Here is a 72089-nt window from a genome sequence, read left to right on the forward strand (position 1 = left end):
ATGGATATCTTTGTTTTTGTGAGGGATAGCCGCTTGTTGATAATTAAAATTTTGTCTATTCATTTTTGAGCTTAACATAAATGCTAAAGTTTGGGGGAAAATGTGAGATGTAAATGTCTAAAGAAAAAAAAAGAACATTAAAAAATATATGAGTATTAATAAAGTACACATAAAAAAGTAATATAATTGACTAGGTTGGCTCATTAATACTCGAGTTATTAAGTCTAGGGGGATTTTGTATCTAGTAACATAAAGCCTTTTATAGTTTAGTATTGTTGACCCAACGCTCGCTACATGGGTATTAGTGCATAAATTTTTAGGGATCTTGACCATTGCACGGTTAAATAAATCATTTAATACATATGTGTGTATAATATGATTGGCGAAGTCTGAGAGTGGTCGTAACTCACTTACTCTGAGAAGTCACCCTACCTCGGACTTAGCTTGTGAAGTCTTATGATGGTCGTAACTCACTTATCCTGAGGAGCTTCCTAACCTTAGACCGAGCATATAAAAAATTATATGTATATATTTATTAGTATTGTATAAATAAAAGAAGACATAAAAATCCCTTGCTAAACTCAAATGATGGCTGGTGTAACGAAGTGTTTAAGATCTATTTTAGTGATAAACTTGGGAGCTATTAACTCGCTGACTTGTCATGTTGAAACTTGTGTGCCTTTATTCTTGGTTCAGTAGAGAAAATTTTGTTACTCTAAGCACACACGCACACTCTGCACTTGTGTTTACTATGTGGTGATGTTTTAGTGTGAGCTTGATGTGTTTAACTTGTTGCATACTCTGGGGGTCATTGTTGACTTGGCGTACACTATTAAATTTGAGCTCTTTTGCATTTGTAATCATCTAGTTGCATTCATGTAGGTAGTTGTAGTCCTCCGTTATTTGAGGACCATTGCATTGCATGGGCTGGGTAGATTTTGTGGGTATATCTTCTATAAGCCCTCACGAGACACAACTCGTCCTACTAGGGCTGCCTAGGGGTTTAACGGCTTGTTGCATATGCTCAATGCAATCGTGTCATCTACGAAAGTGGAGTTAGATAGTTAGTTAGGATTATTTTATTTCTCTTATTTTCCCGAGGACGTGCAAAATGCTAAGTGTGGGGATATTTGATAAAATATATATTTGTGTATATTTTAGATGATATTTATTCTCATATTAATTATATTTTACATTTAATTGGATCTTTATTAATGAGTTTGTAATAAATTTTTGTAGGAAGTAAATAATTCTAAATTGGAAAGGATTGGAGCTAAATTAGAAGAAAAATCAGATTTAATGGGTTACACACGCAATACCTATTGTGTGGGACGTATCTTGAGTTTCGTACATCGGATTTGGGTGATTTAACAGTCCACACGAATATAACGAGATTCTCTTTAATTCGATAATGGTCCATATTTCAAAATCTAGTGAAAACAGCCCAAGAACAGCAGAGAAAAGTCAACTACGAATTTTGACCTTAAAAACCTTTTCGATTTGGGAAACTCTTGTTTATTCCTAGAAACATTAAAAATACTTTTTATATATTAGGTTTATATTATTAGAGATATAATATACATATTTATAGCCACCAAGAGAAGAAACTAACATGAGAAGGAGGAGAACTTTATACTTGGAGATTTGATATCAACAACATAGGGATAATTTTAATAACTCCACGCTTTGGTTTGAATTCTAATCTTCTCATGAATATTGTAACTTTTATTATGATTATGGTTGGCTAGATTATAATTGTTGGATGGCTATTTTGATGCCCTAACTTTATGACAGTTATACAGTTTTGATTTTCCGAGATGTGTTCAGAATATATATATATATATATATATATATATATATATATATATATATATATAGCAATGCTCATAGATATGCTTGAATTAACTATGGTATGTGGTCATCCAAATATGTTTTGTAATTGTTATCTCTGTAAAGTCAATTAATCTTTTTATATGGTCATGGGATTAGTTGTATAAGTGTGTAATTCATTTTAACCTTTTTATGTGGTCATGGGGTTATACGAGTCGCAGAACTTGTTTTTATGTGGTCAGGACAGGTTCTTTATAAATATCTTTCGGAACATATCAGACGAATTTCAGAATTGTGTAATGAGTTTATGGTGGATCTACATGTTTTCCAACACGTTTATTTAATTATTTGCAAACAAAACTTTTCCTTGATTATTAGTTAATTTAGTTGTTATACAACTCAAACCAAATTCATTCTTGATAGCATTAGTGAGATAAAAGAAAAGTAAGCACTTGATCCTTGACGTAAAATGATACCCTATTTATTTTAAGTTTTAAACCCAAAGGATTTAAATTAAGTTGCATTAGATAACAAGACAAAAACAAAGATGAATGGTAAAAAGAATGTAAAACAATTGTATTTTCGTTTCTACACACCGGGTATACCTTTTCAGCACAGGCATATTTATTAAATATTGTCATGCTAGGTAAGCAATTACTCTACATGAAACTTCTAGCCTTGGATGGGATCTTGAGGTTCCGCAATCTCCGCCAAAACTAAGAATTATCACTACTATCTTCCCCGGTTAGCTTGAATAAGCTTATTGGCGCTTTTGGCCGTGGTAATGTCCCGACTTCTCATGACTCCTTGAGTAATTCAATTTTAAAGAATTTTTAATTTATAGTTTTATACAGAAATTTAAGTGGTAAAGTTTTAATTCGATCTATTCTTCTTAAACCCTGACCCCTTCTCTCTCTCCATTGATTAGTCTCAACAAATTTCTGAGAGGCTTTCATCGATTTTTATTGGTGAAAAGGTCTGATCCTTCCTTTTTTATTTATTTTTTTAATTAACTTTTTATTTCCTTAATAAGTTCCCAATCTATTTGAAATTTGTTTGATCTCTCCTTAATTGTGAGCGTTTGATTTTTGTTTTGATTTATCTTGTTGTTTATCATGTCCGGTCTATGAAATTTTTATGTTATTGATTCAGTGATAAGGATTTTTATGGTGATGTATGATCAATACATATACATATTTAAAAAAAAAATCCTTTGATAAGGAAGGATTCAACGGCAATATAATTATGCGTTTGTTCAATTTTGATTATACCGCATGACTTTTTATTATTAAATTATTTTATTTTTTGGAAAAAAAAGCGGTAAAGTTTTTAATAGATGGTAATAATTTGACATGGAGAGGATCTAACAGATAGATGTAGAATTCACATACATGTGGGTTCGTATGACTTGTAATAGTTGTAAGTTTACTTATTTGATAACAAGAGATTGTGTCATCGTGATGGAACTTTGAGTGTCAATCATGGTTAAGAGATTGTCAAACACATCATACAAAAAGTAGGAATAAAAAATACACGTTTTTTTAGTGCTACGTACATACTGAAGTACATAACTCAAAAATAGATTCAGTACAAGTCACAAATATACCAGTAATCCGGCTCTGAAGTCTTAACTAGTGCACATAAAATTGTAACTCTGATCAGAGCTAGCATCTTCTCTAGTATCAATCTCCATGACACAAGCAGCATAACCAATATGATGGAACTTAACTCAAGCAAACTCATTGACATCCTTGATTTAAACAAGAAACAACATACTTAAGTGGTGCTGCTAAAAACTGTAAGTTTGAGGGTATAGTCTTTAGTATTTGTAAGTTGGAAAACGCATACATCCCCCACTTTAAGAGCCTTTTCCCTTACGATCTTACACCAACCCTTTGTCAGCCTACGTAAACAGCGGTCTCTTGCTAGTCCAATGGTCCATGTCTTCTCAGGCGCCTCGATCTTTACTTGCCTTCTGCTTTCTTCAAGGTGCATTTTTGTAAAATCTAGAGGCAGATGCTGCATTCAAATTCAATATATATAAATCTTAATTTCCAAAACAAACATTTAAAATCTCTATTACCGTGTTATTTAAGCATAATGTGATCAAATTATCCTAATCCTAGCATTCAATATAACAAGATAATTAATCATCCAAACACTCACCAAATATCCACCTGGTTTAACGAAAACCGGTCGCATAACCTTTTTGAATGCAGGAAACTCTGAGCTTGCCATTAACTTTTCTGCTGTATTAGGAGCAGGTGTCTTAGGATTGACTGCCTTCTCTTTGCCTGTGACAAATCAATATGCATGTTTATATACTAGTACATAAAATGCATACAAACTATAATAAAAATCTATACAGTATTATTAAACGATCTTACTGGGTAGTACAGGAGAAGTCTCCCTTGTGGATTTCACATTTTGGGAGGTAACAGGTTCCTTGGAACAACAAGACTGATCAAACATGTCCACATAAAACTCGGAATCTTGTGCATACCGGAATACTAACAAGTCATGAGATTCTAACGAATGATGTCGTGCAAACTTTCTCCACCCTTTAGAGAAATACAAAAAATTGTCGATCTGCTTAGTTTTTACAGGCCATGAATCTTGTGTATGACTTGGCCTTAGTTTACATTTTCTAGGAAAAGTTCCGCGATAAAGCCTCACAAACTTGGGTGGTATCAGCTGTTGAGTGGGATAATAACCAGATAGGAAATAATTTCAAACAATTAAAAGGAGATGCATGCACATCAGTACATGTTAAATGAGTATACTTGTGTGAAGTTAAAAGAGTAATAAAAATGTAACGTACCAGTTTCTTGGAGAAATCTCCAACTAGAATCTTCATAAACGAAGATTTTCTCACCGGTGGCCTTCTTCCCATTCTTCTATAAATTAGGAGCTGGATCAAAGTATGAGGTGCAACAAAATCTGTCTGTTTAAGAAACTTTGTTTGTGTAAGAGGCGTGACTTGCTTGGGATAATATATACAATTGCACAATGAATTTATCATAAAATTTGTTCTTGATTAACAAATTTAATGAGTAGGAGTACTACTGTGTATTTAATAATTCGACCCCTGGAGCTAGGCGTTTGAGAGACTCTGCTACCTGTAAATAGTAATTCAAACTGAAGTGCAATGAATATAATGGTAGCTCATAGCTGGGATTAATGGGTAACAGACTAACAGATACGTATTCATTGACATGCAAGCAACACGCCGCCTTTAGGCCTGCACATTCTTGAATACTCCTGTTATTTACTTATGTTATCCCCCTCACCGGGACCGGGGTATAGAATGGCTAGAGACTAGAGTACTTCCCCAATTAATGGAAGGCACCGTTTGTTTAAGTTAAAAAGTGTATATAGTCAAATGAGCCTATGTATATACAAATAGGAGTTGCATTACGGTCACCGTTCCTTTTTTATTCGATTTGGTTATTAATCGGTTCGATTTTTAGTGTTAATCGTAATATATAGATTGAAAGACAAGTACATAAATAACTACAATTTGTATGATCTTACCAGATATCCATTCTCCACGTAAGCAGGCTGCTTAACACTTAGGACTGAGGCATACTTAGATCTTGATTGAAGTAACATATAAGAAGTGACAAAAACTATATATGCAAATTACACGTAACTGGCATGATTGAAAATTGTGAGTTTGAGTGTGTAATCTTTGGTATGGATAAAGAGAGTTCTCCCTTGCCAAGTCGCTCCAACCGCTCCTAAACAATAATGTCCTAGTTTCACAGGGTTGTCCCACTCTCACTGCCTTAACTGTCCATGTTTTATCTAACAACTCAATCTTCACATTCCCTTGGTAATCTTTCATATGCTCTTCGGAATAATCAAATGGTACATGCTGCACACATCAATTTATATTTGTTATTGTCAACATAAGAGGCATTTCATTAGTTTGTTTGTTTAATTTTGAGACAAAAACTGTCCCAGTAGTTGAACACAAGTATAAATTGCATAGCTAACCAAATATCCACCACATTTCAGTACGTAAGTAGCTGTCATTGTCTTTTTAAACCAAGGATATTCTCAACTTGAAATTAAAGCTTCTGCTGCAGTAAGAGCTGGTGAATGAAGAATGCCATTTTTCTGTCCACCTGCATCAGTTAAACGAACCATACATGTGAATTCGTATATTTTGTATATGCAAAACATCATATGTCGTATAAATTATTAAACTTACTGGTTGGCACAGGAGCAGTGGCCTTCATAAGCACGTCCTTTTTGAAGGCAAGAGTTTCTTTGGAAGTTCCGGACTTATCAACCACATCCACATCAAATTCAGAATTCTTAACATGCCGGAAAATTAACATGTCACCAAATTGCAACGAATGATGCTTCGCAAATTTACTCCACCCTTTCTTGAAACACAACTCATTGTCAATGCGTTTAGTCCTCACGGGCCATGAATCGCGGGTATGAGTAGGCCAGAGCACACATTCTTTACCCAAAATTTCAGGATGAAGCATAGCATACTTGCTTGGAATCATCTGTTAGAATGAAAAAACAAAAGCACAAATTAATTTAGCCTGCCTGCACACATAATCGAAAAATATACATGTAGCATGATTGATGATGAGTATGTATACAATGCTGTACAAATTAAAGAAGTGCAGTGTGATATAGGTAGGGGGTACCAGCTTCTTCATGAAACCGCTTAATAAAACCCTGACCAAAAAAGGCTTTGTTCTCGCCCGAATGTTTGGCCTTCTTTCCATATCAAGTTTATTTTTTGCAGTAACAAGTACAGGATACAAGAGGTAAATACTACAACTATCCTATTAATAGACCTCAGGACGACTCTACTATTGATAGATGCATGGAGGGATGTAAAAATTGAAGTGTAAATTTTGTAATCTTAATTACTGTAGTAATTGTAACGTTGCAGACTAATAAGCATTTATATAAGCAGGCTGCAGCTCCTCCTGAGTTAAATGAATGTGACAGGGATGAGCCGAGGCTTCTGAGTCTGAACAAAGTTAGCCTCTATCTTTTTCCAAGTGCTTAAATAATCTCTAGAGAAATTAAAGAAAATATAAATTTAATACAGTCCTGTTTTAGCCTGTAGGCTACTGCTAGTAAATCGCCAAGGTCAACACCCTTGTAACAAGAACTTGTAGAGAGAGCAAGTATTGGTTTAATTGCTTTAAGATCTCTCTCTCCCTCTCTCTCTCTCTCCACCTCCCTCCCTCCCTCACTCTCTCTCTCTCTCCCTCGCTCTCCCCCTCTCTCTCCACCTCCCTCCCTCACTCTCTCTCTCTCCCTCCCTCCCTCTCTCTCTCCCTCTCTCTCTGTATATAATTTACAATTTCTGACACTATAAAATTATAGATTTACATTTTCTATCTTAAAAGGAAGATTTGTATTTTCTTATTTTGCTTAGCTAAAGCAAAATTCTACTTGAACTTGATAATGAGCTAATCGTGACTTTATCCAAAATCTAAAATCGATTATAATCGAAATCGTGGTAAAACAATTATCTAGCCAGTAGCTAGAGATGCCAAGAAAACTGATGACAACATCCCACTATTTTCCCTGCATTTAAGTAATTACCATATGTGTTACTGTCCAGCATTTTTATAAACTCTGCAGTCAAGAACCTGACAACCTATATCATTTACATGATCTAGCCAGATAAGTATCTTTTTTGCACGTAGGCCAAATGAATAAATGGGGAGGAAGAAGTATGCTTTAACATTGACACCAAATTTGTTTGCTGTTTCAAATGCATCGCTTCATTAGTGTGATGGTTTTTGTTCCCCCCTCAAAAAATCAGTCAAACCGTGAATCCGGACCAGACCATGACAATCCGAACCAAGAAAAACCGAAAACGCTAAAACCGTTTTTAATGCTTCGGTTAACCGGACCGTTCACGCCTAAATGGTTTGGTTATGGTTTCCAATAAATTAAAACCGTTTAGACCAAACCGGACCTTTATATAATAATATATAAAAATTCTAGTATATATCTACAATTTTGTTGGAAATAATAATTTAAAATTATTTGAATTGTTTTTTGGATTAATTTTGATGAGGTTTTTTGAAATAGTGTTTGAATAATTATTAGATAATGTATTATTTGAAATTCTAGAATAGATGTTAGTGGGATATGGTTAGCTATTTGTTAGGTGTTTTTGTTAAATGTGTAGCTATATAAAGAAGGCTAACATAGTATTTTATTGATATGGCATCTGATAATAAAATTTAGTTTTGTTTTTAGTTTAATGTTTTAGGATACTTTTATCAGTTATCATTTATTTATAAAAAATCTAACATGATATCCGAGTTATGTTCGATTAAGTAACGGGCGTCAAAAATTGCTACGAATAAATGAAGAATTGGAAGACAACAGATGATACTAGAGATTCATGAAAAATGTGTCTCAAGGCGTAAAAAATACATATTTGTTTTGAGTTAGTGGTGATTATATGCACCATGATGAAAAGTGGAGAGAAGGGCTCCAATGATGATGAAAAGTACATCACGGTCAATAGGAGAGAAGTGCTCCTTGAAGAAAAGTGGAGAGAAGGGCTTCAATAGTGATGGGAAGTACATCACTGGTCAATAGGAGACAAGTGCTCCTTGAAGAAAAGTGGAGAGAAGGGCTCCAATGGTGATGGGAAATATATCACTGGTCAATAGGAAAAGAAGTGTTCCTTGAAGAAATTAGGGAGACAAGTGCTCCTTAAAGAAATTGCTAAGAAAGTAATCAACAACAATGGTGGTGGTGATCACAAGTATAATACAGGGAAGAAAAATTTTGAATTAAGAGGGAGTGTTAGAAATAATAATTCAAAATTATTTGAATTGTTTTTTGGAATTTTGATGAGGTTTTTAGAAATAGTGTTTGAATAATTATTAGATAATGTATTATTTGAAATTCTAGATTAGATGTTAGTGGGGGATGTTAGTGGGATAGGGTTAGCAATTTGTGAAGTATTTTTGTTAAATGTGTAGCATATATAAAGAAGACTTATATAGTATTTTATTGATATGGCAGCTAATAATAAAATTTAGTTTTGTTTTTAGTTTAATCTTTTAGAATACTTTAATCAGTTATCATTTATTTATAAAAAATCTAACAAATTTAAGATTATAAATTATGGTTTTGTTTATATGTGGGTGTATATTATAGTAAAAATATCAAATTACTTTTTAAATAAAAACTTTAGTTAATTGTTAATATGTCGAAATTATAATGTAATTCATATACTTAGTATTATTCACATTAAATTAAAGTATACGAAAATCATATGTAAACAAAATATTTAAAAATATATATATCATAGTACTTAAATATAATATATAATACTAAAATATAATAAATTTTATATTACATTTACTTAAATAATTGTTTTCTTGTAAATTCAACAAAAACAAAACAAAAATAAATGATTAAGTTCAAACCATGGTTCAAAACCGAACCAATCCGTTATTTTATGGTCTGGTTTGGTATCAGCCTTTAATTAGCCTTTAATTGGTCTAGTTTGGTTTTGATTTTCAAAAAACCGTTCTTACTAGTTTGGTTTGGAAAAATTGAGAATCCAGACCTAACCAATTCGTGAACACCCTATCTCCCTCTACACATTTCTCCCATTGTGATCGATCACTAGTATTAGATCAATTCTCTTCATTCAAAATAATGTTTATAAGGATTTTATGATTCTGATATCTGCCAACTATACTGTTTATCTTTAAGTTATGATTTAATTAAGCTGTGATTTATGAATTACATCCAAAATGTCTGATATCATATAATGAATGAAGCAACAGTCCAACACACTAGATATATGAAACTTAACAGTTAACACGGTTCCATTACAGCATAAGCATAGAAAAAGGTACAAGCCTACAATTGAAAATAAACATTGATCATGGAGGATAGATTGAAGTAGCTAGCTTGCATACTGCGGAATCATGCACATCATTTCCGTTGAAGCGTACACACTTAATAGTTACATTTAAAAATAGATATGTTGATCACATGTTCATCTCTGTCGAGGAGCTCCAGTACACAAACATCACCCACCTCTATAGATTTCTCCTTTACAAATCTTCCCCAACCTTTATATATCCTGTACTGCTCACTAACATATTTCATCATCATTTTCCATTCCTCGCCTAGTGACAGAAGCTTCACTTCGTTCACAGACATTTTCTTACACATTTCTTTTTGAAATGCAAATGGAACATGCTGAAAATTTAATTTAAATTTTTAGTACGATGTTGACTAAATTTTAACTTTATAGGTTGCAAGACTTGAGCGCTTTTCATATAATTTTAACATTATACATATATATATATTTACAATGTTAATCTCACCAGATATCCATTCTTCACGTAAGCGCGCTTCATAACAATTACGACTGAAGGATGCTTAGATTTTGACTGAATCCTCTTAGCTTCTTCCTCTGCCTTGTTAGAGAGCTCTTCAGATTTCAGAGTAATCTCCGAATAAGGAGACTTCAGTTTAATTGCACATTTCTTTTGCTTTTGAATTTTACCACCTACATTAAAGTCAAATTAGAGAAGTTAATTAGTAGTATAATCCAACACACATACAAGACAGATTTTACATTAGCCAGTGGGCAAATTGTAAGGAAAGCTGCAGAACCAACACATAAGAAGTGACAAAAAACACTTGGCAGATAAATGCAAATTACACTTAACTGATATGACTGAAAATTGTGAGTTTGAGTGTGAAATATTTGGTATGGATAAGTTGGAAAACGCAAACATCTCTCACTTGAAGAGAGTTCTCCCTTGCCAAGTCATTCCAACCGCTGCCAAAAATTGTCCTAGTCTCGCAGGGTCGTCTCACTGCCTTAACTGTCCACGCTTTATCTAACAACACAATTTTCACATTCCCTTGGTAATCTTTCATGTGCTCTTTAACAAAATCAAGTGGTACATGCTGCATATCAATTTAGACTTATTATTGACAAGATATATGGTATCTCAGTAATGTTTTACAAAGAAAAAGTGTCTCAGTAGTTGAAAAAAGGTATAAAATTGCATGCAGGGGCTTGGCTAACCAAGTATCCACCAGTTCTCTGTACATAAACAGCTTTCATTGTCTTTATGAAGGAAGGATATTCTGAACTTAAAACCAAAGCTTCCGCTGCAGTAAGAGCTGCTGATTCAAGAATGGCCTTCTTCTGTCGGCCTGCATCTATTAAACAAACCACAACTGTGAATGTGTATATTATGCAAATGCAATGATCATATATATCATTTCAATTATAAATCATACTAGTTGGTATAGGAGCAGTGTCCTTCATAAGCAGCTCCTTTCTGGAGGCAAGAGTTTCTTTGGAAGTTCCGGACTTATCAACCACATCCACTTCAAATTCAGAATTCTTAACATGATGGAAAATCAACATGTCACCAAATTCCAGCGAATGATGTTTCGCAAATTCACGCCACCCTTTCCTAAAATACAACTCATCGTTGATAAGTTTAGTCCTTACGGGCCATGAATCATGAGTGTGAGTAGGACAGAGCACACATTCTTCACCCAAAGTTTCACCATGACGCATAACATACTTGCGCGGGATCAACTGTTAAAGGAAAAAAACAACCAAATCAATCATGGAAGCTTAACATACATGTGGCATGATATATGTGATACTATATAAATAAAAAATGTGCAGTGCTGCATAAATATATAGGTACCAGCTCCTTCATGAAACCGTTTAGTAAAACCCTGACGAAACAAGTCTTTGTTCTCAGCCGACGACTGTTTGGCCTTGTTCCCATATGGACTAAAAATCTGCAGTTACAAGTTTAAGAAGTGGTGGAAACAATACAAAGACCACAACTATCTATCTCTCACAATATTACTAGCAAACTTATGCAGGGCAAGCTGGGTACTTATAGGGGCTCATGTCACAGGAGTATACTCTTGCTATAGACATAGAAGCATGGAACAGTTGAATGAATTAATTAAGGCATTTTTACATGCAAGTCCTCCTGACTTAAATGGATGTGATATAAATGAGCCGAGGCTTCTGAAAAAAGTTATTGTTGGCCTTTATTTTTTCTCCGAGTGGTTCAAAATATAGAGTGTTTATACTCTGCAAAAGATAGGCCGGCCTTGCTAAAGATGCCATAAACATTGATGACAACATCCAGCTCTTAGCACCAGCACTCGAGTTAGCAGTCATTTCCAGATTTTTGCATATAAAGGCGAAATGAATAAATGGCAGGATGGATGATCTGAAAGTAGCAGAAAATTTAATTGCTGGCTGCTTCAGCAGCATTGTTACACCTTGTTTGATTTTTGTGATGTGTTCTCGTCTCCTCCCCTACATATTTTGCCAAAGTGATCACTGCCATTACATACATTTTCTTAGTTCACAACTAAAATTATGAAAAGAAAAACTGATCTAAAACTTATGTAATTGCAACACATTCGAACACGCTTGCTTAATTAGAGTTGTCATCCGGAGTTCAACTACGAATTTCAAACCCATTTATAAAGCGTTTACTCAACTACATACACAGCCTTCGCTCTTCATTTCAATCCTCACCTTCCATATTCATTTTTTGCAGAATCTGGTTTCATGTTGAACCAAAATTGAGAGTTAAATCTCGAGTACTAATTGCCAATCCAAACATTTTCCAGTTTACGACTCTTATCACTTATCATAGTGTATATTTATGTCTCATTTTGAAGCGTTAAAACTAGAATCGCAAGCATAATGACTTGGATCAATTTCCGTATACCACAGTTGTGATGATTTAAAGCACTAATATGTTTAAGATGTTAATAACTGCCATTTTATCTTAAAATTTTACTTTAGAAATATTGATTAAGATGTTCATAATTGGGATGCAAATATGAGCATAAAACAGTTCCATTACAAACACAACCAAGTTGAGTAAGCATAAATAAACATTACTCCGTCCATAACAACACGAGACATCCAACTTAGCTAGCTAATTATAGAATTATAGCACGCGTACACACTTAACTGTTGCATTTAAAAACGGAAATTTTGATCACATCATCTTCTTTATTGATGAGCTCAAACACACAAACATCATCGAGCTTTATAGATTCCTGCTTTATGAAAGCTTTCCAGCCTGCATTTATCCTGCAACTGCCACCACCAGCTTTATTCATTGTGCCTTTCAATACATTGTCCAAGTACTGGAGCTTGACTTCGCAGTTGCCACTTGCTGGTCCCTTACGCATTTCCTTAACAAAAGTGTTTGGCACATGCTACAAAAATCAAATATTTCATTGACAAGATTACTAAAACTATGATACACACAATTAGCTAGTCTTTAAGTTTGCGGGATGTGAAGAACAGCAATTATTAGGTCGTAAAAGAGAGAGTAAATTTCCGTGGCTAGACTTTAATCTCAACTGAGCATAATTAAAATAAATCAGATACAAGTCGAATCATCTAACCATCCAAGTTAATTACATTTATAGAAGTAAACTAAAAATCCACGGACATTAAAAACAGATTCATATAATATATTCAGCTATGTATTGCAAGGCTCATACATAAAATTACATACCACTATGTAAAATCTTACCAAGAATCCATGATATACATAAGCGCGCCGCATGATAGCTAGAAATGAAGGATGCTTTGAATTTGATACAAATTTCTCGGCTTCTTCACGTGCCTTTTCAGCGGGTGAGGGTTCTGGAGTTAACTCTGAATCTGAAGAGTCCAATCTTATAATTTCAACTTGCTTACGCTTCTGATTTTTTACACCTTCAAAAATAAAATTTTAGATTAGCTACATGGTACATTGACATCTTTAAAACACACAACGTGAAGTCATTTCGCAGTTACATGCCAACCAAATATAATGTTGTACTATCTTAAGTTCCTAAGAATCAGAAGATATGTACAATACAAATCTCATTACACTTGAATGCCTTGTCTGAGAGTTCTTTAGATTTCGGAGTAGGCTCCGGATCGGAAGACTTGAATTTAACTTGAGATTGCTGATGCCCCTGAACCTGATTGTCTCCCCCTACATTTTCAATTTAGTATGATCCAATACACAAACAGACACATCTTAATTACATTTTTTTATCTAGTGGAAAGATACATGGCAAGAAGATATAACGTTTAATAAATGACAAAAAACCTTGAAGATACATGCAAATTTCACTTAACTGGTATGCTTGAATATAGTGAGTTTGAGTGTGCAATCTTTGGTATTGATAAGTTCGAAAACACAAACATCATCCAGTCGAAGAGAGTTCTCCCTTGCCAAGTTACTCCATCCGCCAAGGAACGTCTTCGTTTCAGATGGATGTAGTCTCAGTACCATAGCTGTACCTGGCTTATCTGAAATCTCGATTTTCACATCTCTTGTGCTATGTATGAAATACTCTTTTGCATAATGTTGTGGTACATGCTGTATTAATTAAGACTTGTTATGGACAACGCAATAAGTATTTCACTAGTATAAAACTAAAGTATTAGTTTGTTCAGAGTGGGCTAACCAAACATCCACCAGATTTCACATAAGCACGCTTCATTATCTTTTTGAAGGCAGGATACTCTGAACTTGCTACTAATGCGTCCGCTGCACTAAGAGCTGATGTCTGAGTTTGAAGATTGGTCTTGTCAGGGCGTCCTGCATCTGATCATATATATGTCATCATCATCAGTACATAAATTCTTATATTCATCAAAACAGAGACGGACACACTATATAAAGTTACAAATTACTACACTTAACTGGTACGCCGGAAAATTGTGAGTTTGAGTGTGTAAGACTTGGTGCTGATAAGTTGGAAAACACAAACATCATCATCTTGAAGATTGGTCTCCTTTGCTATGTAACTCCAACCGGCATTAAGGAAAGTCCTAGTTTCACAGGGTCGTCGTCCCGGCACATTAACGTTCCACTCTTTTCCCAAGTACTCAACTCGCACATCCTTTGGCCTTTCCTTCAGATGCACTTTGGCATAGTGTTCAGGGACATACTGCATATATAAAAATTTGTTATTCGCAACACAAATTAAAGTTGAAGTATGAAGTTGTGAATCATGCTAAAGGAGGGCTAACCAAATATCCACCAGGTTTCAGATAAGCAGGCTTCATTATCACTTTAAAGCAAGGAAACTCTGAACTTGATATCAACGATTCCGCTGCAGTAAGAGCTTCTGTTTGAACAATGTTCCTCTTCTGTCGGCCTGCATAATAGTTAAACGAACCATGCATGCACGTTAGATAAACGCGTGTGAATGTACATATGATTACGTAGTCATATCTGCTTATTACAAAATCATATAGTTCATCACTTACCAGTTTGACCGGGCTGTGCACGAGAAGAGTTCCGAGACCGTTGTACATTTTCGAAGACAACAGGTTCTCTAGGAGTGCCACTAATATCAAGCACATCCACATCAAATTCAGAATTTCGGACATGTCGGAATATTAACAGATCACCATACTTCAAAGAATGATCTTTAGCAAATACTTTCCAGCCTTTCTTGAAATACAACTCGTTGTCAATTTTTTTAGTCTTTACAGGCCATGAATAACGGGTATGAGTAGGCCAGAGGACACATTTTTTCCCCAAAGTAGTTTCACCATGAAGACTAACATACTTGCGCGGGATCATCTGTTACATAAAAGAACATCACACTCAGTTTTTGCATACTAGTAACAATGCAACAGCAAATGTGTACAGTATAGATGTCTACTATAGCCAATACAAGCACACAGAAAGCACAATAAGTTCACGTTCTGAAGATTTAAATATGAAATGAGTGTAATACCAGCTTTTTGGAGAAACCTTTGAACAAAACTTTGACGAAATAAGGCCTTATTCTTGCCGGACGAATTGGCCTTCTCGCCATACTGCAATTATCTCTCTCTCTTAAAACTCAAATGCATAGAAAAGTTGAAGTATCAGAGAGCCTTGCTGAAAGGAGCTATATACTATTGAAAGATGTTAGACGCATGTACTACAAGTAATTTAATAGATCTACACCGAATTTAATAGAACTAGTAGTATAGACTGCTACAGTACTAGACTATTAGTAACGTAGACTGTTAAGTCTGTAATTAATTTTTTTTTAATTTAATTGTCTTTAAAACCTTATTCATCTACTAACTGTTTTCTCTTTGTTGTAATGAAGTAGAGCATGAGGTCAACTCTCAAGAAAAGGATAGAGAGCAAGGGTCTGATCAGTCTGAGTATGAACACATATTTTCATTATTGAGAACCATGAAAGCAGTTTTATTTCAAATAAATTTGATGTAATGATCCAGCAAGTAAATTTAATAGTCTTCTGATGCTGGTTTGATATTTGGTATTCAGAAGGAACAAAAATAATTCTGATAATTTTAAACTCGTAAAAGTTCTCTGTTTTCTCTTGTGTAAATGATCATTTGCCTGGTCATATTGAACATTGAAAGCATGCATGCTCCAGATTTAATGTTAAATTTTATGGACCGGAGAAGCCTGCTTGACATTGTTCTGATCAGCTTCTTTCATTTTCATTTTCTTAGTCAGCATATATGTAAATGATATTTGACCAAAAGTAAACTAAAATAATATATAATTTTAATTTTAGATGTCATACATTACCAATAATTCATCTAAATCTCTTTATATAGACTATACATTTAACAAACACACCTACAAATAGATAATACTAACCACTTATCTAAAATTTAAAAACTAAGTTATCTAATAAATATTTAAAATTTATTTCTAACAAGATTGTTAATATTCCACTAATTCTTGATGATGATTCAAGTTCTGCGATTTAAATTAAAAAAGTAAAAATAAGTAATCAAGTTTTATTTCAGACAATATAAATTTTACAGCTAATATATAATATTAAGATTTTAATATCCAAAAACCATTGTTTCTATTATATAATAATTTTGAATAACTTTGAGTCTACCACAAAATCAATTTGAACTATTTTATTTAACATTTAAAATATGTTTCTATATATTATGAAAATTAAAAAATTTAAAATCTTTAAAGATATATCATAAATTTGAAAAAAAATACCAAAACTGTTATATAATAATCTCATTATAAATTTGAAGAAAAAATTATAATTTAAAATTTATATTTACATTTAATAATTACATTTTAATATTAAAAAATATAAAACACATAATTACATTTTACTATTAAAAAAAATACTACGCCTAAAATTATATATATATAGGAAAGTGCTCAAATAAATACAAATATTAGAATACAAACTACAAACTAAATAACACCCACATGTTTAATCTCTTTCTCTCACCCTCTATGTATATGTATATACTTCCCCTTCATTTTTAATTTGACTTATTCCTTAGTCGCTTAACTATTTTTTAAAAATAATTTCACCTTATTTTTCTCTGTCTCTCACTCATCAATTTGCATAAAATATTTGCTATATTCTCACGATAAATTAGTATTTAATCTTACCCGAATCAGTAAGCTAACTTTAGTGATTCTCGTAGTATAATTAGTGATTTATCGTGAAAATATATCAAATATGGTATTCATACCATTGTTGGAAGATGTAGAAAAATATAGTGAAATTAGATTTTAAAAAAAGTTTACCAATTGACGGAAAAATTAAATTAAAAATGGAGGGAATTAGGTGGAGTTGTGTGTGGGAGAGTATATTTAAATTGGATGGGGTAGAGTTTGTAATTTGTATTGGAGTAAAACTCTATATATATATTATAATATATATATATAATTATACATAGAGTTATGTAGTATAATATCTAGAACGATTCAAATATATAATAATTTTGAATAATTTGTTATGTAATTCTGTACCGAGATCTCTATAATATAATTCTAATTAAATTGTCATACAGAATATATAAGGTTTCAAAAATATAAGCAGATATGAATTTTTTTATATATAATATACATTAAAAAAATTCAATTTGATTCAAATATTATATAATTTTGAATAACTTTATTTTGTAATTCTCTACCAAGATCTCTATAATATAATTCTAATTAAATTTCCACCACATATGTACATAATACATAAGATTTCAAAAATATAAGCGGCTATAAAATTCTTTTTTATAATATACATTTAAAAATTCAATTTTATTCAAATATATAATAATTTTGAATAACTTTTTTCTTATGTAATTCTTTACCGAGATCTCTATAATATATTTTTAATTAAATTTTCACTACATATGTACATAATACATAAGTTTTCAAATATATAAGCGAAAATGAAATTCTTTTTTATAATATACATTTAATTTTTTTTTACTAATATTTTAGGATAGAGACATAAATATTTCTTAACATGATTTCAAATTTCAAATGATTTGATAAGTTCAGATAAGTCTAAGTTTTTTTATATAAATACACATGTGCAGAAAGTTTTCACTAGTAAAAATGCTTTGGGTCACAAAATCAGCTTTCATAAATGGACCTCCATCAATGGATGGTCCAAGTCTCACTCCATCATCATATCATCTGAAGGTTATCAAGTATTAAATTGTATTCATTATGAAAAAATTACCAATACATGGTTTGGCTTCCAGCTTACTTTCTCATCACAAAGTTACCCTATAATAAATAGAAGTAGCACCAAATATTTGGCCAAGTTCTTTTCTAATTTGCATGAATCTTGAATTATTATGTTACTGTTGTTCAACAATATTGTGTTTCAATTCTTCTTCTTTTTTTTCCTTAGATTAAGTTTTATGATTATTTTTTTCGTATTTTTGCATTATGATGTAGTTTCTTAATAAAATTATTCATTATCTCCAAATGTGTTATTCTTTGTGCTTATATTTACCATCTTTCAATATGTGATACAACAGTTTTAGGACATGATGGTTCTTTATTACTATTTTTAAGATTATCGCATCTAATTTTAATTATTAATCTTGAAAATTCTTCTACTAATTTTGAAAAAAATAAGTAGAAAAATATAATTATAATGTTATACAATTTAAGAATATCTCAGAGTGATATTATTTTTTTAGTGAAAAACATAAAATAAGTTAATTCCATTATGATTTTACAAATTATGTTTTTAAATTTTTTAAATAATAAACCATCCTACACAGTTTTCGATATTGTATTACAACTTACAAGTGATGAGTTAAAACATATCAATTGCCAAATTACGGATCTTTATGGTAACATAATTTTATCTCACCATAAAGTTATTATATATACATACTCACGTATCACTTTAAAAATACATTTAAAAGAATAATTTGCCTAAAATTTTATAATTTTTATAATAAAAATGAATGAATTTATTTTCGTGTATAGCACCGGCAAGATACTAATTAAAATGAAAGGGGTGCAATAACATTGATACACCAAGAACATTATGATTTTAATAGACACGTGTTTAGTAACTCGTAACAAGAACGTAGGTTAACAAAATTATATACCTTATTCGAAATCTTATATTGCTACAACTATTGTTCCAAAACCTAGAAGAGCTAATTGTCACGCCCCGACAAAATTCAGCCTCTTTGTGCGCGGAAGATTCTGGAGGAGACCGGAATGGTCCGGATGACTCTGGAATGTAGTGGAATATTATGGAATTCTTTGGAAGGCGCTTGGAGTTTCAAGAAGGATCTAGAAGATGGAGGAGCTTGGTGGAACCTTCCGGAACCTTCAAGACTTGGGAGCATTCTAGAGATTTCCTAGGAATACTTGTGTATATTCTAGATAGGTAGATTCTAGAATAATCTTGTATAGGTAGTTAGTGGAATAATCTAGAAGCATGTGGGATGTACATGTTCTAGAATTCTCTCCAAGTGGTGGAGGAGCCTATAAATAGGTGAGACCCCCTCATTTGGAAAAGGCATAGAGGGAAATAGAGGAAGATTGTGAGAATTGAGAGCAAAGTGAGAGCATTCAAGAGTAAGGCAAGAGGGCTTGTCTAGTGAGGGTGAGTGCTAAGCTTTGTAATACTAGCAAGGGGCTAGTGTGTGTGGATCAAGGGGATCCAACTTTGTAATATTGGGTTACTAATAAAGAAAGGGTCTTTGTTAGTAAAGTTGTACGTGTCTACTCTTATATTTCATTTATATCCGCTGCATAAGTGTTAGGGAGACACTTGGGGAAGGCTGGTCTAGTAGTTCGTTTCGAGGGCGACAAGCGCTAGACGCCGACACGGTTGGACTTAGAAGGGGTCGAACTCTAAGGCCGTGACAATTTGGTATCAGAGCCAAAGGTTACGGAGGGCGTAATCTTGACACGAAGCATGGCGAAAAAGGTTGACGAAGTTCTCGTGGTGTTCGGCGCGGGTTTGGAGAAGCTGGAGGCGCGCATGGAGCAAATCGAGAGCCATTTCAAGACCTTGGAGGACCATGTGTTTGAGGAGCTTGGACGTGTGAAAGAGGAGGTCCAAGACTTGCAATTGAAGGAGGTGGCACGAGAGGAGCGGGTCACCAACTTGGAGAAAATGGTTACCGAGGCATGCAGCGACTTTAAGGCACAATTGGCTAGGATTGGGGCGGGCATGCATGAAGGTGGCTTCATGGCGATAGAGGCGCCAAGGTTCGAGGCACCTAAACCCAAGGAGTTCAATGGCGTAAGGGACGCCAAGGTTGTGGAGAACTTCCTTTGGGACGTGGAGAACTACTTCGAGGCGGCCGGCATTGTTGATGAGGCAATAAAGGTACGTACGGCTGCCCGATATCTTAGTGATAATGCAACTTTGTGGTGGCGTCGGAAGCACGCCGATATGGAGAAGGGCCTTTGCCGCATAGACACGTGGGGAGACTTCAAACGGGAGCTCAAGAGGCAATTCTACCCCGAGAACGTGATCTACATGGCAAGGAAAAAGCTAAGGGAGCTCAAATATCGGGGCAACATAAGGGACTACGTGAATGAGTTCACTACCTTGATGTTGCAAATTCCAAGCATGTCGGGTGAAGATTTCTTGTTCTACTTTGTGGATGGACTACAAAACTGGGCCAAACAAGAGCTTCAATGAAGGAACGTCAAGGATGTAGATGAGGCTATAACCGTGGCGGAGTACTTGGTGGAGTTTCAAAGGGAGTCTTCCAAATCAAGTACGCTTCAGGAGGAGAGCGATGAGGGAAGTGATGAGGAAGATGTTGGTTCAAGGAGTGGAAGTCCACGAAGGAGGCGTGATGCGGGGGCATCATCAAGCCATGGCCCAAGCGAGGGAAAGCCTAAGGGCTATGTGCCGAAGAAGGGATGCTACGTGTGTAAGGGGCCACACATGATGGCGAAGTGTCCAAAGTTGGGGTCGTTGAGCGCAATGATCCAATGGGAGGAAGAGGAGCCGAGGAGGTTGTCGACCTTGGAAAGGGTGGAGGCGCCACCAATGGAACCAAGGGTGACCTACCTTGGAAGTTTGAGGCTAGTTGAGGATGATCAACCCTCAACAAAGGAGGAGAAGGGACGCCAAGCCAAGAAGGAGGGCAAGGCGGCTAAGGAAGTTGCTAAGGGCGGTACAACCAAGAGGAGTCCAAAGTCTCCTAAGGGAAAAGGAGCCAAGGACAAGGGGCGTGTGTCGCCGTGCAAAGTGGGGCAACATGGTGATGTTGTCGAGGCGTCGCAACAGAGATTGGGCGCACGAGTAAGGGAAGAGTCACCACAAGTATCTCCAACAAAAGACGAGGGGCGACGCGAGGTGAAGGAAATACTTGGGGAGCGACTCGTTAGAATCAAGGGATTAGCACCGAGTAAGCAATACTTGGTGAGGTGGAAGGGTGCTGCACCAAGCAAGGCAACGTGGGAGTTGGAGCCGAACTTGGAGCAACATCAAGAGGCTCTGGAGCGCTATCGGGATGCGACGACGTCGACGAGGGCGTCGACGAATTTGGTGGGGGAGAGTGTCACGCCCCGACAAAATTCAGCCTCTTTGTGCGCGGAAGATTCTGGAGGAGACCGGAATGGTCCGGATGACTCTGGAATGTAGTGGAATATTATGGAATTCTTTGGAAGGCGCTTGGAGTTTCAAGAAGAATCTAGAAGATGGAGGAGCTTGGTGGAACCTTCCGGAACCTTCAAGACTTGGGAGCATTCTAGAGATTTCCTAGGAATACTTGTGTATATTCTAGATAGGTAGATTCTAGAATAATCTTGTATAGGTAGTTAGTGGAATAATCTAGAAGCATGTGGGATGTACATGTTCTAGAATTCTCTCCAAGTGGTGGAGGAGCCTATAAATAGGTGAGACCCCCTCATTTGGAAAAGGCATAGAGGGAAATAGAGGAAGATTGTGAGAATTGAGAGCAAAGTGAGAGCATTCAAGAGTAAGGCAAGAGGGCTTGTCTAGTGAGGGTGAGTGCTAAGCTTTGTAATACTAGCAAGGGGCTAGTGTGTGTGGATCAAGGGGATCCAACTTTGTAATATTGGGTTACTAATAAAGAAAGGGTCTTTGTTAGTAAAGTTGTACGTGTCTACTCTTATATTTCACTTATATCCGCTGCATAAGTGTTAGGGAGACACCTGGGGAAGGCTGGTCTAGTAGTTCGTTTCGAGGGCGACAAGCGCTAGACGCCGGCACGGTTGGACTTAGAAGGGGTCGAACTCTAAGGCCGTGACATAATGCTCACCTTCCAAGCACCTATAAGCACTTCTAAGTTCTAGCAGAATAATATCCTTTGTGATTTTGCTACCAATACCTGGTGACATTGTGAGCAATAGAACCCAAAATACTTAAAATTAGTATCTATCCCACAGATTGAAAAAGAGTAGACACCACTTCAACAATTCCCACTCAATTGAGTAACTAGCTCATCTAAAACTTTAAGGTGTTATAGCAAGGTTCCAATATGATCATATAGTTAACACTCTCTCTCATTCCTCTCCAATATGATCATATAGTTAACACTCCCTCTCACTCGAAAACCCATTTATGGGTCGAAAAGTGGAACACCGGCGTCCATCTTTAGAGCATTTATTTGCCTTTAATATCCATAATAAATTGTGAGCATGTTGGGGGTGACCGAGAATCAAACCTTAGTTCTCCCGTCAGCCTAAGCTTTGATATCACAAGACTGTCCATTTCAACCTATTAGTTCAGTAAATAATATGAAATTTTGACATTTTGCAGCATACAATCATCTTCCATAATGGAATGATCATGGAATTGTATAAGATGTTTAAATCTCAAAATCATCAGAACTTATGTGGCAATCATCCTGTCTCATAATCATAGAAACCTATTTACAAGCATGGTGTGAATATCAGCATAGCAAACTTGAATAAATGAATGAGAGAGGCTTATGTGGCAAGCTCGTGATGAAGAAGAATATCTTAAACGCATACTGATCCAGCTCTTCATTTCATAGGCACTTATTATAACATTTCCATGTTGAGAGACAACAAAGAAGAGTATGGAGTGGGACTGTATCAGTGGCACTACTTCTGTTGCCGGAGCTAAAATACAAGCATTCAGTATGCTTTGTGGTGGATATGTAGGCTCAATTTGGAAAAATGGTTGAGCCTGAAGCAGATTTTTGCACACAGGGACACCGTGGCAGCAATTTAAACTTCTGTGGTCAATCTTGTTGAAGTTGGTCATGTTATAAGTAATAACTGATAGATGTTTAACATAATTAATAGGTTCAGAACAAATTGAAGTTAAAATCATATCTTCAGTTTCACTGAACTAATTAGATAGAATTATCTTGATTGCCAGAAAGAACTCTAGATGTCATATAAAAACAAGCAAGCAAGACGTTAATATGGATTAACCAACACAAAATCATGCACTAGCCAAAAATGGTTCACTGCAGATTGCAGTTCAAAAACACACAAACTCACCTTTGAACTGGTAGCTACAGACATTTATTTTATGCAATTGACCATGTATTTAGAAGAAGAACACTACAAGAGATTAGAGATCTAAAAGCATAACTCCACAGTCCAGAAAATTTAATAAGTTTACTTGCTTACAATGTTTAAAGATACAGTAATACGTTGCCTGTAGCAGCGAAGCTGACAAGCTTCAACAATTCATGCTCTATACCTGACTAAGCGAACTTGACTTGAGCAAAGTAAAGCAGGTAACCATTTTCCTTTTGTTGCAATTCCGGTGCATTGACTAGATCGTCTACACCAGTAGTAACGTTTTACATAATAATAGAGTCAATAGTACTGTCAATAATTCATGCTTAAATGGATGAACCAGCATTTCTTTTAGAGAAACTTCACCACGGAATTCTCTAGATTCCACAGAATTTCTTGAAGACGAAAACCTCAGAGTAAACTGGCACGCATGCCCTAAATTCCATTTCTCTAGATCAAAAACTGAATTCTTAAATCAGCTTCAGTTTTAAAATGTCTACCATATGCTTAATACAAATTTAAATTAGTGCATAAAACTAATGGCATCATAGAAGACTTGACTGTTTTCTGAATATTGCAACTTCAAAAGTATGATCTTTGGCATCGATCAACTGAAACACGCAAACATCACCAAGCTCCAAAGAGTTTTCCTTTGCAAAGTTGGACCAGTCTTTAATATGAATTCGTCTGCCACCTCTCCATAATTTCACGATCCAGAATTTATCTAAGAACAGAAGCTTCACATAGGAGTTTGTGCTTTCTTTCATGTAAGTTTGTGTAAACTCCCTCGGTATTGGCTGCAATAATATGTACTCATTTACTTGCAATCTATGTACATGTGTATGTGTCTGTATCCAAATAAGAATCACAGATTATATTTGAATCACTGCATTAAAAACCTAATATAGTACACTCACAATATATCAGGAATTAAAATTAGATCATTTATGTATAGACCTCAGTAAGTAATATCCATACATATTATAAATGCATGTATCATTCAATCAAAATTGATATAACTCGATGACCTCACCAGATATCCAGTGCGTTTCACATAAGATTTTAGATTGGTCCTCTTAAATGAAGGAAATTTTAAGGTCAAGATTAACTGGTCTGCGGCAGTTTCAGGATCATTTTTCTTGTCTTGTCCTGTTTCATATCAAACCTACTATGATATAATTATGTGTGTGAATGCATACATATGAGTATCATTTAAATTTATAGTTTTAATTAATGAGCTTACTAGGTAGCACGGGAGCAGTGTTGATAGAAACAAGTTCCCTGGAACAGCTAGAGTTATCAAAAATGTCCACATAAAATTCAGAATCTTGAGCATACCGGAAAATTAGCATGTTGCCATATTGTAAAGAGTAATGTTGAGCAAACTCTTTCCATCCTTTCTTAAAAAACAAATGATTGTCAATCAGTTTGGTTCTCACAGGCCATGACCTTTGTGTACCGGTTGGCTTTAGTGTACAATCTTTAGGCAAAGTTCCAGGATGAAGCCTCACAAACTTGGGCGGAATTAACTGTTATATAAAGAGAATATTAACACACATCACCATGAAAGTAATATTATTCACAAAGGCACATATATCACAGTAAGAAGAGAGGTTGTAAGCAAGAAATATATGCAAAATGTGCATGTAAAATAACCATATGAAATTTGAAGTAGAATAACAAGGATAATCATATTACCAGCTTCTTGCAGAAATCATTAATCAGAAGCTTCATGAATGATGGATTTCTCCTAGAACGATCGAGCATTCTTGTCATTTCGAACTTATATTTGTGTGACTTGGACAGAAGAAATAAATTATTATTTGCAAGATACAAGTTAGAACTCCCTTTGTAGTAACGGAATTCTTCTGCTTCTAATAAACCAGATGCAAGAATCAGATGCAAGAGGATTGTGTAAACCAGTGAATTTATTGTATGAATTTATTGATGCACCACAAGGGTTGTTGGTATGTTATTTATTAAAATGAAATGTAGTATATAATTTATATAGCATACACACAGTGTCATTGGTGCAGAGAAGATACTCAAGAAAGGACTGGATGGATATGAAAAGATGGGATTTCATACTTTATTGATGACAAAGGATCCATAATAGTACATAAAGTAGTTTAGTACTTGCTCCCTTTGCTCCCTTTCTCTCAGGCAAAGTACTTGCTCCCTTTGCTCCCTTTCTCTCAGGCAAATGAAATACTCAATACATTACCTTTTCATCTGTCAGGCAAATGAAAGTAATACATTGCCTCCATCTTATCTTTAGCTAGTAGTACTAATTATTTAGCCAAGAGCACCCTACCTACTTTGTTACTAACTCCGTCTAGTTCGATTCTATACATTTACTATTTGCACGTATTTCGAGCCTTCTATAAAGTATAGTTTGATAATGTTTTTTTCAATTTTTTTTTGAATAAAAGTTTAAACATGAAACTTTTATTCAGAAAAAAAAATTTAAAAAAATATTGTGAAGTTATATTTTAAATAAGCATTGAAAAACGTGCCGAAAAGTAACATATAAAATTCAATGGGACAGAGGGAGTATAAAGGTCGCACTGAGACTAATTACTATTTTGCTAAGTGACTAATTACTTTGCACATTTGTGTTTACATTTACCAAAAGGATCTCAAAAGTATAATTTCAAGATAGCTTTCACCTATCTTCTGAGTTATGTGGCAAACCAAATCTACTAGTCACACCCCCAATGTTATCATCACTTCAAGTTGTATAAACAAGTTACAAAACTAATTCCTTAGCAGGCATGTTTGCGGTTAGCATTTATCAAGTGTTTACCTCCTATCCACTGATCAATGTTTTCAAAAACTGCTTCCAACATTAAAAAAAATAAGGGTAGCACTGCTTACATCGCAATCTTCTTAGGATCCTGATGATGCGAAGATGATAAAGTCTTGGGCATTGGCTACACGTTTGTTGATAATATCCTTAAGACATGTCCTCAGAGGTCCTTCGCAACATAACTGCTTAGACAGTAACAAATAATCCAGACAATTTGTAATATTACTGACCTACTAAATAATCAAAACACCATCTCCAGCAATAGGTAATTGGATAACGTAAATTTATAATGATAGAAGCAAGTAATACAAGCTCAATTTATAAAGCAAAAAAAGACACTCTGTCCAAACAACAAAAGATTTACAAACTGAGGATAGTCATCTTCCCATTTCAAACTTATACTAAACCATGCTTTTCCCAAGACTAGTACTAGGTTCTAAAGCTAACTCTACAACAATTTAAAAATATATATAATGTGTTCACCTGACTTTAAACAAAGACAGTTATGAACAATGGTATCCAGTCGAGAAAAACCAGTACTTCTTAATGCTGAACCAAGTAATACAAATTTCATCTTCTTCATCAAAACAAATTCGGGGACAAAATCTTAGATACCAGTTTTTAACCTTCTTCACTCTCCACCACTGTTGATAATCCGCCCTCTTTCATGAAAGATGGATCAAGAAACCTGGCTACAAAAGCCCATAGCTTATATACATCATCGAAATTTGTAAGGAAGCCAAGAGAAGCAGTGACAACCTTACCTTTAATAAACCCATTTTTTTCATCTTGCTGCCCACTTTCAATCGGCTTGCACAGAGCAATATCTTGACCACTTATACAACCACCACGTTGCTGCCCTGAGCTATCCAGTATCCGTATATGACTAAGGATGCCAATGCCGAGAGATATATCATTTGCATCAGCATACTTCTGAACAACTTCTGGATTAGTTATACCTCCTTTTCTGTCTCTCACATTGAATGCCACAGATGCTCCTCGTTCATATTTAATTTTAGGACCGTAGATGTAAACCAACGGCAGAGGATCATTCCCATTAGATGCAGGATATTTTAATTGCAGAAGTGATGTCACGAGCCAATTGACCAAATATCGGAGGCGAAAAGTTGTCACGTTGAGACCTGACATGTTTACATGATCGAGATGACTACATTTTATCTCAGGCTCTTTCCTACCCGAGTCTTGCTCATCACTGTATTCATCGCTCGAGTAATCATCATCCAGGCTTGCTACAGAGAATTCTCTGCGTTCAGAAGGATATTTGTGTTGTGCTTTATGATCATCTTCTATCCTAAATGATACTCTTCTTCCCCGACTCCCGGCCTGTTCAGTTTCATCAATACCTATAAATCTACTACCAGAAAATTTGTTACCTTCCCTCCGTCCCAGTAACCTGAATTCACCTTCTGTCTCTCTTCGTATAGCACTCTCTTTTACATTCGGAAATATATTAGAGACGGTTCCATTTCCAGCTAAAGTTGACAATGTAATAGGATTGTTAGCTTCAAATTCTTCCTCAATTTCAAGAGCATGCTGACAAGCCTTACTTCCTCCATTTTGTGCGGGTCTAGTATCTGTAAATTTACCTCCAATCTCCTTCACGTCATGCCCTTTTAGAGATACTGATCGACAAGCAGCATCAGATGAAAGCATGTGAGCATCATGAGACTCATCGTAATCGTCATATATTGGATTGTCAGATATCTTTGGTATTTGCATTGCTGGAATATGTTTGTTTTTGTTCCTGCCACTAAACCAAAACGGAGGCAATGGAGAGGCTCCATTCTGTCTATTCTGGTGGCTTGCAATATCAGACCCCAAAGGACTCTGACCCAAATCAATCCACAATGAGTTATCTGATGATTCATCTTCGCTAAAGACTGGACTTCTCATCACCTCTCCAACAGAGACACTATCAATTTCTTCAAGTATAGAGCTAGTCCCATCTTTGTCAGAGCTGTTGTCATGTTCCATCTCGACTTCAAACACATCCCTAACCTGAGCAGAGGTGTATGCACCAGAAAAAGCAGGCATATTTGTTCCTACACAAGTGTCTGATGTTAATTCACCACTTCCACAATATTCATCATCTTCAACTCCGGTCAATCCATTAAGATCATCAATCGAGTCACTTAGGTACAAAGGAAAAACTGGGGTAATTTTCACAATGCCAGAGCCAGCATGTCCGGACTGATTTTGAAGGCTTCCCATTGCAGATTTTTTTATAAGGAGACAGCCAAATCCAGTTGGGTCATACCCAAATACTCTGTAGAATGATGTAATAATGAAGTCCGGACGAAACAAAGATAATCCCAGAGAATCCATGTCCTTTGGACCCAATGCTCCAGCATCGAGCAAGACATGCCAATTATTCTGCTGAGCCAGTGCCATCCACTGATAAGAATATTTGGCCCCTGTAACTCTAGACTGGACTGGAAATGCAAAAAGACCACAAGCTGAGTCTTTCTTTTTCTTCTTTTTATTTGTAATTTGCTTTCTCAGATCAGTAGAACATGGTTTAAGGGTTGGCCATTTAAACCAAGAACTATAAACTTTTGCACCTTTGTCTTTAGCACACTGAGCCATCAAATTGACAGACTGACTCTCATGATCATACATGGTTAACAACTTTTTATTTGTCTGGAACGGGTACGATTCAGCTAACAATTTGAAAGCAGACCCTCTACTCACAGTAAAAACTAGACCATATTCATTCTCAGGGATGTTCAAATAATCCATAATCCTAGTCTTTATATCATCTTCCATGGTGCCTTTCTCGGCACCACCATACATAACATGATTCCACAAATTCGCAGTTATCTCAGACAAGCTAAACGTAGAAGATTCCCAATAATGAACAGTTTGTAAATACGAAAAAAGCCCAAATCCACAATAGTCAAGGCATACCTTAGGCACACTATCAGACAAATGTGCATACTCATCCAACCTCAGCTGATCAATCTTCTCCGAAGACTGATACTTAGGATACATTACAAGAAACTTCGAGAACGACTCAACAAAATCAGGAATTGAATCTCCATTTTCATACACCTGCTGTGCAGCAAGAGCTGTGGCTCTCAGAAACTCCTTCTGAGCATTCAACCTAGCAAGCGATCGCGATCGCCCCAACTCGTGTTCTTGATTCTCCACACCTTCTGAATCCATAACCTGGGACTTAACCAAAGACCCCTTTTCAGAAGCTTCATCAAGCGCTTCTCGCAGCTTATGCTCTTGCAATCTAATAAGAGCTGATGGATTTCTTTTAATTCCCTCACTCGAATAATCAGAATCATCATTTCTTCTACTTCTTTTATCGAAAAAGATTGAAGAAGCACAGTGTGAAATTGGCTTCCACAATGAAAGATGCATTCTAGCTAATGTGTTTGATCAAACAACTACAAATTTAACCCAAAATCAATCAACAAACAAATCTTCACCATTTGAAAAATATAACCAAATTTTAACAAGAACAAGAAAACACCAATAAAGCAGATAAATTTAGAAACTATAGACACAAAAAAAGAAAAGGGGTTATACCAAAGAGTTCAAAGAATCAAACAATTGAAAACATCAATCTTTGACAAAAAAGAAAAGAGCCCATTGAATCTTTGCTTTGCTTTTCAAGAAAAAATCAAAAAACAAAGCTTGGTGAAGAAATAAAAAACCAAACTTTAAGACAATATAGAAGCAAATATGACAGGAGTAGAATAAAAAGGAGACAATTATATAGAGACAAGAAAGCCAAGATGTTGAGATTTAAGAATGGGTATGTATGTATGTATGTATGTATGTAAGGTGTAGGTGTAAGTGCAAGCTAGTTGAAAGCGAAGGGGAGAAGAACAAAACTGTAGTTGAGTTGTGAATCCAGCCAAGAGTATCTTTTTCTCTCCTATGCATTCATAGTACTGTGCCCCCTCCCTCTCTCAACGAAATACTTTCTCCCTTCCTAAAAATATTTCATATTTTGTGTTGGACGCAAGAATACACACTTTTAATTGTTAATATCTTTAATTTCGTAATAGTATTAAATATAAAAATTTTATTATATTAAATTACTCATAAATACGAATTCAACTAGATCACTCATGAATATATTTCATCTTATAGATTAGATGTAAATTAACAATCAATTACTTAGCATGAATGGTGTCCGAAGTCAATATAGGAAATGTATATCGGGACGGAGGGAGTAATAATATTCACATGGTGAAAAATGATACTCCCCGTCCCAAAATATCCTTCGTATTTTGACTTTTTTTACTTTTCATGATAAGTGATTGACTAGTATTTTACGTCTAATATATAAGATCAGACATAGTAATAACATATAAGTGATTTTGATTAATTCGTATTTATGAGTAGTTTAATATAATTAAATTTTTATATTTAATATTATACGAAATTAAAGATATTAACAATCAAAAGTGTGCATTGACAAATATCTCCAATACAAATAGGAAATGTTTTTAGGGATGGAGAGAGTAAAAATAATCAATTTTTAAAAAAACTTAATAAAAATGACCTTTCAAAAAAAATGGTCAATTTAACTATTGAATATAGTACTCTCAGTTCAATATCCCAATTTATATAAACTAATTCACAGCTATCTGGGTATTTCATATACGGAATACACCAATCACAATTAGTTATCTCATATAAAGTCAATACTTTATTGAGAGTTAGGTATCCCCGTTAAAGTTGGTCAATTTTTCAAAATTTGATCATTTTTGTTTATTTTATATAAAAATAGGTTAAAATTGTCATTCACCCAAGGTACTCCCTGTGTGCCTTTAGGTAGCATCTGTCGGGGGACGGAAACTCAGCTAAAAGTATAATTCTGTAAATATTTTTTTTCAAAATTTATTTTAAACAAAAAATTGATGTTTAAAATTTAGAGATGTTATCAAAATACTATTTTTTTCTGAGTTTTTTTTGCGATTTTATTGTCTTCTTAGTTTCTTTGCAAAAGTACGGAATCAACCAAAATTAAGCAGATATGCAACTAGTTGAATCAAATTTTTTTATTACATTTGAGGTTTTACGAGGTTGTACGGAGACTCGTCGAATGTTGTATTTAGTTGAATCGAGTTGCATAAAACCATATTTTTACAAAAAAATAAAAAATATAGTATTTTTGAAAATAAAAAAAAGGTATTTTGCAATTTTTTTTTAAAAAAACAGTACTGTTGCAAAAAAAAAAATTGGCCTCGGGCATTTTTCAAAAAAACTCTAAAATTTAATTAAAAAAATAAAAAAAATTATGGAAGTATACTCTATATTTACCTTAAAATGTGTGTCGAGTATTGAAAAAAACGACATATAATTGAGTGAGACGGAGGAGTAATAAAGACGATATATTTAGGTCCTATTAAATTTTATTAAACCCTATATTTTATATTTTGAATTTAAGCTATTTGAGGCTAATTATATTTCAAAATGTATGTTTTAATTTATTTTTTATTTTCTAAAATTTAAGTATATTTTTTATTTTGTTTTTTTATTTATCAAAAAGTATTACAAATAAAAAGGAGACAATTAAATACAGACAAAAAAACCCACATATATTTGGTACTCTTTTATTTTTGGTTTTTTCAAAATTTGTCATTTCGTATTTGACTTACTAAAAAAAATTATATTTTAAGTTTTTGTTTAACATTAAATTATGTAAGGGTTGAGTATTCGATCGGTTCGGTCCAAAACCGAACCGAATAGACCGAAAAATCTAATTATCATTGTTTTTGGACCGAACCAGACCGAAATTACATTATGAACCTGTAATAACTCGAATTTTTGAGACCCTGTAAAACGTTTAATGAATAGTAACCCTGACAGACGGGAAAAACTTTTGAGCCCACACTATATAGTGCATAAGAAAATGAGTTTCGGAGTCGATATTACGACTATACGTACCAAATAAGTGTATGTAAATGCTATTAGTTTTCGAAGAAAATGAACTTTGAAAAATGACCGTAATTACGACTTATCAAGGACTACGAGAATCACAATATAATTACGAGATTAAAATCCTACGGATTTAAATTCAATTAGGATAAATAAAAATATAAGGACTAGAAACGAAAAGAATTACATTGCGAACCATTTACGAATAAGTATTGCGGAGAACGTTTAAGTAACCGAGCGAACGCGTAAACGATTAATTAAACGTAACGCACTAACTAAATCATGATAAGGAAGTAACCATGGTTACTTCATCAAATAGTGAGCTAACCCTAGTGAAAGGCATATGTCATAGCCTATTTGTTTATTCGAGGATTTAACTCAACTCAATTAAGAATGTAATAAGTAAATAGTGGATCTATCGTCAGAGAGATCTCACAGAGTAACATATGTCAAAGGATTAAGAAGCATTGTTCATCTACAGACTTGATTACTTAATTCACTGGAAAAAGCTCAAGAAATTGATCAAGCCTCAGTGATATAAATCAAGATTGTGGATTTAATCAAGTGACAGAGATCTCGTCAGGGTATCAATTAATTACAAGGATTTAGTCTGAAGAAAATCAAGAGTATCAAGGTCAAGGCATGAAGAAACGTCACGGAAGTTAGTCACTCATGAACCAGACAGTACATCGAGTGTCAACATTGAAGTGGTGGAATTGATTCATAATTTTCAGTGATTTTCAGAAGATATTCAGAAGAATGGTTGCTGCTCAAGATTAGTATTAATTCTCTATTAATTAATTAAGTCATATAATTTAATTAAGAAAATAAATTATATCTGCAAAGATTAATTTATTGATTAATTGAATTAATTGATTAATTAATTCAGAATTAATATTAAGGGTTTTCAGAATTTTTATTAGATTAAAATCTATTATTAATTCAGTAAGACAATATGATTTGAACTACTATGACAATCAGTATGACAATTGATAGTCATACCGAAAGTCTTGCTAGTTCATTCTGATTGTCTTGCTAGCTCTAAAGATAGTTCTACCGATTGTCTTGCTGAGCCAAGGGATTGTCATTGCAGTTCATTTCCATTCGGCTGTTTTGATAAAAGAAGCAGAAGACATTCATTCTGACAATCATCCAAAAAAAACCAAGTCAAGAACACAGCAGAAACAAAAGCAAAACATTTCATTTTTCATCTGCTTTATTCAAGATCAAAATTCTAGATTGTAAAGTTAAATCCAAACCACTAGAATTATTTATCTTGTTCTTGTGTAACAATCTAGCGGATCAAAATCCCTAGAACTTAATCTCAAATCGCATTTAGCATTTGATCTTTTTATTGCAAAAATAGAAAAAGTTCATGTCGAATTTATTCTAGATTTGTAATAATTGATTTGAGATTAATCCCTTGTAACAGATACCGTTGTTGTAACACCTTTCAAGTTTAATAAAAGTTTTATTTAACTTGAATTTTGTTTCACCTTTTTATTCCGTATTTTATTCGATTAAACGATATAATTTGTATTCAACCCCCCCTTCTACAAACATATTGGGACCTAACAATTGGTATCAGAGCCTTCTGATTAAAGAACAAATCAAGATCCTAGACTTTTGTGTTTCTTTCACTCCTTGAATTTTTATTTATTCAAAAATTCATAATGACTTCACAAAAAGTTGGAACCGTTAAAATTCCACTATTTGATAAAGAAAATTATATCATGTGGAAGAAGAAGATGCTATTGTTTTTACAAGTTGCTAATCCCAAATATCTGGAAGTGTTAAACAAGGGTCCAAAAATTCCAATGGTTATTGAACCAGAGGTAATAGAAAATGATGTGGTGATCACCAAAGCTAGAACTTATGTAAAGAATCCTGAGGATTTTTCTCCTGCTGAAAAAGAAGAAGCCTCCCTGGATGCTAGCCTTCAATTAATTTTAGTAGATTCCCTTGATCCCTTGATGAATAGACATGTGATGAATTGTAAAGATTCCAAACATATCTGGGAAACTATTGAGGTTATTAATGAAGGCACAGAGGACGTTAGGGAGAACAAGTTAGAAATCCTAATCTCTGAGTATGAATACTTTAAATCCAATCCAGGAGAAGGAATCACTGAAGTGTTTGAGAGGTACAATTCATTGATCAATAACCTGAACATTAATGGTAAATACTATTCCATCAGGGAGGTCAACAAAAAGTTCCTTTTAACACTGCCAACTCATCTCGAACATAGAATCACTGTCATAAGAGAAGCAAGAGATCTGAGTGAGATTTGTTTGGAAAGGCTCTATGGTGTGTTAAAGACTTATGAGTTGGAGCAGATTCAGCAGAAGGAAGTTTACGGGAAAAGGAAGAGTGGTCAGCACGTCTACTGCTCTAGTAGCTGAAGATCAACAACATCAACAATCTCAAAAGTCAGAAAGAATGGTACAGTCTTCCAAGGTTGAAGAAAATGTGATAGTAGCAGAATTTGATCCTCCTACTACAAATGAATCAAGAGATGATTTTTATTCCTTGGAAGAACTGGAGCAATTGGAGGATGAGTCAATGGCCCTGATTGTCAAGAGATTCTCAAATGTCAGATTTAAAAGGAATCCCAAGTTCAAGTACAAGTCCAACTACAACAGATTCCAGAAAGGTGGATCTTCATCCTCTAACACCAGCATTGGTGGGTACAAAACATGGATGGTTGATCGAAACACCATTCGATGCTTCAACTGTAATGAGTTGGGACACTTTGCCACAGAATGCAGGAAGCCAAAACAATTTAGGAAGAACTCTTATGATTCTAATCAGAAGAGTAAATCTGAAAGGGCTTACCTGGCAAAGGGAAGAAGCTGGGATGATACTGACAGTGAAGATGAAGAAGTTGGGAATCTTGCTCTCATGGCTAGTGATGCAAATACCTCATCGTCAAGAAAAGAGGTAAAATTTATTGATGCTGAATTAGTTTATCATCTAGGAGGTTCCTTAGATTGTGCTCATCGTGATAATGAATTGTTAAATCAACAAATCAAAGACTTTGAGAAAGAGGTCAATGAATTAAGACTTGTGCACATTAATCAAGATAAATTAAAAGAACAAGTATCTTTTCTAGAGAATAGAGTTGACTGTTATAGACAACTTGAAACTATTCTCAAAGACAAGATCACCGGTCTTGAGGCTAAGGTTAAAGCTTACTTTAATTCTTGTTCGAAGTCCAAAGAGTTTTACAATAAGCAAGCTGTTAATCAAACATCTGGAATAGGTTATGATTACAATGCTGCTATTGGAAAATTAGGCATAAACTCCCCTCCTCATGTCTGTGCTAAAGGCAGGGAAGTACCACATGTGCTTAAGGGTGTTGATGAACCCCTCTATAAAGAATCAATTGTTGAACCATTTGATGAGACCTCATTTATTATTCAAGAAGAAATCCGTGCTGAAGATAATGCTAATGAAAAAGCTGTCTCCAAGTCAAGTGTGTCAAAAGTTCCGATCAAGGTTGTGAAAGCAACTGAGACTTACTCAGACACACATGAGTTGGATAACACAAATGCCATGTCTACCATGCATAAGTTGCCTATTGTTAATCCCTCTCATAAAGCATGTGGTGTTCTTGATTGTATGTCTTGTGCTTTTAATCTGATGTATGCTTATTTTAATAGTAAGCATGTTTCTAATGATAAGACTACTCCTCGTCAACATGTGAATAATAGAAAGCATGATAGGTCTAAGACTGCTAGTCCCCCTAAAGCTAGAAAGGAGACATTTGTGCCTAAGCCTAAACAGAAATTTGTCAAGGCTGTTCACAAGGTCAAATGTCCAGTCATTGAGAAAGTTGAGAATATTAAAATTAAGAATGTTGTTTTGCCTGATAAAGGCCAATTTTACAAATATGCCGGACCCAGCCAAGCTTGGGTTCCGAAGAAGGTCTAATCCATTTGTACTGCAGGGCATTAAACAGGTACAACCGGTAGTGTGGATTCTTGACAGCGGACCGTCAAGACATATGACCGGAGATAGAGCCCTGCTATCAAATGTGGTTGAGAAAGCTGGCCCAGTGGTTACCTTTGGAGATAACAGCAAAGGTTTAACGGAGGGATATGGCTGTTTGCTAGCTGGAAATGTTATCATTGAAAATGTGTATGTTGTGCAAGGACTTGAACACAATCTGCTTAGCATTAGTCAATTCTGTGACAACGGCTACAATGTTTTATTCGACAAGCTGAAGTGTCAGATTCTGCACAAGAAAAGTGAAAAACCCTCCTTGATAGGAATCCGGAAAGGAAATCTGTTCGTAGCTGACATGAACTCTGGAAGCAATCCTGAAGTCAATTATTTCTATGCAAAGGCATCGTCAGATGAGAGTTGGCTATGGCACAAGAGACTTTCTCATCTCAATTTCAAAACAATGAATTCTCTTGTCAAAAGAGAATTGGTCAGAGGTCTGCCTCAGCTGGAATTCTCCCCAGAAGGACTATGTGAGGCTTGCCAGAAAGGAAAGTCAAAGAAAGCAAGTCACAGAGGCACTGACACATCTTCCATAACTGGTGTTCTGCAATTATTGCACATGGATTTATTTGGACCAGTTAATGTCCTTTCGATGTCAAATAAGTGTTACTGTCTTGTGATAGTTGATGATTATTCCAATTATACGTGGGTTTTATTTCTTCACTCTAAGGATGAAACACCATAAGTTGTGATTGATCATATCAAGATGATTGAGTTAGATTCTAATGTCCCTGTTAGAGCAATAAGGTCAGATAATGGAACAGAATTCAAGAATTCACTTCTCAATGGATTTTGTACAGACAAAGGGATTACCAGACAATTTTCAGCTCCTAGAACCCCTCAGCAAAATGGAGTGGTAGAAAGGAAGAATCGTACATTGATTGAAGCTGCAAGAACGATGTTAAGTGAATCAGGTCTTCCAATGTACTTTTGGGCTGAAGCTGTCAATACTGCATGTTATACTCAGAATCGAACTCTAATTAACAAAGACTTCATGAAAACTCCTTATGAGATTTTGAATGAACAGAAACCTTCTATCAAATACTTTCATGTATTTGGTGCCAGATGCTTCGTGCTCAAGGATAGAGATGATCGTCGTGGTAAATTCGAGGCAAAGGCATATGAGGGTATTTTTGTTGGATATGGAAGAAGATCATACAGAGTGTATATCATTGATCAACACAAAGTAACTAAAAGTGTCAATGTTATATTTGATGACACTAAATTCCCTAGTATCCAAACTGAAGATCCTTATGAGAAACTGAAGTTTGATGATACCACTGCTACTGACGGAGAATCTTCAAGTCAACATGGCAACAACTCAGGGGGAGATGCTGAAGGATCATCTAGTAGGACACAACATCCCAATGAATTTCAAGGCGAATCATCAAGATCAAATCTTCCAAGACAGACTATCTGGAATAAAGCTCATCCTTTTGAGTTGATTATTGGTGATCCAGATGTTGGAGTCAGAACTAGACGTGCTACTCAAAATGAGTGTCTGTTCTCAGGATTTCTTTCTGAGATGGAACCTACGAAGATTGAGGAAGCACTGACTGATCCAGATTGGGTGATTGCTATGCAAGATGAACTCAATCAGTTTGAAAGTCAACAAGTCTGGAAACTGGTACCTAGACCTACACACAAGAAAGCTGTTGGTACTCGGTGGGTATTCAGGAATAAACTAGATGAAGATGGTGTGGTTATAAGAAACAAAGCAAGACTGGTAGCTAAAGGGTATTCACAAGCTGAAGGCATTGATTATGATGAAACCTATGCTCCAGTGGCTAGACTAGAGGCCATCAGGATATTTTTGGCATTTGCAGCATTCTCTAACTTTAAAGTTTATCAAATGGATGTCAAGAGTGCCATTCTGAATGGAAAGCTGGATGAAGAGGTATATGTAGAGCAACCTCCTGGTTTTGAAGATCCAGATCATTTGGATTTTGTCTACTTTCTTTTCAAGGCTATCTATGGACTCAAACAGTCTCCGAGAAAATGGTATGACACTCTCTCTGAATTTCTTATTGAAAATAGCTTTATTAGAGGTGTCATAGACAAAACTCTCTTTTCTAAAAAGCATAAGAATGATACAATATTAGTCCAAGTCTATGTGGATGATATAATATTTGGGTCTACTAATGATAATCTCTGTAAGAGATTTGCTAAGTTAATGCACATCAAATTTGAAATGAGCATGATGGGAGAGCTGAAGTTCTTTCTTGGATTACAAGTAAATCAAAGGTTAGATGGAACTTTTATTTGTCAATCCAAGTATCTCAAGGAACTCCTCAAAAAGTACAATCTAGAGGATTCTGCATCAGCAAGGACTCCGTCAAGTACAGCTGTCAAGCTTGGACCATGTGAAAACTCCATTAAGGTAGATGTCACAAGCTACAGAGGTATGATTGGCTCACTACTCTATCTTACTGCAAGTAGACCATATATTATGTATGCTACATGCTTATGTGCAAGGTTCCAAGCGGATCCTAGAGATATTCATCTCGTTGCTGTTAAATGAATCTTAAGATATCTTAAGGGAACACCAAATCTAGGTATTTGGTACCCTAAAGAATCTGGTTTTAACCTTGTTGGATATAAAGATTCAGATTACGCAGGAAGTGTTGTTGATAGGAAAAGCACCTCAGGGAGTTGTCAATTCCTAGGTAGCAGGCTAGTCTCATAGTACAGCAAGAAACAGCAAACAGTTTCCAACTCAACGGCCGAGGCTGAATATATTGCTGCTGGAAGCTGCTGTGCTCAGATCTTGTGGATTAGGAACCAGCTACGAGACTATGGCTCTGTATTGAACAAAATTCCTATTTTATGTGACAATACAAGTGCAATAGCCATCACCAACAACCCTGTGCAGCACTTGAGGACAAAGCACATCGACATCAGGTATCATTTTATTAGAGAGCACGTCATGAATGGTACTGTTGAACTATTTTTTGTTCCAATAGAAGAACAAATAGCAGATATTTTCACTAAACTTCTTGATGAATCCACATTTACCAAATTAGTTGGTAAATTGGGTATGTTGAATAGCTTTAGTGATTAAACCTGTGAATATTTGAAATCTGTTCTTGAGTGAATTTACAAATGAATTTTTCATAAATGAAAAATTCATTTGCAAATTTATTTTATCATTTTCCAATATTTCTTACTTATTTCTATGTAATTTTTATTATCTCATCTTTTTTATTTACTGTACTTATTAATTTTAAATATCTCAGAATATTTTATTTTCATTAAAAATATTTTTCTATGAATTTTACTTTCTAAAATTCAATAGAAATCTATTTTTGGAATGAAAATAATTAATTCTGAAATATTGTCTTTATTTTTGTAAATATTTTCTGAATTTTTACTATTAATATAAGACTTTATTTCAGTTTTCCATATTTGTTAATATTTTCTGTAAATATTTAATTGTCTCTCTACTGAAATGACAATCGGCAAGACAATTGAAATTGTCTTGCTGAAAATCATTTCAGTACATATATATATATATATTTATGTGTGTTTATTTTGATTTTAATGCTGCAATGACAATCGACAAGACAATTGAAATTGTCTTGCTGAAAGTCATTTCAGTCTAATTGTGTTTTATTTTGTTAATCAGTATAGTTTTATACTGGCAAGACAATCGGTATGACTATCAATTGTCTTGCCAGTTATAAACCTTATATATAAATATTTTTCTTTTATTTTATACTGGTATGACAACCGGTATAACTATCAGATTGTCATACCAGTTATATATATTTAGTATTTATTATTTTTATTACTTTATTTCTTCTATTTTCTAATTTGATTTTGCCTGGTATGACAATCGGTATGACAATCCCGGATTGTCATACCAGTTATACTACTTAGTCAATGTTTTTTTTTGTTTTGTTTTGTTAGTTTACATCTCTCTCTCTCTCTTTTATTTTAAAACATCCGTCTGTCTCTCTTCGACTGGCTCTCTCTCTCTCTTCGATTCAACCACAGTCACCATTGTTTCTTGCTCGAGTTTTTACTCAGCACACTCTTCTGATATATACATACACTTGTATACATACAGGAGTGAAGTGCTGCCCAATTTTTTTTATTTCAGTTATTTCTATCAATCATTTTTTTCCCCAAAACAATCTGATTATTTTTGTGTCTTGTGTTTTTGGTATTTCAATTTGGTTTTGTGTCTTGTGAGTTTTTCAGATCTGTTATTGCGAATTAAGAATTTTAACGAGATACATTACTTTCTAAATTTTTTGGATATAATTGATTTAATTCGAATTATTAAATTTTTTATTTATTCTAATTTTCTTAATATTATTTTTAAAATTCTGAAAGTGTGTGTTTTATTATATTTTTAATGGCTCTCAATTTCCAAATTGTCACGCATAATCAGGTTGGTTATTTTAATCCAGATAAATGTGATGTAGAAAAATTTAAGCCGTGGATTAGATTTTTAAATGACCATTCGATTGTTAGCTCTGCTATTAAATCAAATGTGATTTTAAATGTTGATCTGCTAAGACTGATTTGCACAACCTCTACTGTGGCCGATGATTTTAAATATTTTTCATTCACCGTGGCAAACACACAGTATGTGGTTGATGAAACAGTCGTCAATCGAGCTTTAAATTTTCCTATGGACAATTTCTGTAATTTGCCCTCTGAAAATGATATTTCAAACTTTTTCCATGCTATTCACTATTAGGGGGTGATCAATTTAACCAAACTTTCAAAATCCAATTTGGTGTCTGAATGGGACATTTTCTTCGATACACTTTCTAAAGCCCAACTGCACTAAATCCAACTTTCACAACATCACTTCCACTCTGCAGTATATTGGTCTTGCGGTTGTTTTCAATCAAAGGATCAATTTTGGCAAACTACTTTTACCGATTCTCTTGAGACGTCTCACTACTGCTTTACGTGATCATTCTACAAATCATAGGGTCTCATGTTACTATGCTCGTTTTCTCATGCTTATAGCAGATCATCTTCTCACACCTGAGCATAAGGCTCTGTTTGCTAACTCAGCAGTAACCGAACCCCCTCCTGTAAGCAAAAATATTTACACCCGCCAAGACACAACTTTCAAATTCATGCAAGTTCCAGTACTTGTTTCTGCTTTCATGGCCACTTATATTCCCTTACCTATTTTCAATCTTCCCGGTCATGAACAGCAAGCTCAACCTCCAGTGGTTCAAGCCACCCAGGCTCCTCCAACATCAGATGCTCTTCCATTACAGGTAGTAATTACTCACTCTCACTCCATTCCTACTTCTGTTGAAAGACCCCCAGTGGTTGATAGGGCTGACCATAAAGTTGTAGAACCACAGCTTCAATCCCAGGTCATAGAGACAAACACAGTTTCACAATCTATCTCAACCTCTCCCCCACTGTCTAAAATGTTACCCAGAAGGTTAATAGGAAGTAGTGTATTGGTGGATGTGAATGAACCCTCAGCTCTGCCTCCTCCGAAGAAAAGAAGAACATTTACTGAGGCATCTGAAAGCCCATCCTTGTCCTCCCAACAGGACATGGACTTTGAAATGGCCACTGAACAGTTACTAGAAATATCCTCTCAACAGGATGAATCTATTGAAATTTGCCATAGGGCCATGGCATCTTGTACTGAGTCAAGCACAATTCCATTACTCACAATGGAACCATACATACCCACAGATGTTACTCAGGACACAGAGCGAGGAGTGCACATAGAGTCGATTACAGTGCCTGCCATAGTTACGGCAGAAGAGCAGTCACATGTTTCTGAGGGAAAATCTGACTCTCAGCCACCTTTAATAGAGTCATTTTCTCCCCTCCCAGATCCAACACCTCTGGCTCCCTCACGGGATTCTCCACTCGCAGATTTATCTGGAGAAAGTGGAGGGCAACTCGGTCAATCTATCCCTGAAGCAATTCAGACATCTATTTCACATGAAATGATAGGTTTGACTGAGGATCGGGACTCGCGAATTCCCATTGCACCACCACTGACCTCTCTTGAAGAGGCTAGGGTGATTTTAAATGCAGGTACAGAAGATCAGCCTCAGGAAGACTCCTCACGAGCAATTATATTGAGAGATACACATGCACGTGAGATGAGTGAATTAAACAGGAGAGATATTCAGATGAGCGCACACACAGACACAAACATTGAAAATCTGTTAGCTCAAATTGCTGATCTCAAGGAACAACTTGCAAAAAGTCAGGCTGAAGCTAAATCATTCAAAGCACAAGTGGTTGAACGGTCTTCTTCTTCCACCTCTGTCAATAATCAGTTGGCTCTTATCAGGACTGAAATATCAGATTTGAAGACATCTGTTGTACCAAAGCTTAACTCAATCCAGGAATCTCCAACGTTATCAGCTGACGACATTTCAAACTTCTGCTCACTACATACAAGAATGACTTCTCTTGAAGACTTGGTTGAAATAAATCATTCACTGGATTCCTCCAGATTTCTGAAGACAGAGACGGGTATGGAATATCTGAATGAAGGGATGAAGCACCTGTACTACATGATCAAAAATTCTCACTGCCCTAATGAAGAACAAAAGACTTTCTTTGAAGGGCCGTCTGGTGGAGGCTCAGGCTCGGGAGGTGATGGAGGTCATGGAGGATCTAAAGGAAAGTCTGTAGAGGATTCCTCAACTAAGGGGGAGAAGAAAGGGAGAAGTGATAAGGGAAAAGAAAAAGAGTCGTCTGCTGGAGGCACAGGGAAGCCTGATGATATCTACTATAGTGGAGAACATGATGACTTTGATATTTATGACGTTCCCACTGAACCAGTCTTGGGAGATAAAGATGGTTTCTTTGAAGCTGAGGAGGAAAGTGATTTTGGAGAATGGGAAGAGGAAGCTCCAGTGGATCCTCTGTTTGAGAAAGAGTTTCAGCAGCAGCAGTCAGAGATGAAAAGAAAAGAAGCTGAACTCAAAAAGGTCTCCCAGATCATTGACATGAGGAAAGACATACAAAGAACAGAAACTCTTCAAAAGCAACGTCTTCATGACATTAAGGCTCAAGAAAGGAGAAGAGATGTCAGACTGAAGATTGGTGAAAAATGGGATGAAGCTAGGAGAGTACTTGATATGCCTCAGCTGAGCACAAACAATGATAGACAGTTTCTACATCTTCTGGACAAGCTGGAGATCTCTAATCCAAACAATGACATGTACATGAATGCTATAAAGACTGAAGTCTCAAGGATCACAGCTGCCTTTGACAGATCCCTAAATGAGATGAGCATATTTGTATATTGTCAGAGCGAAGGATCTTTCAAGGTGTCACTTCATCTGTTTGAGAATCGTTCTTTGTCAGAGATTTGGGTTCTTCTCAACAAAGTCAAAAGAAGCTCAGAATTGAATGAAGTTCTTCGAGAAAGGCTCAAAGAGTTTGCCAGCAGGGCTAGTCCTCAAGTGGTCAACAATCCTCATCAGGTAAGATTCTTTAAGTCTGACTGTCTTCAAATCTTCCAGCTCGATTCACAATCTCTTAAAGACTACTCAGCTAAGCAACTGGTCTGGATGAAACATCACTTAAGAACTGCTGGATATTCATCCATGTTGAAAACTCAAGCAGCTGATCTGATTCAAGCTTATTGTGAAAATAATATTAAAAGGTACAATCAACTCAAGAATAAGCTAAAGACAGTTGGAGTTCAACCAGTCAGGCCAGACAACTTTACTTCAGAAAAGGATCGTGTCTTTGACAAGGAGTTGCTTCAAGATTTAGAAGAAGGTGAAGTCAGAAGAGAAGACAACTGAATTCAATTAGCTCAAAACTCAATGTAATATGATTAGAGCTTTATGAATCAAGATAGACTAATGTAGTTATATATTCAGGCTAGAGGAACATCTATCTTGTATTCACTTGTAAATTTCTTTTGGAATCTGGAAAATGTTAAATATAATCCAGAACTTTTCTGCTATTTACTTTGCATTACTGTTTATATCTTTTTCTTATTTCTTAGTTGAGTTATCCTCTAGGTATTTGTTGTTATTGTCTAACAAGCAAATAGGGGGAGAATGAAAGGCATATGTCATAGCCTATTTGTTTATTCGAGGAATTAACTCAACTCAATTAAGAATGTAATAAGTAAATAGTGGATCTATCGTCAGAGAGATCTCACAGAGTAACATATGTCAAAGGATTAAGAAGCATTGTTCATCTACAGACTTGATTACTTAATTCACTGGAAGAAGCTCAAGAAATTGATCAAGCCTCAGTGATATAAATTAAGATTGTGGATTTAATCAAGTGACAGAGATCTCGTCAGGGTATCAATTAATTACAAGGATTTAGTCTGAAGAAAATCAAGAGTATCAAGGTCAAGGCATGAAAAAACGTCACGGAAGTTAGTCACTCATAAACCAGACAGTATATCGAGTGTCAATATTGAAGTGGTGGAATTGATTCATAATTTTCAGTGATTTTCAGAAGATATTCAGAAGAATGGTTGCTGCTCAAGATTAGTATTAATTCTCTATTAATTAATTAAGTCATATAATTTAATTAAGAAAATAAATTATATCTGCAAAGATTAATTTATTGAATTAATTGATTAATTAATTCAGAATTAATATTAAGGGTTTTCAGAATTTTTATTAGATTAAAATCTATTATTAATTCAGTAAGACAATATGATTTGAACTACTATGACAATCAGTATGACAATTGATAGTCATACCGAAAGTCTTGCTAGTTCATTCTGATTGTCTTGCTAGCTCTAAAGATAGTTCTACCGATTGTCTTGCTGAGCCAAGGGATTGTCATTGCAGTTCATTTCCATTCGGCTGTTTTGATAAAAGAAGCAGAAGACATTCATTCTGACAATCATCCAAAAAAAAACCAAGTCAAGAGCACAGCAGAAACAAAAGCAAAACATTTCATTTTTCATCTGCTTTATTCAAGATCAAAATTCTAGATTGTAAAGTTAAATCCAAACCACTAGAATTATTTATCTTGTTCTTGTGTAACAATCTAACGGATCAAAATCCCTAGAACTTAATCTCAAATCGCATTTAGCATTTGAACTTTTTATTGCAAAAATAGAAAAAGTTCATGTCGAATTTATTCTAGATTTGTAATAATTGATTTGAGATTAATCCCTTGTAATAGATACCGTTGTTGTAACACCTTTCAAGTTTAATAAAAGTTTTATTTAACTTGAATTTTGTTTCACCTTTTTATTCCGCATTTTATTCGATTAAATGGTATAGTTTGTATTCAACCCCCCCTTCTACAAACATATTGGGACCTAACACCTAGGATGACCAAGCTAGCTAGCAAATAGTGTGCTAAGGAGCTAACCTTGTAGTTTAGCTTGTAAGATAGCAAGCTACAAAGATTTGTCCATGGATTTGGAGACAAGGAATAAACCTAAGCTATCCTAGGAAGAATAAAGATCAACTTGCAAAGATATCAAGTCACCTTCCAAGAAGCAACCTAGAAATCATCCAATAGAAGCAACCAAGTGCTATAAATACCCCCCCCACCCCCATTTAGCTCCATTCGGCTATTTTGAAGAAAAAAGGGGAATTGCAATTCAAAACTGCAAGCTCTAGTTCTTGTAAAATCACACAATTATTTCCCAAGCCTCCTAGCAACTAAACTAAGGTAAGAAAAATCTTTCATCTCTTTTTATCAAGGTTTGATGGGTGGAATAAATTCAAGAAACTCACTAGTGAATAGTGTGAATAGTAACCTCTCTTTGATTTCTTGATTTTAATGGTGGTTTTAGGTTCCAAAAATCATACCAAGCACTTCCAAGCCTCCACCATCCTCAAGAACACATCTCAAGCTTTCAAGAAAGGTAAAAATCTTTGGCCTAACTTTATTTAAGGTTCATGTTTAAGATCCATTTAGTGGGTGTTAGTAAACCTAGCTTACTAAGTGTTGTTGATGAAATCTTGATGATTAAGTTGAGTAGATTTAAGGTTGGTTGTTGTTGCCTCAAGAACATGATGTTCTTGAGAGGAGTTTGTGTGTTGATGATGATATGATGATTGTTGGTGGTTGTGTTGATAGTTAAGGCGTAAACGAAACCCCGATCGTAAACGTAACTTTGTTAAAACCAACAAACCGTAACTTTAAGTTTCTGCAGAAAGTCTCGAAGTTGTAAATTGTAGATTCTTGAGAAATAACCTTTGTTTAAGATAGAAAATGTTATAAGGATCGTTTAGGCACTTGAATCGCTTAATTCCGATTTACGGATCAAAAGTTATGATTGTTTTAGTAAAAGTGTTTTACGCGACAAAAACTGCTACGAATCACGAACTTTGAAAATATAAAGGATAGACTTAAAAGTATTCTTAAATCATGAAATTTTTACAGAGCGTAAAATGTGGAGTTTCCTAACTTTCATAAAAATTTCAAGTGAAAATAATAATTTTTCAATTTTATAAAAATGTCGGAGCCGAGACCGCGCGAGTAGAAACCGTAAGAATCCTTAAGCGGAGCCGACAACGATAATGAGAATGAACTCAAGATACTTAGGAAAATGAAGTGACCATAAAGTGTTTATGACTTAAAAGAAATGTTAAGGGTAGTATGAGTTGAGAGGGTGTATAATGAGTAGCGCATGAGTGCGAGTTACCATGAATTAGGACGGAACCTAACGAAATGAAATGTGTTTATGGTTATAGATTTCCGAGCGGAACCTAGAGCATCCTCCACCTCGAGATACCCAGGCAAGTTTACAAACCCAACTCTATTTTACTGTTGTGTTATGAAAGGATTGTTTTACTTTCATCGCATAAATACCATGTTTGCCATGATACGTAGTTGTTGAATTTTCGCATAATATAGCGATGTTGTACGATAAGTATATATCGTGAAATGATTATTTCACTTTAAGCGTGATGTATTGTATAAGACCGAGGGTCGGTCGGGGATTAAGATAAAACCTAGGAATCATTCCGGAGATATTATAGGACGGTTATACGTCCATAGTGGTACGTTTTAAAGGGACTCATCGTCCACTTACGAAACATTAAAACACCTCGAACTTTTAAAACGATTTCCCAATGAACATATTCCCTCAACTATATTTTATTGATTCGGATATTAAATATTATATACATATTCCTTTATTATAGGAGTAGTATACTTCAATGTTTATTTATTTCAAACCCGATTAATCATTATAGATTATTAATTATGTAAACATAAACTGGTTGAGGAATACTATTTAAATAAATCTTTTAAAAGAATAACTCATTCGAGGTATGATTAATATCAATTATCATTTAATTATTTATAGACTACTATTTAATTAATGATTATTTATTTAAAGATTGTTATTGATTTAAAGATCATAGATCCTGATATACCTTTTGATTTAGAAGTATCATTCGAATAATTTCAGATCGTCGGTGAATATTATCCCGACTTATTATTATATTGAATATAGTTTCAAGAAGAAACTTTTCCCCTTATTAATTATCTGTTGACAACGGTCAACACACATCCCTAGTACTTCCTCCGAAATTCTCGAAAGTACGTATATACATATATATACACTTATATTTTAAAAAGATAAATTATCTCTATCAACAAGCAAAACGCTTGGGGAACTTCGATGTGGTTCAAGTTCCCGAGATTGATAGAATTCTGTTGAAGGACAATGAAGGGGTAGACTCTGGTACTACGTGTGCTGGATGGGCTACCAAAGGTACCGCAGGCGAAGGTACTTTGTGTACTCAGGAACTTGTGAAGTATGTGTATACCCAAAAATGGGACACGTAGCCCGATTGCGGCCAGGGTGATACCCGAGAGATGACGGTATTCATCCTTTTACTAGTAAAGAAGGTTACTTTCCGTAGGACGACTGATCATCGTATGCGGTGGCTCCTGTGAGATGTCCAAAATATTCCAATTGGAATTGATATGCAATACCGTAACCCAAGCCTAGGTGCTGGGATTACTATTAAGGTATTCGCAGGTTATAAAACCCCCTTAAAAGAATTGTTTTCATAAGAAGGTGTGGGACACCAAGAAATCTACTCTTAAATAAAACATATATATAATATATGATGTTATTATACAATCATTTTCATACTGTACATTATTATGCTGAGCATCTTAGCTCACACTTGTTTTCTTAAATTGACACAACACAACAGTGAATCAAGATGCCTGCCATGAGAACCACAGCCAGGAAACGGGTAGGAAATGGCCAGCTGTTCCGTAGATTGTTTGGTGCAGTACCTCAGGTAGTCGGAATAAGTTGGATTAGTTTTCAGTTGTTTATAGTTCAGCTTATTCATAAGTATGGGTTATGTAAAATAAGAAATGAGAAACGTATATTCGGCCGACGGATTAACCTTACTTAAAGGTCACCCCCGGTAAGACTAATTACATTTGGGTTGTAATAAAATTTCTCTAGTAATGATGGTTCGTTTCCAAGACAATAACCTGTAGTGTGTGTGTGTTAAGTGTGGGGTCGTGAAGCGTGAGTATTTATATATTGTAGTGTGAGTTGTGTGAGTTTAGATAGCGTGGCTTTCGAGACTCCTGACCCCGGGTTTTGGGGTGCCACAGAAATGGTATCAGAGCCTTAGGTTATCAAATCTTGGAAATGATAGGATATAAAATATGTAGACCTAAGAATAATAAAACGATCAATTAGAGCTCTAGTCGAGTTCGTCGTCGGGCTACACGGGTAGTTTTGACTGTTTTACCCTCAAGGGAATTCCAACTCTAAGTTAGTAACACCTTGCCTATTATGTCAGGTACCAGTGGAGCCTAGGAGGGAGGTTGACCCTGTTGATGATGTCATGATTCCTGAGCATAACCCTATTCCCGAGCCAGAGAGCCCACCCATTGATGATTCAGACGATGACCCTACTGAGGATGTCCTAGAGGAGGAGACTGAGTTTCCTATCCCCGTAGCTAATGGCGTAGTATGGAGAGATGTAGAGATGTACCCACACCAGGCTATTCGCTCTCCTACACCACCCCCAGGGATCCAGAGCCCTATGTCCTATACTGATGATGATGATGAGGAGGCGATACACGCACAGTTCCATGAGGTCTATGACATATCCTCTAGCGACCCAGACTCACCTCTACCACCACCGGCGATCATGCATGTAGCCGTACACGACTGGGTAGTGAGTCAGCTTCACGCTGAGATCACAGCGGCGTCTGCCCACATTGCTGAGTTATGCCAAGCACTAACAGCTGAGAGAGCCACCCGACTAGGATACCCCGGAGATTTCAGAGCTGCTTCCCCAGCCATAGCCCGTAGAGAGATCGATGGGATCGAGCTCCGGACCAGGGTTCAGATGAGGATGACATCAGTGGGAGGATACATCCCGGTAGTCGATGCAAAGATGATGATTGCAGGAGCGATGAGGAGGGTGCGTGACCTCACTCGCAGTGATAGTGACTGAGAGATTAGTGACTAGATGTAGACCTTGAAGAAGGCTGAGTGACTTGTCACCAATTTTGATAGGATTGCTAGTAGTAGATAGCGTTCTTAGCCTTTCAGGGTATACGGCTTATGTATTTTCATTTCAGTATTTAGAACTAGCAGTGATAGATTGTAACCAGGCATGTATGAACTCGGCTAGTTATTTCATCCCCAGGATATAACTGGGAGATCTTATGAATATATATCTAAGCAGTTATTAAAGAATTGATGTCTATAATAATGCACTTTATAAAACCTGTTAATTAATAAATGACATGCTTATATATGAATAAAATAACCTAACTGTTATAATCATGTGACCAATTTTCCTTATCAGAATAATGCCACCCCGTAGAAGAGGAACCAGGGCACAACCCGCAGAGTCTGTTAACCAACAACGAGGTGGCCCAGTAGTAAATGAGGAAAGTGAAGAAGACATAGACTATAATGAATATGATGAGGAAGAATATATAGAAGAAGAGGCTGAGGATACCCATCAGGGAGGGAACCCCGTAAATGAATTTATGGAACTGCTGAGAGCAAATCTGAACCAACAGCCTATTCCACCACAGCCCCCTGCTGCCCAACAAACTGCAGCTACTGTCTTTAGAGCCTTCAAGTCCCTCAAACCCCCAGAGTTTCTAGGATCTGCTGACCCCGTTGAAGCACGGGCCTGGCTCAAAGAGATAGAAAAGTCCTTCGAGATACTAGGAGTTGAGGAACGGCATAAGACCATTTTCGCTTCTTATATACTGAAAGGAAAAGCTAACTATTGGTGGGAGTCCAAACGAAACCTAGAAACTGATGCTGTGATCCCATGGGATAGATTTACCCGACTGTTCTTAGACAAGTACTTCCCTAGGTTTATGGAAACCCAGACGAAGATTAGGTTTCTGGAGTTGAAACAGGATAAGATGATCGTGGCAGAATATGAGGCCAAATTTACTGAGTTGTCTAGATTTGTTCCTGAGTTTGTGAATACCGAAGAAAAGAAAGCGTGAAGGTTCCAGCTTGGTCTGAAATAATGGATACAGAACCGAGTAGCAGTGTTAGAGCTGACAGACTATGCCACCTTAGTACAGAAAGCCTCGATTGTTGAAGCTGGTAGTGAGCAGACTGTGAAAGAAAAGGAGAATAGGAAGAGGAAGATAGGAAGCCAAGGAATAGGAACCGGAAACAGGAGCCTTCCAAGTAGGTTCATCAGGGGAGCGGTGTCCCAACCTGCAAGAGGCCCCGGATTCAAAAAGGCCCCAAGTGAGAGCGTTGGCCAGGGCGGTGGACAATCTAGGGCAACATTTCATAGCCAACCACGTGCCCCAATACCAGAATGTCAAACCTGTAAGAAGAGGCACCTTGGAGTGTGTAACCAGAAAAAAAGCCCATCTGAGATGTTACCTGTGTGACCAAATCGGACACCTTGCCAACAGTTGCACCCGGCCCAAAGTAACGTGTTTCCAATGTGGGAAGGTAGGACACATGAAGCGGGATTGCCCAACGTTGAAGCCCCCAGCCTCAGGAATGAGTAGAGCTGCATCTAACCGACCTCCAGCCGCTAGGACCTTCAACATGACTGTTCAGGATGCTGTCCGAAACACTGACGTGATAGCAGGTACCCTTTTGTTAAATTCCGAACATGCAAATGTCCTATTTGATTCTGGAGCAACCAAGTCTTTTATATCTCAAGATTTTGCTAGCAAGTTAAAAATTAATGCCATACCCTTACGTGAGGTATTACGAGTGAAAATAGCAAACAAAGAAATAATCCCTGTAAATCAAATATACCCTAAGTGCAAGCTGAAATTAGAAGAGAAGAACTTCGAGGTCGACTTACTACCATTCGCGTTAGGAGAATTTGATGTGATCTTAGGAATGGATTGGTTATCCAGTAACGGAGCGCAAATAGATTGTGAACAAAAGAAAGTTAAGATAAGAGTGCAGAATGATAAAGAGGTAGTGTTTAAAGGTCAACAACATAACCAAAATTTTTTGACCATGCTTCAAGCAAAAAGATTGTTGAGGAAAGGTAATGAGGCCTATTTGGCTTATGTGATAGATACCCAGAAGGAGGTCCCCAATATACAGGACATACCCATAGTAAACGAATTCGAGGATGTATTTCCAGAAAACTTACCAGGATTGCCACCTGACAGAGAAATAGAGTTCGCTATAAAGTTAGCACCAGGGACGGCACCAGTATCCAAGGCCCCATATAGGTTAGCCCCAGTTAAGATGAAAGAACTAGCTTCTCAACTACAAGAATTATTAGATAACGGAATGATAAGGCCCAGTGTGTCACCATGGGGAGCACCAGTACTATTCGTAAAGAAAAAGGACGACAACATGAGATTATGTATAGACTATCGAGAGCAGAATAAGCTGACTATAAAGAATAGGTACCCTCTTCCCAGAATTGACGACCTATTCGACCAACTCAAAGGAGCTGTACATTTTTCCAAAATAGATTTAAGAACAGGATACCACCAGTTGAAAATCAAACCGGAGGATATACCAAAGACTGCTTTTCGCACTAGGTATGGACACTATGAGTTCTTAGTCATGTCGTTTGGATTGACCAATGCACCCACAGCCTTTATGGATTTGATGAACAGAGTGTTCAAAAAGTACCTGGACATATGTGTGATAGTTTTTATAGATGATATTCTGATCTACTCAAAGATAGAGCAAGAACATGCAGAACATTTGAGGATAGTCTTAGAAATATTGAGGAATGAGAAATTGTATCCCAAATTTTCGAAGTGCGAATTTTGGTTGAGAGAAGTTCAGTTTTTAGGACATGTGGTGAGTAACAAAGGAGTTTTAGTTGACCCTGCCAAGATAGAGGCGGTATCCAATTGGGAAAGACCAGCAACCCCAACAGAGGTTAGGAGTTTCGTAGGTTTAGCAGGATATTACCGAAGATTCGTGCAAGACTTCGCTAAGATAGCCGGTCCACTGACTAGACTTACCCGAAAGGCAGAAAAGTTCGTATGGACGGAAAAGTGTGAGGAGAGTTTTCAAGAACTGAAAAAGAGGCTGGTGTCAGCACCAGTGCTCGCTCTTCCCGATGGAAAGGGAGAGTTTGTGATATACAGCGACGCATCACTTAAAGGATTAGGATGTGTACTAATGCAGCACGGCAAGGTTATAGCGTATGCCTCTCGACAATTGAAGGAATATGAGAGTCGATACCCTACGCATGACCTAGAATTAGCAGCCATAGTATTTACCCTAAAAATTTGGAGACACTACCTATACGGTGAGAAATGCGAGATCTACACTGACCATAAAAGCCTCAAATATATTTTTACTCAGAAGGAACTAAACATGAGACAGAGGAGATGGTTAGAGTTGATAAAAGACTACGACTGTGAAATTTTGTATCACCCGGGTAAAGCCAATGTGGTGGCTGACGCCCTTAGTTGGAAGGAAAGACTCAAGATGATAATGACATCGGAGGAATTAGTTAAGAATCTGAGAAGATGGAAATTGACGTAAGAATGACCGATGAAGGAACGGAAGGATTATTTGAGATTAAGCTAGTACCAGAACTGATTGCAAAGATACGAGTATGTCAGGAAAAGAAGATGAGTGAGGAAAAAGGGACATTGACCGATGAAGAAGTGAGATGCGAGAAGGATGAGGAAGGGATCATGAGGTATGCGTCCCAGATTTGGATTCCGAATGTGCAAGAATTAAAGGACGAGCTGTTGCATGAAGGGCACAGCTCTAGATATTCAATCCACCCAGGAAGTACGAAAATGTACCGTGACCTTAAGGAATATTATTGGTGGCCTAACATGAAGAGAGAAGTAGCGGAGTGGGTTAGCAAGTGCTTGACATGCCAAAGAGTGAAGGCGGAACACCAGCGACCTAGTGGACTGTTACGACCCCTAGAAATTCCGGAATGGAAATGGGAACACATAGCCATGGATTTTGTGACAGGCTTACCTAGGACAAAGACTAATCACGATGCTATATGGGTTATCATTGATAGACTGACCAAGTCCGCACACTTCCTACCAATCAACGAAAGGTACACCATAGACAAGTTGGTAGATATTTACTTGAAGGAAATTGTAATAAGACACGGCGTTCTTGTAGCCATAGTGTCAGATAGAGACCCGAGGTTTAATTCTCGATTTTGGAGAAGCTTCCAGGAATGTGTAGGCACCAGACTAAACATGAGTACCGCTTACCACCCCCAGACTGATGGATAAAGCGAAAGGACTATACAGACCCTAGAAGATATGCTGCGAGTATGTGCCATCGACTTCAAAGGAAATTGGGATGATCACTTACCCCTGATAGAATTTTCTTACAACAATAGCTATCACGCTAGCATAGGAATGCCCCCGTATGAAGCTCTTTATGGAAGAAGATGTCGTTCTCCCCTGTGTTGGGATGAAGTTGGAGAACACAAGCTATTGGGACTAGAGTTAGTCCAGCAGACCAGAGAAATGGTAAAACTCATCAGGAAGAGACTGGTAGCAGCCCAGGACAGACAAAAGAAGTACGCCGATCAGACCAGGAAGAATAGGGAATATGAAGTGGGAGATTCAGTGTTGTTGAAGGTATCTCCGTGGAAAGGAGTGACGAGGTTTGGAAAGAAAGGGAAGCTGAGTCCCAGATTCATAGGACCCTTTGAAATTTTGAGGAGGATAAGACCTCTAGCTTACGAGCTCGCCTTGCCTCCTAATTTATAACAAGTACACAACGTGTTTCACGTATCCATGTTGAGAAAGTACCATGCCGATGCCCGTCATGTAATAGAGTACGAGCAGGTAGATTTACAACCAGATCTGACCTACATCGAGCAGCCAGTTAGGATAATGGACCAGAAAGAACAAGTGCTGAGGAACAAAACAGTGAAGCTAGTTAGGATCTTGTGGAGAAATCAAAATGTTGAGGAATCAACTTGGAAACTTGAAGACACCATGAGGAATAGATATCCTCACTTATTTTCTAGTTGATTCCGGGACGGAATCCTTGTTAGAGGGGAAGACTGTAATAACTCGAATTTTTGAGACCCTGTAAAACGTTTAATGAATAGTAACCCTGACAGACGGGAAAAACTTTTGAGCCCACACTATATAGTGCGTAAGAAAATGAGTTTCGGAATCGATATTACGACTATACGTACCAAATAAGTGTATGTAAATGCTATTAGTTTTCGAAGAAAATGAACTTTGAAAAATGACAGTAATTACGACTTATCAAGGACTACGGGAATCACAATATAATTACGAGATTATAATCCTACGGATTTATATTCAATTAGGATAAATAAAAATATAAGGACTAGAAACGACAAGAATTACATTGCGAACCATTTACGAATAAGTATTGCGGAGAACGTTTAAGTAACCGAGCGAACGCGTAAACGATTAATTAAACGTAACGCACTAACTAAACCATGGTAAGGAAGTAACCATGGTTACTTTATCAAATAGTGAGCTAACCCTAGGATGACCAAGCTAGCTAGCAAATAGTGTGCTAAGGAGCTAACCTTGTAGTTTAGCTTGTAAGCTAGCAAGCTACAAAGATTTGTCCATGGATTTGGAGACAAGGAATAAACCTAAGCTATCCTAGGAAGAATAAAGATCAACTTGCAAAGATATCAAGTCACCTTCCAAGAAGCAACCTAGAAATCATCCAAGAGAAGCAACCAAGTGCTATAAATACCCCCCACCCCCATTTAGCTCCATTCGGCTATTTTGAAGAAAAAAAGGGGAATTGCAATTCAAAACTCCAAGCTCTAGTTCTTGTAAAATCACACAATTATTTCCCAAGCCTCCTAGAAACTAAACTAAGGTAAGAAAAATCTTTCATCTCTTTTTATCAAGGTTTGATGGGTGGAATAAATTCAAGAAACTCACTAGTGAATAGTGTGAATAGTAACCTCTCTTTGATTTCTTGATTTTAATGGTGGTTTTAGGTTCCAAAAATCATACCAAGCACTTCCAAGCCTCCACCATCCTCAATAAAACATCTCAAGCTTTTAAAAAAGGTAAAAATCTTTGGCCTAACTTTATTTAAGGTTCATGTTTAAGATCCATTTAGTGGGTGTTAGTAAACCTAGCTTACTAAGTGTTGTTGATGAAATCTTGATGATTAAGTTGAGTAGATTTAAGGTTGATTGTTGTTGCCTCAAGAACATGATTTTCTTGATAGGAGTTTGTGTGTTGATGATGATATGATGATTGTTGGTGGTTGTGTTGATAGTTAAGGCGTAAACGAAACCCCGATCGTAAACGTAACTTCGTTAAAACCAACAAACCGTAACTTTAAGTTTCTGCAGAAAGTCTCGAAGTTGTAAACTATAGATTCTTGATAAAAACCTTTTTTTAAGATAGACAATGTTATAAGGATCGTTTAGGCGCTTGAATCGCTTAATTCCGATTTACGGATCAAAAGTTATGATCGTTTTAGTAAAAGTATTTTACGCGACAAAAACTGCTACGAATCACGAACTTTGAAAATATAAAGGATAGATTTAAAAGTATTCATAAATCATGAAATTTTTACAGAGAGTAACATGTGGAGTTTCATAACTGTCATAAAAATTTCAAGTAAAAATAATGATTTTTCAATTTTATAAAAATGTCGGAGCCGAGACCGCGCGAGTAGAAACCGTAAGAATCCTTAAGCGGAACCGACAAAGATAATGAGAATGAACTCAAGATACTTAGGAAAATGAAGTGACCATAAAGTGTTTATGACTTAAAAGAAATGTTAAGGGTAGTATAAGTTGAGAGGGTGTATAATGAGTAGCGCATGAGTGCGAGTTACCGTGAATTAGGACGGAACCTAACGAAATGAAATGTGTTTATGGTTTTAGATTTCTGAGCGGAACCTAGAGCATCCTCCACCTCGAGATACCCAGGCAAGTTTACAAACCCAACTCTATTTTACTGTTGTGTTATGAAAGGATTGTTTTACTATCATCGCATAAATATCATGTTTGCCATGATACGTAGTTGTTGAATTTTCGCGTAATATAGCGATGTTGTACGATAAGTATATATCGTGAAATGATTATTTCGCTTTAAGCGTGATGTATTGTATAAGACCGAGGGTTGGTCGGAGATTAAGATAAAACCCGGGAATTGTTCCGGAGATATTATAGGACGGGTATACGTCCATAGTGGTACATTTTAAAGGGACTCATCGTCCACTTAAGAAACATTAAAACACCTCGAACTTTTAAAATGATTTCCCAATGAGCATATTCCCTCAACTATATTTTATTGATTCGGATATTAAATATTATATAAGTATTCCTTTATTATAGGAGTAGTATACTTCAATGTTTATTTATTTCAAACCCGATTAATCATTATAGATTATTAATTATGTAAACACAAACTAGTTGAGGAATACTATTTAAATAATTCTTTTAAAAGAATAACTCATTCGAGGTATGATTAATATCAATTATCATTTAATTATTTATAGACTACTATTTAATTAGTGATTATTTATTTAAGGATTGTTATTGATTTAAAGATCATAGATCCTGATATACCTTTTGATTTAGAAGTATCATTCGAATAATTTCAGATCGTCGGTGAATATTATCCCGACTTATTATTATATTGAATATAGTTTCAAGAAGAAACTTTTCCCCTTATTAATTATCTGTTGACAACGGTCAACACACATCCCTAGTACTTCCTCCGAAATTCTCGGAAGTACGTATATACATATATATACACTTATATTTTGAAAAGATATCTATCTCTATCAACAAGCAAAACGCTTGGGGAACTTCGATGTGGTTCAAGTTCCCGAGATTGATAGAATTCTGTTGAAGGACAATGGAGGGGTAGACTCTGGTACTACGTGTGCTGGATGGGCTACCAAAGGTACTGCAGGCGAAGGTACTTTGTGTACTCAGGAACTTGTGAAGTATGTGTATACCCGAAAATGGGACACGTAGCCCGAATGCGGCCAGGGTGATACCCGAGAGATGACGGTATTCGTCCTTTTACTAGTAAAGAAGGTTGCTTTCCGTAGGACGACTGATCATCGTATGCGGTGGCTCCTGTGAGATGTCCAAAATATTCCAATTGGAATTGATATGCAATACCGTAACCAAAGCCTAGGTGCTGGGATTACTATTAAGGTATTCGCAGGTTATAAAACCCCCTTAAAAGAATTGTTTTCATAAGAAGGTGTGGGACACCAAGAAATCAACTCTTAAATAAAACATATATATAATATATGATGTTATTATACAGTCATTTTCATACTGTACATTATTATGCTGAGCATCTTAGCTCACACTTATTTTCTTAAATTGACACAACACAACAGTGAATCAAGATGCCTTCCATGAGAACCACAGCCAGAAAACGGGTAGGAAATGGCCAGCTGTTCCGTAGATTGTTTGGTGCAGTACCTCAGGTAGTCGGTATAAGCTGGATTAGGTTTTATTTGTTTATAGTTCGGCTTATTCATAAGTATGGGTTATGTAAAATAAGAAATAAGAAACGTATATTCGGCCGGCGGATTAACCTTACTTAAAGGTCACCCCCGGTAAGACTAATTACATTTGGGTTGTAATAAAATTTCTCTAGTAATGATGGTTCGTTTCCAAGACAATAACCTGTAGTGTGTGTGTGTTAAGTGTGGGGTCGTGAAGCGTGAGTATTTACATATTGTAGTGTGAGTTGTGTGAGTTTAGATAGCTTGGCTTCCGAGACTCCTGACCCCGGGTTTTGGGGCGCCACAGAACCGGACTGAACCGAACTGAAATAATTCGGTTCGGTCCGGTTTTGGACTAAACGGACAGAATTTTTTTTATAAATAAAATTGTATTAAAATTTTAAATCAAAAATTATAAAATTTAAAATATAATTAAGGTATGGTGATATGTAGAGTTACAAGAGTATATAAATACAATTACAAATTAAAAATGATGATTATAATTTTTTAGATATATGTAAAATATATATAATATAAAATTATAGTATTTATGATTTATTCTATTCAGTCCGGACCAAAATAATTTTTATAAGAACTGGATCAAACTGAATTTTATTTGGTCTATTCGGTCCGGACCGAATGGACTGAGTTTTTGAAAAATCAGGACCGAACATAATCGAATTAGCACGGTTCGATTCAGTTTTTCGATTTCGGTTCGATTTTACTCAGGTCTAATTATATTACTAAGAAATTAGTCAAACCTTAAAATACAAAGGTTCACGCGAAGAACTACAAAAACAAAAACAATTTTTTGAAAACTAATACGACAATAGTGTTTTGAAAAAAATTCTATCAAATACTTGCAGAAATCTTAAACTATATTTTGATGATAATCAATATATTCTTAATGTTTACTAGCACTAGCTTTTACAATTTACTTAAAATATCCTTCTCTATTTTCCTCTCCTTAATCATTTGTTTACCTTTTTTGGTCATACAAAATTCAAATACATGATCCATTTTAATAATCCAATCCAGTTACAACCCATGTATTTATCCGATTTCAATTTATCAATATAAACAATACTATATTTAGCGGATACTCCATATTCACTATCCATGGGTTCCGGATCCTCCATATTCACTATCCAACATATTTGAATTAATTCAACATGGTAACTACCAATATGACAGCAATCACAGTTATTCTGCAAAGAATAAAAGGAATGTCTGATCACAATTATCATCACAATTATCATCGAATGTATTTCAATTTCCTTGATTGTAGAGCTACATTATTCTGCTGATTCTTCTTTGTAAACATAATTCTTCATCGCAGAATTTGTTGCATGCCACATCATACATACAATCTATAGTATGTATCATACGGAATTTTCAATATATTCTTAATACTTACTAGCACTAGCTTTTACAATTTACTTAAAATGCCATTCTCTATTTTCCTCTCCTTAATAAGAGTAAATAGTCATATAAATTATTTAGTAGCAAATTACACCCTCCAAAAATATAGATATAGTTCTAATTGATTCTTTTTATGATTTACAAAATCAATAATCCAAATAATATCATACATGTCCATAATTTATGCTATAATTGATTCTTTTATGATTAGAAAATCACTAATTTATTATTTGAATCATGAAAACAATTATTAAGTGCTGATTTTTCTATACATAAATCAATTCCTCTCACTAATTATGTCTCAATCACATATATAAACCATGTTCATCCTTTCACACAAAATCACATCTTCCTACTAACAGTTAGCAACCACTACACAAACGTAATAATACTCAACTATTTCTGATTTTCTATTTTCTCATAGTTTTTTATGTATCTATCATGTAGTTAAAAGTTGAATTGATTCGAACTAATTCGCTGAATATACTATTTTCCAGATTTTTAGCAACAATGTTCGATCAACTATCTTCTCTCGACCTCTCTAGAACCACCTGGAAAATTAAAGCAAAAGTAACTCGAATGTGTCCTTCGGTTCCAAACTCTTCTACCGCAATCGATGTCATCAAGAGATATAACCTCATTCTGTTGGATGATAGTGTAAAATCTATATTTTTTTTACTTATAATAGATACATAAATTATATTTAAATATCAATCAGTTTATAAAATGTTTGCTATGTTTACCACTTCTTCACCATTGTTTGTTTATGTAGGATTGTCATGTACATGCTTACATATATCCAGATTACTGGAAAATGTATTTTGATAAGATAGTGGAGGGTGGCGTATACGTGTTTTCTAATTTTTACACCAAAAAAGCTCTTGAAACACTAAAACCTGTTTCCTCTAGGTTAATAATTAATTTATCACATACGACAATTGTAGATCCTGTTGATGATGATGATGTTATGATATCTACCCACAAATTTGAATTTGTGGATCTGAGTGAATTATTTGTTGTTGCACAAGCAAACGGTGGTACAGAATTTCCAGAATTTGCAACAGGTTTTGATGACACAATCCTTTTTTTAAATTTTCAAGTAATTTTTTTCACGCAAAGTGTCTAACGTCAAGATTGATTATAGATGTTATGGGAGTATTAAAGAGTTTTGAGGAGCTTTCCAAGATTGATACTAAGTTTGGTCAAAAGGACATTGTCCATTTTCATATTACTGATAGAAGGTATTAATTTTCTTGGTTCATTCTGATTATTGTTTGTGTACATTTATTTAATATTACTTTCCATATTGTATATTTACTATTACTTCATCTATTATTTTATTCTAGGCATTCCTTCAAAGTTACCGTGTAAGGTAATCTTGTAATTGCAATTGATGCACGTTATAAAGAGATTCCAAAAGAAGAGCGAGTGATTGTCATATTAACCACTACCAAACTTAAGATTTTTCATAGTTAGTTAATTTTTAATGAACTAACCTCTTTATTAATAAAACTATCAAAAATATTGTAACAATGAAGCTTAATTTTCAAATTTTCTTGGTTGCAACCTCTGTTCAGATTAGCACTATACCTGCTTCCAAAATTTATCTAAACCTGGACCATGATGTCATTTTTGAGATGAGACAGAGGTTCATATTTGAGTAATTATGGCACTTTTGTATGTATTTATTCTCAATACCAAAATTATTACATGTACTTCATTTCTCGAATTAGACTCCGTGAAGAAGGTTGCGTTCCTTCGAGAAAAGCTATATCATCAACTCAATTTGAAGGGTCAATTTATCATATTATTCATACGATCACGCTAAAAGAACTTAGTGAGAAAACTGCAACTGATTTTTTGAAGGTATTAATTAATTATTTTCTTTACACAATTTTACTAACTACATATGTATAGAAATTTGAGTTTATTTTTTTTTTCTACTGCCTCCAGACAATTTTTTTTATCATATGTTAATCATTTTTTAGATGATTTTCCTATACAAAGTGAAAGTTAATAATGTGGAGGAGAGTGTCGGCTGATGGTACCGTAGCTGCATCAAGATGGATTGCTCTGGAGAAGTCACAAAACTGGAATGAAAATATAAATGCTCCACATGCAATCAAAACAATCATGTTCCTCAAAAAAGGTTGTATAATTGTAAACTAAACCAATTTACAGTTATATGAAACTTCAAAAAATCACATAAGTTCTTAATCATTTTTTTAATGTTTAGGTTCAAGATTTTTCTACTTGCAGAAGACTCTACAGAAGCGTTTAATTTCGTCCTCTATGAATGTGCTGTAAAACGACTGGTGGGTAAAATAGTAACAAAACTTATTGCCGAGGGTTTTGAGGTATGCCAATTTGTTATTATGGTATCTTTGTTTTAAATTCAACTTTTAATTTCTATTTGTAATAAATTTATTTGTCAGAATCAATTATTTTTTAAGATTCAGGACATATCCTTCGCATATTAAGGCTATTGCAGGGAAAGAGATTACACTCCGAATTCAGCTCAATGATGATAACATCATCCTCAATAGTTCAATTTACTATGCAATTGATGCTCATGATACTAATGGCTCCACATCTTCCATGTCTGCAAATACGGTGGCCTCTGAAATTTCAAACTCAGTAAATATAAGTCTTATTGTAATGCTCAGATTTTATCATATGATCCTTAAACTATTTATTTTTTGTATCTCATCTCATTCACAATTGATGATTCAGTGACTATATTTTTTACAGTCTGATGTGGTAGAAATTACGGACCATGGACATACTCCAGGATCCGCTAGGTCTATCAGCAAGAAAATAAAATTGGTAAGCAGTTTGTTATTATTTTATCACATATAAAAGTGATAACCTTGACACTTTTCTGATATATAGTTTAGTGACAAACCTGAATTCTAATTACACCCATTTGTTTCTTTTTTAGGAGAGGTAAATGTCCATTTTCTCCTGTGTTGTGCATATGTTGTGTACTTGATGATTTCATAAACAAAATATCTAAGTAGATTTTACTTAGTGAAATAATGTAGCACTCGACGGATAAGAATTATAGTTCCGACGGATAACTCATTATAGTCCCGACGGATGTTGACATATTATCCATCGAGTGAGTAGCTTATGTAATAATGAGTCTGTAGCATAGTTCTGTATACATCTTTGTATAGATTCTGTAGTAGCCTATAAGTCATGTTGACTTTAACTAGATATGCAGAATAGGTTGATTAATTGTATATAAATGATGTCTTGTAATTCTGCATAAGTGAAATGAAGTCAAGTGCCAAAATAGCTACCGACGGATGATTAACAAAGCCATCGACGGATGATCAAATGACTATCAACGAATGTTTAATATAGCAGTCGACGGATGATCAATGAAGCCATCAACGGATGTTCATAAAGTCGACGGATGATCATATATCCAACGGATGTTCATAAAGTCCAACGGATGATAACATAAAGAATTCAAACAGCAGTTGAACAGTGAAAGCTGAGCACAGCCGTCGAGATGTATACAAATCTACCGTGGAAGCCCATTAACTGGGTAATAAAGGACGAAAAGTAGCAAAGCTTAAGACTGATAGTTTTTATATTTATTCAGTCTTTTTGACTTTATAATCTTGGTAATATATAAACCAAGAATGTAGCAAATAGAAATAAGAGAGCTGAGATACAAAAACAAAGAAATCTTTATAAGCAGAATCTTAAGCATTTTCCCTGTATTCTCAGTAGTTCAATTTGTAAGCAGCTGTGAGCATTCTTGCACACAGAGTTCTCTCCATATATAATATATATCTCTGGTGGAATTGTTTAAATCCACCAGAAAGTTTTTAAAGACTCTTGTTTTTAATTACTTATGTTTTGATTCAATTAAGTTTCTATTCCGCATTGTGCTAATCAAAACACTTATATCTATATTCGAGTTGAACATTTTTATTTCGAGAAAAGGTTCAAGAATTCCATTCAACCCCCCTTCTGCAATTCAAGGGACTAACAATTGGTATCAGAGCAAGCTCTTAATCTACAAAGAGTTTAAAGATCAAAACAATTCAGCAAGATGAACAAGAAAGACGTTGGAGTCAAGATTCCTTTTCTAGATAAAGATAATTATTATCATTGGAAGGTAAATATGCATCTTCATATGCTTTCTCAAGATGAGGCCTATGTGGACCGCATAGAAAGAGGCCCTCATGTTCCAATGAGAGCTGCAACAGGAAACGAACCATTAGTTCCCAAGCCAAGGCACGAATGGTCTGATCCTGACATTGAACAAGTCAGGAAGGATAAAAAGGCCATGCACATTCTTTTCAATGGAGTTGATGCAGACATGTTTGACAACATTATCAACTGCAAAACTGCCAAGGAAGTATGGGATACTATACAGATAATCTGTGATGGCACTGAGCAAGTTAGAGAAAATAAGATGCAGCTCTTGATTCAGCAATATGAGCATTTTCACAATGAGGAAAGTGAATCACTCACTGACATTTTTAGTAGATTTCAAAAACTACTAAATGCTCTTAAGTTTCATAGAAGAGTCTATCAGACTAAAGAATCTAATCTGAAATTCCTTAGATCTCTTCCAAAGGAATGGAAACCAATGACAGTCTCATTAAGAAACTCACACGATTATAAAAAGTTTACTTTGGAGAGACTGTATGGCATCATGAAGACCTATGAGCTTGAGATAGAGCAGTATGAAAGGATGGAGAGAGGAAAGAAGAAAGGAGGATCCATTGCACTAGTTGCTGATTTAGAAAAGGAGAAGGAAATGAAGATGGAAGCTGTTGAGTCAACTTCTAAGGTCTGTGAGAACAAGGGCAAGGGGCTTGCAGTAGAAAGTGAAGATTCATTGAGCCAAGATGACATGGAGGACATTGATGAGCACCTAGCATTTCTTTCCAGGAGATTCGCCAAGCTCAAGTTCAAGAAGAACTTTGGAGCAGCCAAGCCAAATAGAAACATGGTGGATAAGTCAAAATTCAAATGTTTCAAATGTGGCTTGGCAGGGCATTTTGCAAATGAGTGTAGAAAGTCAGATTCCAGTAAGAAAAGGTTTGCGTCTGTGGATTATAAGCAAAAATACTTTGATCTACTCAAATAAAAGGAAAGGGCTTTTATTACACAAGAGAATGACTGGGCAGCAGATGGTTGGGATGAAGATGAAGATGTCAGCTATGTCAATCTAGCCCTAATGGCCAAGTCTGATGAAACAGATACAAGTTCCTCAAGCAATCAGGTAATTACTACAAACCTTGCACATTTATCTAAAGCTGAGTGTAATGATGCCATAAATGACATGTCTACAGAATTATATCATTTGCGTGTTACACTTAAGCCACTTACTAAAGAAAATGCTAAAATCAAAGAAAACAACTTGTTTTTAAGTTAGAGGAATAATGTGCTTGAGTCTCAGTTTGTTGATTTTAAGAAACTAAGAATTGAGTGTAAGATTGCCAAGGAGGAATTAACTGAGTCCTTGAAAAAGGAAGAGATTTTAAAGAAGCAGCTCGAGCGTGAACAAGAGGTGATTAAAGCATGGAAAACATTCAGGGATGTCCATGCTCAAATCACCAAAGTTCAAGGAATTGAGTCTTTTTATGATGAAGACTGGAAAAAGAGCAAAGAGAAACTAGAACCTAATTTGGTAGATGGTTTGCTAACAGATGTAGACTCGACGGATGATGAGGACTATCCGTCGGATAACAAAAAGTGTTATCCGTCGAAAGATGAAAATCCTCATCCGTCGGCTGTGAGCAAGCCCATTAGCAAAGCCAAACTAATCAAGCTGAATGAGAAGTATGGGTCTGTTTCCAAGAACTTTGTTTTAGGAGAGTCAAGTCAAGTTAAGAAAGGGAAAAAGGCTAATGTTGGTCACATGACTGTCAAACAGTTAAGTGACAGACTTGAGAAAATTGAGGTAAAAACAGAGACTAAAAGAAAAAACAATAGGAATGGTAAAGTAGGGATTAAAAAACACAATAACTACACACCTAATAAATATGCTCCTAGAAAAATCTGTGTCAAGTGTGGTAGTGTAAATCATTTGTCTGTTAATTGCAAATCTCCCATGTCTGTTCAGTCTCAATTTCCTAACATGAATGCCATGCCTCCCATGCCTGTTAATGCTATGCCTACACAGAACATGAATGCACAGTTTGCTAATATGCCATTTGCACCTAATCCATATTATGCTGCATACAGTATGCCTCAAATGCCATTTAGCATGCCTTACTGGAATAACATGTTTACACCAAGCATGCCATTTCCTGTTAGCCATAATATGCATGATAATTTTGTTGCATTGAATGGTTTCAAAGGTCCAACCCAAATGACTAAGGAAGAAACATGACTGGTGATTCTACCCTACTGGTGATTCTACCCTGCTCACAGAGCTTAAGGAAAGAGTCGGTCCAAGTACTACTTTGGAGATGACAGCAAGGGTTATACTGTGGGATATGGCTTGATTTCAAAGGACAATGTCATCATTGAGGAGGTTGCCTTAGTGGATGGTCTCAAACACAATCTGTTGAGTATCAGCCAGCTTTGTGACAAAGGCAATTCAGTAACCTTCAACAAAGAAGCCTGTGTTGTGACTAATAATCAAAGCAACAAAGTGGTTCTCACTGGTTTGAGAAGAGGAAATGTGTATCTAGCTAATTTCAACTCATCCAAAGCAGAATCTGTAACTTGCCTTCTCAGCAAAGCAAGTCAGGATGAAAGTTGGCTATGGCACAAGAAGCTATCCCATTTAAACTTCAAGACCATGAATGAGCTGGTAAAGAAAGAACTAGTAAGAGGCATTCCTCTAGTGGAGTTTACAAAGGATGGACTGTGTGATGCCTGCCAAAAAGGGAAGCAGATGAAAGCATCATTCAGGAAGAAACTTGATTCAGCAATTGAAGAGCCTTTGCAACTGGTTCACATGGATTTGTTTGGACCAGTCAATGTATTATCCATTTCAAGGAAAAGATTTTGCCTAGTAATTGTAGATGATTTCTCAAAGTTCTCTTGGACACATTTTCTAAAGTCTAAAGATGAGGCTAGTGAAATCATCATCAATCACATAAGGCAAGTCAACAATCATCCTGATTTCAAAGTTAGAAGAATCATGAGTGACAATGGAACTGAGTTCAAGAATTCTGTCATGAGAGCATTTTGTGAAGAAAATGGGATTCTGCATGAGTTTTCAGCAGCAAGGACTCCACAACAAAATGGAGTAGTGGAAAGGAAGAGCAGATCACTTATTGAAGCTGCAAGGACAATGCTTGAAGAATCTAAACTACCAACATATTTCTGGGCTGAAGCTGTAAATACTGCATGCTACACTCAGAACATTTCTCTAATTAATCAAGCAAGATGCATGACTCCCTATCAATTGTTCAAGAACAAGAAGCCAACTCTAAACTTTCTTCATGTCTTTGGCTGCAAATGCTATATCCTGAGAAATTAAACTGATCAAAATGGGAAGTTTGATGCTAAAGCAGATGAAGGAATTTTTGTTGGATATGCTGTTGGTAAAGCATATAGAGTCTACAATCTAAGAACCAACATTGTTGTGGAATCTATACATGTTGTGTTTGATGATAAAAAGATTGAAGGACTGAAAGATGGAGATTACCATGAGAGTCTCAAATTCGACAATGTGGAGATGGTTAGTGATGACAGTGATGATGAGAGTGATCAAGAAACAGTGTCTAAGGATAATGCAGAAAAATCTACCACCAATGAAGCATAAAACTCAACATCCGTCGAGTTGCATAATACTTCATCCGTCGGAAGGCAATGTGTGTTATCCGTCGGAAAACAACCTGCCTCATCCGTCGGTACTCAAAATTCACCATCCGTCGGGCTATCTAAAGGAGCAGGAGGTCAAGACAGATCACCTATAGAAAATTCCCCTTTCTCAAATCAAAGATCCACAAACTTAGGGGGAGTTTCTAGCAATCAAAACTCAATCACACATCAAGACAATCATGAGGTCTCTTCATCTAGAGCTAATCTATCCCAACAAAGGAAATGGACAAAAGATCACCCCTTTGAGCTTATCATTGGTGATGTTTCTTCTAGAGTTCAAATAAGAAGAGCAACTCAGGAAGAATGTCTATACAACAGCTTTCTGTCAAAGGAAGAACCAAAGAAGGTAGAAGAAACTTTGTTGGATCCTGATTGGATGTTAGCTATGGAGGAGGAGCTAAACCAATTTGAAAGGAATAATGTATGGAAGCTGGTATCCAAGCCTAAAGGAAAGAATCCAATAGACACCAAGTGGGTATTCAGAAACAAGATGGATGAAAATGGCATAGTAATCAGGAATAAAGCTAGATTGGTTGCTAAGGGTTATTGTCAGCAACATGGAATAGATTTTGATGAAACTTTTGCTCCTGTTGCAAGACTTGAAGCCATCAGAATCTTCTTAGCCTATGCAGCCCATGCTAATTTCAAGGTCTATCAAATGGATGTCAAAATTGCCTTTCTAAATAGAGATTTGGAGGAAGAAGTGTATGTTAGTCAACCTCCTGGTTTTGAAGATCCAAATTTTCCAGAATATGTCTATTATCTTCTGAAAGCACTTTATGGACTGAAGCAAGCACCTAGAGCCTGGTATGACACTTTATCAAAGTTCCTTTTAGAAAATCATTTCACAAGAGGTACTGTAGATAAAACTTTATTTTTCAGAAATGTTAATGGCTCTAGTATACTTGTTCAAATTTATATAGATGATATTATTTTTGGCTCTACAGATGAGAAACTTTGTAAAAAGTTTGCCAAATTGATGCAAAGTAATTATGAAATGAGTATGATGGGAGAACTAACTTACTTTCTTGGTTTGCAAGTTAAGTAAGTTAGTGATGGAATATTCATTAGTCAAACTAAATATATTTTTGATCTTTTAAAGAAGTTTGATCTAATGGATTGCACATCTGCAAAAACTCCCATGGCCACTGCATCTAAGCTTGAACTAAACACTACTGAAAAGTCTGTGGATATTTCAAGTTATAGAGGCATGGTTGGCTCACTTCTGTACTTAACAGCTAGTAGGCCAGATATAATGTTTGCTACATGTTTATGTGCTAGATTTCAGGCTGATCCTAGAGAATCTCACTTGATAGCTATTAAGAGAATTTTCAGATATCTCAAGGGAACACCAAAACTTGGCATTTGGTACCCTAGAGATTCTAGTTTTGATCTAACTGGTTATTCAAATGCAGATTATGCAGGTTGTAGAATTGATAGAAAGAGCACACCAGGAACTTGTCAATTTCTAGGAAACAAGCTTGTGTCCTGGTTCAGTAAGAAGCAAAATTCAGTTTCTACTTCTACAGCTGAAGCTGAATATATTGCCGCTGGCAGTTGCTGTGCACAAATTTTATGGATGAAAAATCAATTGCTAGACTATGGTTTGCAAGTTGAGAGGATTCCTATTTTCTGTGATAACACAAGTGCAATTGCCATCACTGAAAATCCAGTGCAACATTCAAGGACAAAGCACATAGACATCAAGTACCATTTCATAAGGGAACATGTGATGAATGCTGATGAATGGTACTGTGGAATTACATTTTGTTCCAAGTGAGAAGTAACTTGCAGATATCTTTACCAAGCCACTGGATGAATCCACCTTTTAAAGGTTGGTAAGTGAGTTAGGTATGCTTAATTACTCTTAAATTTATCTGAGTTATTTTGCAAGTTGAAATGTAGCCAGAGATTTAGTTGATTTTTAAGTCTTTGATGAAATTTTGGATAAGTCAAAATTTGCATCTCGACGGATGACCCTTATCCATCGAGTTTAGTCATCCATCGATATACTACTTGCTAATAAAAGTCAATTATTTTTCTGGAATACTTTATGTCTCGACGGATATCAGTTTACCCTCATCCGTCGAATTGTCTAAATCTCAGCCGTTAATTCCCTGAACATTATCCATCGAGTATACTTACAGTTTGTAAGCATTACACGACGGATAATGGGTGCAATTTTTACAGTTTACTTTTAAATGGCTATTTTAGGCAATTTCTATTGGTTAATTTACTTTTCTTTATTATTTTTATCAGTTATTTTTGAGATAGTATAAAAGCTTATTTCATTCCAATTATTTTCTTTTATCATTCTCAAATTCAACTGCTTTTATTTCATTCTCTCTCAAGCAAATATTCTAATTCTCTTCAAGCTTTCATTCTCTAACAATGGCACCTGTAGTAAAGATTATGTCTCAAACTGGGTTCATTTATGAGAAGAACAACTTCACTACTTTGGTCAATAAGGGTATTCAGCAATCAGAGGACTATCACAAGATGATGGACTTTATGAAGAATTGCAAGCTAAATTACGCCATGCTGGAGTCACCCATAATCTTCTGTAAAGTTGTTGAAGAGATGTGGACCACTGCTATCTACAACTCTGCTGACAAGACCATCACCCTAACCATCAAAGGTAATGAGTTATGTATCAATAGTGATGTGATAAAAGCATATTTCAAAATTCCCGATAATAATGTGACTTCACCACATAATGACACTGATATTATCAATATGCTTAATTCCAATTATTATGCACTTCCTACTACTAAACTAAGTGATATTAGGAGATTGGGTCTTAGGAAGGAGTGGAGTTTCTTGTGTGATGTGGTTACTAAAGTTTTCTCTGGAAAAGTTAGTAATTTTGATTCAGTGAATATTTCCATGCTTAACATGCTATACATGCTAGTTACAGATAAATTTTATAATTTCAGTGACCTTGTCTTGTTTGAGTTAGGTTTTAAACTAGGTGAGTTAGCTAAAAGAGGAAAAAATGTATATTATGCTAGATTTTTCATGTTATTGGCTAACCATCTATGTCAAGAGATTGTGCTTGAGAACCCAAACAACAAACTAGCTTGTTGGGTTCAAGAGAGAAGACTCATTGCAGATTTGAGCAGAGCCAACCATCACAGGGATGTGCCAATGTTCTATTTTCCTGTAATGCAGGCACCTCAGGTAAGTGAGGTAATTTCATCCATCCCTACAACTATTCCAACCTCCACTATTTCTTTGACTTCAGGAGTAGCTACGACAACTGTGCCAATGACCAAACAGTTGTCTACCAAAGCCTCCAAACCCTCTACAATTTCCAAATCTAAATCAAAGAAAACCCCCTCTGGCATCTCTCAAAAGATGCCAGTTGAAAAATCCACAAAAGCAAAAGAGGGGAGTGTGAAGGAGGGAAAGTCAGGTGAGGGAAGGGGTGAACATCAAAGCAACCCCAAGAATAAGGATGGAGAGTTGAGTGAATCCCAGCCTAGCCACACTGCAGTTTCCCAACAAACTGCAGTGCTTAAAAAGGATAAAAGCTCACTTCTAGCTGCATCCTCCCAAAAGGATGCAGTTATTGAACAAAGCTCTCAGCCAAGAGCACAGACCAAAAGGGTTAGGGACACAAGCTCAACCCAAACTTACACAAGAAAGAAGAAATCTAAAACCTCTGGGGATGAACAGGGCACACACACAGTGCAAACTGGTGCTAAAGACACAGTCCCTGCACTCTCTCAAATTCAGTTTGATGTGGCTCCAATAAATATGGAGTCACAGCCAAAATCTCTAATAATAGAAGCATCTGAAACACCATACTCACCAACAAACTCTCTGGAAGTGGATATGATAAATACTTCAATTCCTGATTCCCCTTCTTTAACTCTGTTGGGGAAGCCAAAATCTACTGCAAGTGAGCATCATCTTTTAGATGATTTGTTGGCTCACTTGCCAATTCTTTCAGATACTATTGTGACATCTATGCCCCAAGTATCTTCAATAAACACAGAATCAACAATAGTTTCTCTTCCCACCTCATTCATTTCTACTCTCTCGATGGATATTGCTCATCCGTCGAGTAGTGATTGTATCCCGATGGATAAGCCTAATAGCAGTTATCCATCGGATAGCATTACCACTCACTCGACGGATATCACTTATCCGTTGAGTATCTCTGCACAACTTCAAACTTCAATTATTTCAAGTGCAGAAGATTCAGTGGTTGTACAGTCACTCTTAGGACTGAGAGAGGAGAGTGTATTGAGTGAGAGGCTGGGTTGCTCCCAGGAAAAAGGAGAGGAAAAGAGTGAAAATCAGCAATCCATTTATTCAGGATTGGAAAAAGTGAGTGAGAGGAGTCCCACCTTAGTAGGTGAAGGTGAGGGTGTGAGGGTGGGGAGCCAGGGTGAGACCCTGATGCAACAAAAGAGAGATTATGAGAGAAAAGCAGGTACAGAAGTAATAAGGGTGGATACAGCCATTGCTCATGAGTCAATGATTATGGATGATGCTGAAAAGGAAAGACAATTTCAGCAACATTACAAGGCTGTAATTGATAACATTTCCTTGGATGCTGACACTTTTACTCATCCTGTGTCAGCCTATCAATTGTTGGTTGCTCAGGGCAATGAGGAGGCAGAAAAGA

At 35.7% G+C, this 72089-nt stretch overlaps 5 protein-coding genes across 11 annotated transcripts; all 5 read right to left on the reverse strand.

Moving 5' to 3' along the window:
* Nucleotides 1–3606: 3606 nt before the first annotated feature.
* LOC141718845 (B3 domain-containing protein LOC_Os12g40080-like) lies at nucleotides 3607–4723 on the reverse strand. Its single transcript, XM_074521223.1, has 4 exons — nucleotides 4652–4723; nucleotides 4218–4524; nucleotides 3997–4124; nucleotides 3607–3849 (listed from the first exon to the last, which is right to left on the reverse strand). Exons 1-4 carry the CDS (start codon nucleotides 4721–4723, stop codon nucleotides 3607–3609), a joined length of 750 nt encoding a protein of 249 aa, XP_074377324.1.
* Nucleotides 4724–9678: 4955 nt separating this feature from the next.
* On the reverse strand, nucleotides 9679–11717 carry LOC141716849 (B3 domain-containing protein Os03g0212300-like). Its single transcript, XM_074519025.1, has 6 exons — nucleotides 11538–11717; nucleotides 11116–11422; nucleotides 10898–11034; nucleotides 10533–10776; nucleotides 10185–10369; nucleotides 9679–10056 (listed from the first exon to the last, which is right to left on the reverse strand). Exons 1-6 carry the CDS (start codon nucleotides 11619–11621, stop codon nucleotides 9811–9813), a joined length of 1203 nt encoding a protein of 400 aa, XP_074375126.1. The 5' UTR covers nucleotides 11622–11717; the 3' UTR covers nucleotides 9679–9810.
* A 980-nt stretch (nucleotides 11718–12697) lies between these two features.
* LOC141716850 (B3 domain-containing protein REM14-like) lies at nucleotides 12698–15732 on the reverse strand. Its single transcript, XM_074519026.1, has 9 exons — nucleotides 15625–15732; nucleotides 15149–15467; nucleotides 14909–15036; nucleotides 14580–14826; nucleotides 14341–14480; nucleotides 14009–14252; nucleotides 13755–13862; nucleotides 13413–13597; nucleotides 12698–13089 (listed from the first exon to the last, which is right to left on the reverse strand). Exons 1-9 carry the CDS (start codon nucleotides 15703–15705, stop codon nucleotides 12835–12837), a joined length of 1707 nt encoding a protein of 568 aa, XP_074375127.1. The 5' UTR covers nucleotides 15706–15732; the 3' UTR covers nucleotides 12698–12834.
* A 7977-nt stretch (nucleotides 15733–23709) lies between these two features.
* Nucleotides 23710–30362, reverse strand: LOC141718940 (uncharacterized). 7 transcript variants are annotated; one of them, XM_074521312.1, is made up of 4 exons: nucleotides 26517–30362; nucleotides 25338–25389; nucleotides 24883–25168; nucleotides 23710–24788 (listed from the first exon to the last, which is right to left on the reverse strand). In XM_074521312.1, exon 1 carries the CDS (start codon nucleotides 29836–29838, stop codon nucleotides 27070–27072), a length of 2769 nt encoding a protein of 922 aa, XP_074377413.1. In that variant the 5' UTR covers nucleotides 29839–30362; the 3' UTR covers nucleotides 23710–24788; nucleotides 24883–25168; nucleotides 25338–25389; nucleotides 26517–27069. The 7 variants fall into 7 exon arrangements, with proteins under 7 accessions (XP_074377413.1, XP_074377410.1, XP_074377411.1 ...); XM_074521309.1 differs by having other exon boundaries at nucleotides 25338–25436; XM_074521310.1 differs by having other exon boundaries at nucleotides 23710–24436; nucleotides 24673–24788; nucleotides 25338–30362.
* Nucleotides 24185–25415, reverse strand: LOC141718846 (B3 domain-containing protein LOC_Os12g40080-like). Its single transcript, XM_074521224.1, has 4 exons — nucleotides 25338–25415; nucleotides 24883–25168; nucleotides 24673–24788; nucleotides 24185–24487 (listed from the first exon to the last, which is right to left on the reverse strand). Exons 1-4 carry the CDS (start codon nucleotides 25413–25415, stop codon nucleotides 24185–24187), a joined length of 783 nt encoding a protein of 260 aa, XP_074377325.1.
* Nucleotides 30363–72089: the final 41727 nt, after the last annotated feature.

This window comes from Apium graveolens, chromosome 4, assembly GCF_009905375.1.
Source record: "Apium graveolens cultivar Ventura chromosome 4, ASM990537v1, whole genome shotgun sequence".
NCBI lineage: Eukaryota > Viridiplantae > Streptophyta > Magnoliopsida > Apiales > Apiaceae > Apium > Apium graveolens.

Coding starts and splice junctions, on each gene's coding strand:
- LOC141718845 (XM_074521223.1), bottom strand. CDS start 4,723: ATGGGAAGAAGGCCACCGGTGAGAAAATCTTCGTTTATGAAGATTCTA. Junction 4,125..4,217: donor GACTTCTCCTGTACTACCCA/GTAAGATCGTTT, acceptor GATTTGTCACAG/GCAAAGAGAAGGCAGTCAAT. Junction 3,850..3,996: donor TTAAACCAGGTGGATATTTG/GTGAGTGTTTGG, acceptor ATTTGAATGCAG/CATCTGCCTCTAGATTTTAC.
- LOC141716849 (XM_074519025.1), bottom strand. CDS start 11,621: ATGGGAACAAGGCCAAACAGTCGTCGGCTGAGAACAAAGACTTGTTTC. Junction 10,777..10,897: donor AGAGAACTGGTGGATACTTG/GTTAGCCAAGCC, acceptor ATTGATATGCAG/CATGTACCACTTGATTTTGT. Junction 10,370..10,532: donor CACAATTTTCAGTCATATCA/GTTAAGTGTAAT, acceptor ACTTTAATGTAG/GTGGTAAAATTCAAAAGCAA.
- LOC141716850 (XM_074519026.1), bottom strand. CDS start 15,705: ATGGCGAGAAGGCCAATTCGTCCGGCAAGAATAAGGCCTTATTTCGTC. Junction 15,468..15,624: donor AAGGTTTCTCCAAAAAGCTG/GTATTACACTCA, acceptor TTTATGTAACAG/ATGATCCCGCGCAAGTATGT. Junction 13,090..13,412: donor ATGTATATCATGGATTCTTG/GTAAGATTTTAC, acceptor TGATTTTTGTAG/CATGTGCCAAACACTTTTGT.
- LOC141718846 (XM_074521224.1), bottom strand. CDS start 25,415: ATGACAAGAATGCTCGATCGTTCTAGGAGAAATCCATCATTCATGAAG. Junction 25,169..25,337: donor ATGATTTCTGCAAGAAGCTG/GTAATATGATTA, acceptor TTTATATAACAG/TTAATTCCGCCCAAGTTTGT. Junction 24,789..24,882: donor CACTGCTCCCGTGCTACCTA/GTAAGCTCATTA, acceptor GATATGAAACAG/GACAAGACAAGAAAAATGAT.
- LOC141718940 (XM_074521312.1), bottom strand. CDS start 29,838: ATGCATCTTTCATTGTGGAAGCCAATTTCACACTGTGCTTCTTCAATC.